Raw genomic sequence first — 72089 nt, forward strand, 5'->3', positions numbered from 1 at the left:
CTAATATGGCTTTAAACTAGTCACATCTATAATGTTGTCTTCAACATAATGAAAATTTTAAAAATATGAAGCTGGATAACAAAGTATAATAATTGAAAAATGAAAATAAATGTTTTTATCAATTTACAAAATACGATTTACAGATGTACAATGTATTTCAGTTATTACAGTGCAGTAAATCCTCATAAAAAAAACTTGACCTAACCTAACCAGGAAGTATATCGTATATCGTATAATGATAATAATAATAATAAAAAGCACAAAACAAAGAAGATGATATTTCATATTAGTTTAAATATTTTTCTGTTTTATTACAAAATTATGTTTCTTGATAACTTTTAATTGTAACCAAAATATTATAAAAAAAAAAAAAAAAAAAAATTGAAGCTAAAATTGTGTTATAATTTAAACCTCTTTTATATAACTTACCTGAATAAGTCTTTTGCTTATTAAAAAATAAAAATAAAATAATAATAATGTATATTTTAATTTATGTTATATTCAACATTTTATAACTTATAAAAGTAATAAGTATTTTATGAATTATTCAAAAATTGAATAATAATATAATAGCATCAATCTTCCTAATAAAAATATTACAAGAGTTTTTAATTAAATTAATTTTTATTTTCTTACACCTATCTATTAATAATTAAAATATTAAATCAATTAAAAATACGATTAAATATTTAATGTTATCAAATTAAGTATGAAAATTATTTTCTAGGTCGAATAGTGTGTGTAGTTTTTCACCACAAAGATGAATTACGTTCGTGGTTTTTTTTTCGCAATAAGACTTAGTTGCGTGCAAAGTTAGCCAACTGATTAACCAAGTTAGGTCTGTCAGATTTTGCGAATCAGTCAAAATAATTGAATTAAATTTTAAAAAAAATAATAAATATTGTATACTTTATATAATACATACGAGTGTGCCTATAGGCTATAATATACATTTTGATCAAACATTGGAGCATTAATTCAAAGTTATAGTAAAAAAACAATGTACAAACATATTGATTGTTAAAATAAATGTTTTGGTTAAACTAGCAGTATTAAGTTAAAAATCACAGTAAAAAAAAAAATATGAATAATATGTGTGTGCATATATAGCACACAATATAGCTTTATAATATATATTTAGATAAAAATTTTCAATGCAGAGCAAAAAGTGGACAAAAGTCAAAAACATCAGTTAAAATCGTTGAATTTATTTTAAAATAATCAAGAAATCATAAATTAAACTCATAAGTTTTTGTAAAATGTATTATTTTTTTCAAAAAAATTACGAAAAACGTATTGATTATTTGGTTGTATATCCATGATATTCTCAGAAAAACATTTTACCAACATCTTACATTTGGAACATGTGTACTTTTTAGAATCTTTCAAATTTACATAATATACTTATTAATATTACAATAGCATGTTATAGTCATTATATTCGTATTTATAATTCAGAACTTTTTTTTTAAAGATTCTAAATGAAGTGTGGGTTTTATTTGTGTTTCACAAAGGCGGATCTGAGAAGATGACTCTTATTATAAGCCACTTTATGTTGTTGAATTTTTAAACGCGAAGAAATAATAAAAATAAGATATATGAAAGCTATTGAGTTCAAAGTTTGGTTTCGTGTCGAAAGCAGATAATATAAATAAAGTAAATCATCTGATGACGAAAAAAAAATAATATCATTATTATACCTTATTGACTATTATTTAAACCATTATGTTTCATATTGTATGACGTATGTATTGTATGGCACGATCGATACACTGTGTGCACCGTCTGTGTCGGTAATCTTGGTGAGGAAAGGATATCTGTGTACATGGTATATGGGCACATTCGTGTGATCATCCTCAGCGAGAGATCCGCAGATCAGGTGCAATAATGTACGCGTGTCTTTTAGGATACATTATTTTAAACGTCACATGTGTTGATTTATTATTGCTTTTGGATTTAAACAACCCAACATCCAACCACCCTACAGCGAAAGGAGTGACAAGAGCGCCACCCACCTCCAACACATCTGGTACCACTTGCATGATATTTCGTACTGTCCGATATACGATTTTTAGGCGTTCATTATCATTTATCACAGCCCGAGTGAATATTTAATATTCAATTTTTCGATAATATAAAAGTTTGGAATAAAGTCGATTCCAATCAAACTACCAGTTGACGGCTCTATTTACCGTGAGTCTTCTAAACCAAGAAATACAATTATTTGTGCGAATGAATATAACACGATACACGAAAGCGAAAAAATGAGAGTATTGACACAGAGTCATATAAAAATATCGTAATGGTCGGTTCCTTTGTTATAGTTTTGTAGAATTATTTGAAAAATACGCTCTTTTGATATGTGAACGTTTTCTAATAAATCGCATTCGCATTACTCATAGCGGCGTCTGGAACTGAAGTTATCGAACGTCAATTTGTTCGGCGCTGATATTCATAAATAAAATAATTATTATTTAGCGACTAGAACGCGACAACATTACAGTATTATCGGCTTACGGTGAAGCTAGTGTGTTTTTTTCGTGATCCGCATAAATATTCATGTGGAGTGTACTCGTAACTAAACTAAACATAGCCAAGAAACAAAATGTAAATTGAAGAATTGAAAAAAAATCATGTATGTATAATGCATACATATATTATTATAAAGTACACTTTTTAATGTTTTTGTTTGAGAGAAGGGATTTGTGAAAATTGATATAGAACGCACCGGTAGTGAGATGAAAATCGACCATATCCATCAACTGCGGTTTGCCGAATAACGATGACAGTAGTTTGAATTGTTTGAAGACGTGTTATTCCGGCGGTTTTGAAAGATCGTCTCTGCCTGAAAGAGAACGTAAACGTTTTAGTTTCTTTTTTTTCGTCTCACCTCTCGGCCACGAGTAATGCGAGACAGACAGTGCTGACCCAAACACACGTATGCAATTTATCTCGTCTATAAAAATTAATCAACACTTTCACCGAGGCGGGAGTATCCGACATTTGTGGCCATTTTTTTTTCTATTCAAATTCGGAGTTGTTTTGCTTGTCTTGATTACATTTTTGATTTAGTTTTTATTTTATTTAGTCAAATAAATTAAAATAATTTTTTATTCACCGTAAACGAGGCCATTAGCTGAAAGGAATGGTGATTACTGATTTTGTTGAACTTCAGCGTACTCTTTTCCAACCATTTCTTAAAATTTTAAAAAAATGTTAATAATCTTTGATGAACTCATAATATGTTGCTTATACATGGATTAAAAAATATAATATAACATTATAATACGATGTAAGATAGAAAAAAATGAGTCTGAAAAGATATCCATCACTACTGTACCCTTATTTCTAACAAAAATCAATAAAAAACATAACACATAATATTATTTTATTGTGCTTTAGTATTATCCTGATACTAAATATATAATTATATGAAATTTACAGAACCATCCTTAGGTATAGGAAAACTGATTTCAAAAATTATTTCTTCACAGCATTTAAATTGTAAAGTTAATAATTGAGAAATAACGAAACAATTGTATATACGAGTAGCTTTAATATGCTTGTTTGTATAACCCATATCAGCTGATATGACATTTTTAGTGTATTTAAAAAACTATAATATTTTTTTCTACGTCTACGTTAAGATAGAAAATTCTTCAAATTATTTTCACATCAGATCTCACAAATTTTAAAGGTGTATTTGAACATAATATACTTGAAATACAATATAATAATAGTAATTATTTTTAAAGTAAAATGTTTTAATCCAATCCAATTCAATAAAAATTGGGTTTTTATTTGTAAAATTAAGCTTTAAAAAAAATAAATAAATAAAATAAGTCCCGTTGGTACAATGATAGTTTATAATTGATTTGTAAAATGACTGTTTCGCAATATCACTTCATACGGCTCAAATTGCTATACAAAAAATCTGAAACCAATGGTATAGAATAATAATACATAATATAAGTGTTCAAATATAAAATATTTACTGATATACTTACATGTGTATATTATGACATAAATATTCCTTTTTTTTTGGATATTCGTGAGTATTTAGTAGTGTCAACTATAATTGACTTATCCCAACGAGTGCCAAACTACGCGGATATACATCATATGTAACTGTAAACAAAATTATGAGGACTATGAAGAATCAACATGATCAAAAGCTATTTTAATATTATAACTATTATATTTTGTGTTCGTAAATCGCAATACCTCGGGGGTTGTAAATTCTCCTTATTTCTCGAACGATGACAACACACTGTGTGGATAGGTGGGTGAATAAATTATTAATAAGTTATTAATTCGACGCCTGCCAAAGAGACACCCACTTTGGTACTATGTGTCTAAAAACAATATATTATAAATATAATCGTCATTTTTTTTTTTATATATATATTGAACTTAAGCCCGTCGATTAGGGCCATTAGCTGTTGTAGGGTTTATGAACTGTGGTAGGAGTAAGATTGGTACGGTAAGTTGTTTTTTTTTACGATTGTTACAGTTGTTAACAAACACGTGTATGTGTAGCAAGGTTTTTTACCACTATGATCCCGGATGGTCACCCATCCGGTAGCTAGTAGCTGTGGCCATTACTTACTCTCAGTTGCGTTTCGCAACTGATAGCAGTCAACGCGCCACGCCAAGCCACAATCGTTATTTATTTATATGTTTATAATTCATTATATTATGTTCAATTAAATTGTACAAAAAATAAAATGTATTACAGGTAAGAAAAAACATAAATAGTTTAATACTTCCATAATAATATGCTATTTTTATATTATATTAAATAATTCCATGGCCATAAAAATAAATGTAGTTTTTTCAGATTAGTTTTTTCTTTACAGTTTTTTCATCGAACATGTTTGATAAAAAACCATTCATTTAATTTATTTTTTTGGAAAAACATTATGAACATGTATAATAATGTCTATTCATATTTATTTATTTGTATTTTATGATATGCTTATAGTGTTTTGATGTAATTAAACTCTTAATTCATAACAACATTATTATTATTATTCACATATTTTTTTTTTAGTTATGAAAGAGAGTACATAGTGAAGTCAGTTTTGTTCAACTTAAAAACGATTACAATCATATTACTTCATTACTAAAAATACTTTGAATATAAATATAATTTTTTAGATCTGTTTTAATAAAAATTATTTAATAACTGTCCAAATATATACTAATTCATATTTTCAAAAGAATTATTCAAGAAAAAAAAAAATTAATACGTATTTCTGTTGATATGTTTCGGAATATTCATAGGTGTTTTGTTTATATATTTTTATTATGAATTTAATCAATATAAAACCGCATAATTTATTATTTAATACTATAATAATTTATACAATTCTTGTAATTTCAAATAAAATATTTATTTGTTTTAATAACACACAGTAGATATTACATTATATTATTACAAAATATTGATTAGATTAAGACGTACAATATAACATGCAATTGCGTGTATATGTAAGAGTACGTTAAAAATAAATAAATATAGTATTTACATATTTACGTGTATAATTAATTGATATTTATTTAGTTTTAATAGCTATAATAATTAGGTATACACAGTATACCTTTACAACAATGTTTTATTTGTATTTTAGTTAATAAGTACTACGAAGCTCAAAACGACTTTAAGATAATGGTATCAAATGTTAGGTTATGGAATAGTTGTGTTAATACAATAGTGGTAATACATTTGGAATGTTTTGTTTAGAAAAAAATTGATTTTCCTAGTAGTAAACTATAAGGTCACTCTCTATTTATTATAGCTATTTGTGTTTACTGATTAGAATACACCTTTAGAATTTATTCACTCATTAGTCAATAATTAATTTTACGATACATATATTACACTTTAGCTGAATTGCATTGATTATTATTTCATTGAACGGTGGAGTGGCAGGCCTCACTATATCGAAATTAATTTAGTATAGTCCAAGTATAAATACTATGAATAATACATATAATAACATTGAATTAAAATATAATATGTATTTTATAAAAATATAATGTGTTGCATGTTTATATTAAAATATATTCTGAATTTCACGATAAATAAATTGTTCTTTAAGATTTTTGTTGTTTACATATAAATTATAAATGTAAAGTCATAGAGTATAAATAGGATTATGAGTATTAAATTCAAAATAAATACAATTCTATGGATTTTAACGACTTGAGTACTGAGTAGTTAAATGTACAAATTTGACTATTATAATTAATACCTAGTAAAAACATTTTCCTTTAGATTTATTAATTTTATTTTACATTATAACTTTAATAAATAATATAATTTTAAATAATTTGAGCACTAAATTAATTCTTAATGTTGGTACCAATAATCATTACTTAATAGTATTATGTAGGCTTTTCCACTGTTTTTTTTTTACATTTTCTGTAATAGCGTTATTAAAGTAGAAATTATAACACAGTATAATCGATCCACTATATATATTACTTTAGTTAATAACATTTTTAATACTTTTTGATCTATATGTTTTTATTTTATGTCGTGTTATTAAAAACTTTAAAATACCGCTTATAGAATATAAAATTATAAGTTTTTAATATTTTCTTAACTTAAATGGTTGATAATATAATTTATTTAATTTATATTTCAAATTTCTAATTATATTTTTAAAAAATGCCATCAAAGAAAAACTAACTGGAAAGTTTTTAGACTTCTTTATATACAAGATTCAGGGTTATTTAATAAAGGTAAAAAAATATAATTTTTATGATCTTTTGATTTATATTTTAAAGTTTTAACTAACATTTATTTATAAGATTATATTAGATACTTAATATTTTTTAAATATTATTCATTTTCATTATAGTTTCAACAAATTTAAATTTGAATTTTGGAATATTGTTTAGCATATTATTTTGTTATTTTGTTCAATTTGTACATACAATTTATTATTGTGACTTTTAAACGTAACTTTGTTTGATCTGGTAAACTAAAAAACTTATAATACACTCTAAAACAATATATTTATTTACTATTGATGTTTCATCAAGAAAACCTTATTTTTAAATTATGAAGTAATTTTCAGAAAGTTTAAAAGCATTTATAGTATTATAAAAACACTAATTTTATATTCAAATATAATGCTAATAAACTGTCCTTTTTAATTGATTGAATAATTCAGCTAAGTATGGATTAAAATAAATGAATTTGTTTATAATAGTATAATTTCGTTAATACCATTATCTAGATTCAGAAATGTAAAACCATATAACGATTCACATATTGTATAATTCATATTAGTTTGTAATATAATATGCTTATGATAAAAAAAGAACTTTTTTTTCTCCAAAATATCATGAATTATAAATAAATAATATTAAAATTTATACATACAAATGACATGACAGTCGATTAAAGGATATACTTAAGCTTAACACAAGTAACTTAATTATTTTATCAGTGGTAACTATTATTATTTTAAAAAGATGTATTAACTTTTCTGCTCTATTTTTCTTGTGACTTTTTCTAGTCTTACATATTTATAAATTAAAAACTATTTATTTAATGTAATTTTTTTATAAAACCTATATTATACTTTTTAGTAATATATTATGTTAAAAATGTAATACTAATAAACTAATAAAGTAATAAAAAAGGTACAAAATTAAAATTTTAGAATAACTGCAGTATGTTTATATAACATTATATTTCTCTAAACAAAAATTTCAGAGTTTTCAAAATTATGTATCTTTTACCTATGTTAACTGGTCAACAAATGTTCTCAAATAATAATAAATGGAAATCTTGGAAAAATATTTAATATTAAATGTATATTCAACTAAATATAGTTGGAAAATTTTATATAATTATATCAATAAATAAATAATATAAATAATTCAATTTCGTACTACTATAATATTATAGAATAGCTTTTTGTAGTATAAAATTACGATCATGCTCCGTTGGTGGCTGCGAGGTCTACTAATTTGCTCTTTCCGAAACGTACTGCAATAAGTAATAACTAATAATGAACTGTGGTTAAAAAGTTACTTTAATCATCCTATAACAGCCATAATACATTTAAACAATTATAACTCGTAAGCCGCTCGTGAACCACTGGATATTATAATATTGTATATTGTGTATTGTGTGTATATTAATATATATTATATATTATATAATAATACATTTTGAAAACATGATATTCATTTTATTTTTTGTTGGGTAGTTTAAAGCAGTTTGTGTAGTACTTTATTATTATTTAGAGGGATGCATTATAATACTTATTTGAAATATGATTACACATGAAACGTAATTTACATATTGTATGGTTAAATATATTTCCTAGACTATGTGTGTATACAGCTCAACAATAGAAACAATTTATGTACACACCAAAACCGTTTGAAATACAATAACAGTTAGAGATTATGTACGTTCAGTGCAATAATAATAAAATAGTGTGTACGTGCGTGATGTTGCCACTGTTCTTGTGACAAACAAACGCTGTACCCCGTCACAGTTAATAATATAATTATTGGTATATATTTTCTTATTATCAAACAGAGTGATGATATCTCAAGGAATAATAATTATACTTTTGTGTTAAAATGATTAATTACTGTGGTTAATGTATAAAGAATTAAATATTATTTTGTTAAAACACGTGTCTCGCTGATAACTAAACACTATTTTGATCATCATAATTATTTCCTGCCTTTGCACGTAAAACATGCGACGTACCATACTCGATTTAAATTAATAGACAATTTATTTTGATTTAGGCCTCGGTGTATCGCAGCATAGAACCGTGGTCAATTGTAATAATAATAATATTAACAATGACATGATGTTATCGTGTTCGAGTTAATCACTTTATTACATTACTTCATAGGCGTTACGAGCTATACATTTTGGTATCGTAGTCTCACATTTCAAACCATGCGCCGTACGTACCTACTACCTACGACCTACCTGATTCTGGAACATGCTAAACCACACTAGTTTATTATTATAATGTTAAACAAGAAACCGTACTGCATCACAATATATGCTATTTTAGGCGCAGAAGGTTCGAAAGCTTTACCGTTTAATCTCTGGAGCTTAGATGTTTCGTCGTTGCTGGATATATACAAGGGACGTCTTGAAACTCGTTAGGTATAATGAAATATTCATTGTTCGTCCGCGTTAATAACTGGCCTGGGATTTAAATCTACCACGTTGAGTCAAAATAATATATAATGAACCTTTGTAAAAAGACTTCGAAATAATCTTAAGAGAATTTAAAAAAAATATATTTAAATTTAATACAACAACATAATAATATATAGGTCAATTATTATAAGTTCTTCTTAAATTGAATATAATCTTAATTGTTTGATGCAAAACATTCCATGACTTCTACCGTTAGGTAGTTAGGTTCAGATATTAGACTACATGATCAATTCTCATAATATTGAAAAATTATTTCTTAGGAAGTATTCGTTCGTAACTAATGAATATAATTAAATTCGATTAATAATTTTAGTTATTATTTACAAATAAAACAATATAGTAAATATTTAATATTTACACTACCAAAATACTTTGAAAAATATATCTTTTATTATTATTATTATTACTGAACTTATAAAAGTAATATAAACAATAAGTATAAGATATAAAACATAAAATATACTAATATTAACATTCGGAATATTATTAATTAATGATTGGTATTTTTATTACTCATTAACCACTGTGTTTTATACTGTAACTGTAAGTATACTGTAATTTTACATGTACATTATAATTGGTTTAAAATAATAACACATGCAAACAGTAAAAAATACAAGATGTGTTATTAGGTTGACTATTATCTTCTAAACAAAATATTAGATATAATTTTTAGTGGTACTAAATAAAAATCAAAATTTAACAATCAAAACTTGGTGATCATTAATTAATCAAAACTAATTATTTACAAGTTTTCCATCAATTAGGTAAATTAATGTTGACAGTTTAACTTAAATAATTTTTTTTTTTCTACAGTATATATGATCAAATGCTAGTTTATTCCTATGTATATATATAAGAATATATAAAAACACCTTAAAAAACAAATACATACAATTCACCATTGAAGTAAAAATTAATATTATCCCATTAGAAAAATAGTAACAAAAATAACTGGATAAATGTATTTGTTATAAATGTAATTGGTTTTAAACAAATTAAAAATTTCCAGATGTTTACATTATTTTTAATGTTTTTAATATATTTATTTTTTTTTTTTGTTTTGACCTAAAATTAATATGATTTAACTTTATTAAATCTGTGAGTTTTAACTGTAACTATTTTTTTTTTTTTTAAGCATACTTTTATCTTCAAAAATATTTATCAAAAACAAACGTGAATTTCCTTATTCTTCTAATATATGCATGATACATAATGTTTTAAGCCGTTTATAAAAGTTATTTATAATAAAAAAAAGTCTTAAACATTTCAAAATTGTTATTTAAGTTGACCAGAGAAATTGGTAAATTTGCAATTATACCACTCGCTTACAATAACACAAAACACTGGATTAATTTTTATTTAGTTATGCTGTAGTATTTTAACAGCTGAAATATTGTATTGTTGATAAAAAATTATAGTCTCAAACCACAATAATAAAAAAATTCAGATTTGAGGAAAATACTCAAATATTTTTTAAAATTGTTTAGTTATACATAAAATATTCTTAAAATTCATAAATTTGTTAGTTAATATTATTTTATATTTTATATAGTTTTAACTTTTAAACTTAATTGTCTAACGAGAGCCGCGTTTATTTTATTATTATTTATTTTTAAATAATTATTTATGTTTTATTTGTTTATTATTATTAGGGAGCTTGCTTCATTTTGTGAAACAAACAATACTGTAAACAAAAATCTTCTGCTGCAATGCGAAACGGTTAAAGCGATGCAAACACCATCGTTTTTAGGATACAAAACAATATCTTTGATTTATATGAAATCTCGTAACATTTTACATTTTTTCACGTATACAATTTCTACAACATAATGTTTCTTCTTCATTTTACATAAAAAAAATTAGATGCAGAATACATATAACGCTTATAAGTTTTTATAACCTATAGTAAAAACCTTGCTTCGAACTTTTTAAACAATATAACTATGGGGCATTGTAATTTTAAAAAGTACCTACTACACAAAACACTTTCATAGCGTTGTACAACAGATAATAACTTATGATTATTATATTATTTATTATACCTAAAAAATTGTTTTTAATTTATGTTATTATTTATTTTTTTAATCACAATAACGCATATAAATAGGTACCATTATATTATCATGATCATTATATATTAAATATATCAAATATCATAAAATACATTTAAAACATCTGAAACATTTAATTATTTACGATAAATATAGAAATTAAGTGCATACAATCTAATTATATTTTGGTTTTCAACATTTGAAACTGCAAATAAGCTAAATACAGAAAAATAATAAAATTAATAACATAATACAGTAAAATATTTTTTTTTAACTATAGATTTGGAAATTATTACATATTTATATAATATGTACTAATATCGTTAACTAAATATTTATAACAAATTATTATATTTTACTACAAAATGCAGTTCTACTGATTTCACATATAAATTTGAACATAGATTACATGTTTTAATCAGATGAATGTAATAATATATTATTATTTCATATCCACCCGTTTAAATACAATATATATCTAGTTTTAATATTTGCAAATCAAAACTAATAAAAATCGTTTGAAACGCTATAACGAATAGTGAATATTGCATAACATGAGTACATTAGTTTATCAAAAGCATACTATTTTAATAGCTAAAGTTAAATTATATTTTTGCTATTGTTGAACTGAAAGTTATAATTTTACATTAAATGGATACAGGTATAATCTACGGAGTTATTGAACGATCGAGAGCATTTAGAATTCACAAAGGATTCACCATTGACTTAAAAAACTTATAACATTGAAAGCGAGTGAAGTACAACTTTGCTATCTCATTTAATTGACTATCAAACTTTTTAGGAAATTTTATATTTTTAATAAAAAATCAAGTGTTACTAATAATAATAGAAATAATAATAATAATAATTTCGTTTGTTAAAAATGAATGTATAAACTTTTAAATAAAATGTATTATAAAAATCTTCAAAGCCATTAAAGTAAATTATATTAAAAAAAAAAAATAAAAATAATGGATATATAAATAGTGATTTAATAATTCATGATAAGTAGTAGATAGATTATTATTTATTATTACATACCAATTACACGATAGAAAATTCTGAATATTAGTCGATATATTTTAATTTTAATGAATTAACTGAAACTTGGTTTTATTTAAACTACATAAAAAAATATATTTTTTTTTTTTAATTTTACTATTTTTCGGTAATTTTTTTTTTTTTTTTTGTTATATCGTAAATCACAACTTTTAAATCACATTTTCAACTTTGACTTTAACATTGTAGACCAAAAACGAATGAAGAAACTTTAAGAAGCCATAAGGTTTTTATATTATAAGCGGAATGATGAATGTATTGATTTTATAATAATGTTAAGTGTTTTTTTTTTTTTTTATTTTTTTTTCAATAAAAATAGTAGTTACTGATAACAAATTTGATCAAATTCGTAATTTAGTGGGTCAAAAGTAAAAAATTCCAAAAAATTTCAATCACTAATGCAAATCCATTACCATTATCAGCTTTACCTTCTTCATTATTTATTAATTTTATCTATTTTGAAAGACATTAAAATAAATAGTTAATGATCTATTTATTTCTAAAAGATATTTAAATGAAATCAAACAAACCACTATTTTGCCAAATACTCACAGAATATTATCAAATTTTTACTAGGCAATAGAATTGTACAGTAGTACTATCAAATTAAACAAAAAGGATTATTTAAAGTTGTTATTAAGAATCTTCAACACTCTTCCAAAAAATAAATAAACAAAAAAAATAAGCTAAGAGATCTTGGTTTCATAGCCAGAAACAATGGACTTAAAAATGTTCAATATTCTTTGTAGATCTTAATATTTGTATCAATAATCAAGATACATTCAACAATGTTTATATATTTGCTACTCGAAAATAAAAATTGAAAAACAACACATCTGGAGAGAATTAGTGCAGTTCCTAGGATATCAAAACAAATTAAAAAATATATTACAATAAGATTCGCCAAATGTGTCAAACTGATAACGAAAATTCAAGTGAAAAATCCAATAACCCTCTAACTCAACTATCTACTTGCGCTCACTATGAGGGAGAGCATACATCTAACTTCAGAGAAAGCCTTAAACATAGACAACTTCAGAAAAAAAAAAAACTCTAAAAATACAAATTCAACATCGAACTAAAACAATTCTTCAATATCTCAACCCAATATGCCTACAACTAATATAACTAGTCAAAATCTGGGTTAAAATAATATAATCCAATAAAAAAAAAATTATTTATATAGCTACTAAAAATATCCCATACAATAAGTGATTCTTTTTCAATATTGATAATATACTCGTATGAGTGTGTTTCCTTCTTCGACGAGGGAAAATCTTCTATCAACCCATTGATCTTTCTTCTAATTATATTTATCAAAAGATTAAACCTTATTATAATATTTAATATCTAATAGCTATTTATTTTATTGTTATTATTTCTTGTATATATAATATGTTATATTTTGTTGAATTATATCAACAAATATTTTCTTTGATCTAATATAACCTTATAGTGTCATATCATATATTCCTTTGATAAAATTTACTTATTGCATCGTACTAACACGGATTTTAAACAAAAATAATCTGCTAATAATAAAAAAATAAATAATTTATATTTTCAATCACACTTGCAATATTTTATGTAGGTAACTATTTTTTTTTAATTTTTAGTTAAGTATTTTAAATTAAAAAAAAAAAAAAAAAATAAAATAAAAATGAAACAAGTACCAACAGAAAATTAAAATATAATTATATTAAAATTTAAAATTGTTTTGATGTAATTCAATTCACTTTCATGTGTAGCAGATTGAGTATTTCTAAACTAGTTTGGAAATTATACGGCTTATGATCAAATGATATAACTTTTACAAACCCTAAGCATACTATAAAAAGGATATTTAATTCAGGATTCACTTTAATCATCTATTAGTATTTTAAGTAGTTTGTTTTAAGAACGTACTTGTTTTTTATTTTATCAAAAATTAGTAAAGATATAGAATAAATTGAATTTTTAATATTCCAATAATACATGTGTCCTAGTAAATTTAATTGTTTATCACATATATTAATTATTTTAGTTATTTTCATTAACTAAATAATATTATAACATGTAGTTTTTAAAATGATACTTTTTGTATGAGAACCATAGATATAAACATGAAATCGATTTTTACCTCTTAATTACTGATATGGTTTTTAAACTTTAATTTCATATGATAAGTAGTATATTTATTATTTTTATAAAAATGTGCAATAAATAATTTTTCTTAAATATTTGTTGTTGATTTAATTCTATAAAATATAGAAATATTAATAAGCAAGCATATCAACTAAAAATAATAAAGAATAGTTATTATTCAATGAAACTGAAATTAAAACCAATCATTTTAACGTTTAATAAAATTTACTTTTGCTAAGGGAATTTTAATAAAATAAAATAGCTTTTTAAATAAGTACAGCTATGATATTATAACTTATAAGTATGACACGTCAATGAACTTCAAAAACTGATGCTATTTTCACGTAATTATCTTTGCATTGTATTTTTTAATATATTCAATTTAAGTATTCTTTAAACTAGTTTGTTTATGGAAAATCAATTCAAATCCAAACAATAAAATTATTATTGCTATTTGTTATGAATATTTTATTGGATGGATATTTTAATATACAGGTATATTATATGTATGGGTATTCAAATGCAATCGATACGCTTATATGACAAAGCAATCGCATTATTTTATATCATATTACTATCGTTCTTCTCATTTTAAATTACATAATAATAAATGCAATACATTTATACTAAGACCAAAAATTATGTCTAATTATTATTCCATAACCATGTTATATTACCACACTTTAAGCATATTTTTATCAAACACTTATATTAACTTATATTAAGAAATCTTATTATTAGGAATTCTAGAAATTCATTCAAAACAATATCATTAATTATAAAATTATTTTGATCAAAATGCACAAATAACTTTACTATTATATATTCTATACAATTAAACAAATTCTAATTTCATTAATTATTCATAGATAATTTCAAATAAGTTTTATAATAATTATACAAGAAAGCTGAGATAACTGTAAAAAAAAAGAAAAAGAAACAAATAAAATGGCAAGAATGTGACAGAGTGAGGCACAAAATAGGAATACGTTTTTCTGAAGGAAATGGCGAGGGATGTATAACAAGCCAGGACAAAATTGCAAACGTGTTTCGATTACGTTAATACCTCCTGTGCGAAGGAGCAAAGTCTATTTTTCACTCGACTCCATCCCCACCACCCATATACGGTAATGAACCATTAGAATTCAGAAAACACCAATGTGAAAGACATCTGCCGTTTTAATGTAATTCAGGTAACATTTTTTTTTATTATTTTTGAATGTCCAAAAATATGCGTTGAGAAAACAACAAAAAAATTAGGCGGGGGAAAATAATGTATTCCACAATTGACCTAGAAGAAAAGAAACGAAAATTTCCAGAATATAACCACATTTCGTAAAAAAAAAAAAAAAAAAAAACACTAATAATTATGATTAAAAATGTAATTTATTTTTATGAATTTATATTAATGTAATGGACATGTATACTTCTATATAATCTAATAATTGTTATGTAACGTACATAATATTGCGTTGGTATTTTAAATTGCACAGTATAATTAAATATATAAATATAACTAATAATAACTTACAAACTATAATTATTAATGGCTTTATCTCAATTATTTATTTTGTGTAATAGTTATTTAATTAATAATATAGCCATTCATAATGTTACAGAAATTTATTTTAATATTGATGGCATTCAAATTATTCGTAATTAATACAATTGAAAACTATTTTGTAACTAAAATTTCATAAAAACTTTTATTTTTGTATCTAAATTTAAAAAATGTATTATATGATTCTCCATTAGTAGTTTTACATAAGTATTGTATTAGGAAAAATATATCTAGATAGGTCACTTATCTGGGAACCACCAACATTACCATCACTTTTCATATGCGCCATAGGTAAATTTAATGAAATATAATCGATTGTACATTTTGAGGACATTATTTTTTGCTACAAAAAAAAGGGCATTAAGTTCCGATAGTGATAATTAATGTGATAATTTATAAAAACATATGTTAAAGTTTCTATAATCGCTGAAATCGTTATACATGCCTGTATAGAAAAATAATAAAAAAATGTTTTCATCGTATTCAGTATATAAAGTCTTATAGTTTTAATTTTAACAAAATAGAAGAAATATTAATCAAGATGTTTTAAATTTGATATGACGTGTACACGCCTCAATACCTTATTAAAATCTACCTTACCATTAGGTAAAACATTGTAAATTCATAAGACTTTTCGAACTTTAATACTATAAGTCAGTATGGTTTAATACACTATCAAATATTTTATACCGTAGTCATTAAAATATGCCTACAAATATAGTATTAATTTATAATATACCATCAATTAGCGCGTGATTATATTTTGATCTTAAATGGTTTTCCCTTTAGAAGTCTATTATACGCTCATAAATTGAAAAAAATATTTTTAGTCCACATAACATGTAAATTATTATTGGTAGTGGTTAATATTTAAATCCAGAATACATGATATTATTACGTATATTTAAAATATTTGAGCAGCATACAAGCACAAAACTATGTTTTTATACTTACAAGAATTTTTGAACAATGGTCATACATTATTAACTCCTTTCAGGATATATTATTATTAATTTTCAATTTTTGTTTTCAATGAAATTTTTAATGTTTGTATTATCCATTAATCGAAATTTGTTCTTAAAAACTATTTTAGTTATAAAATCATTACGCACTAAAATACGGCATTTCATATTGCCATATAATGATTAAGTATCTATTAGTGTTTCTTTAAGTTTAATTTATATGAAAGTTTTATATGAGAAAACAGTTAGGCACTTTGTATTTTATTTTTCGAGTCGATAAGCTACAAAAATATGGAAATTGCTTTTAAACAATAGTTAACAATTATTTTGTTTTTTTATAAATCAGTTAAATAACTACTTTTTATATTTTGTATTAGTGTATTACTCAACTTTGTGAGGTAAATATTTTTATAAGTATTTGTTTAGACCAAAAATGGTACAGTTATATTCTTAATACCATTTCACCTGCTTTAACAGCGACATATGTGAATTGTTTTACAAGAGCAACTCAACTCAACAATATCTTTCCAACGATATATCTATTTTTCCTCTACTATGAGTAGTGAGTACATCTGGTATTATTTGTATGACAAAAAAATATTTACGTATTATTATATAAATTGTATTACCGAGTATTTATTTTATATGACTAGTTTTTTGATTATTTCACTTAATTCTTATTTTGCTATATATATTTTCGACATTTAAGAATTTATATTTTTTTAAAGTTAGACAAAATAAACAAAATAAAATAGGACAAACATAGAGCTTAAGTTTAACTAATTATTTTAAATCTATGCTAGACGAAACATTTTAGTTGAACATATTATCAGCAATTACCAATAATTTCCATGATGTACTCAATAAAATAAATTTTAATAAACTTTAGGATAGAACAATTTAATGATATTTTAACGTAAAACAGTATAAAAAAATAATAATTTTCAAGAAGTATAAAATGTTACATTTTATTGTAAAATAAAAATATTAAGTCTCTGTATAAATTCATCTAACGTTATACTTATGCTTGTGATTCATTTCGTATTCTTCTTACATTTTAAGAAAATGTTTGTAATCAAATTCAGGAAGTTTGTTTTATCGTGCAAAGAGCAAATGATATATATCTAAAGCCACTATTTGTATATTTATATCAGGGTTAATTCAAACAGCCATCTAATGTAAATGCAATAAAAACAGTTTTGTTGCCACTGAAACGCAATTGTTATGGTGACGTCTAAAATATACATTTTTAAGCCAAAGTATAAAATCAATAAAATAAGATACAAAATTGCATTGAGACGTACTTAAAGCCGTGTCCACAAATTATTATTGTAATATCAATATAAATAATTTATATTTATTAATATTATATAGGTGCATGGTATTTATATTAGATCCGTCACACCAATACCCAAGTTATGACGTTTTACACCAAACATTCACAAAATTATGTAACCATTATATAACAAAATGTAACCACAAAAACTTTTTTTTGTAACCAACAAGGAACTTCAGAATATTTCGAATTTTAATTCCGGGTGCTGGGGTAATGTTACGTAAGCACTTCAGTACTCTTCAAAATGAATTGATAGATTTAAAATTGCTTCAAATTTCTAATAAAAATATGCATTTACATATTATAAATCCGTTTCTCATAACTCTCAATACAAATCAAATATCTTAAAATCGATGATTATTACTTCCCAAAATCTAAACAAACTTGGATTTGATGAATTTAAAGTTATAATTATATTATGAATACATAAAATAATATAAACTCCATTATTACTACCTAAATTAAAAAAAAAAAAAAAAAACTTATACGTAAAAACTATTAAATTAATGTATTAATATTGCTATTGAAAAATATATTTTACACAGTGTTTAATATCATACACGTATGCCTATCGATGACTAAAAGGCTAAGTATAATATGTCACAATCAAAAATATATTCAGGAGAGCGATTTCAAGTTTTACCATTTTTCAAATAACTATAGTTTTTTTTTTTTTTGTTTTTAAATGTAAGTTTTAACTTATATGTATACTTTATGTTCTGCTTAATTTTCTGTAAAATATTAATTTTCTAGCTTAACTCGAATAAAAATTTATATTTTTTTTTTTTTAATTCTGGCCGTTTTATAAAGCATAATAGTTAATATGCTGATGAAGAATCCTTATTAAACCAAGAACATACTTTTGTTAATCCGTCGATATCCGTCAAATAAATCAAGAAAAACAAGTATAGAATCATAACAGTCAGCCCATTTATTAGGACAGAGTATAGTTTTAAAATTTTACCATTTGAAGATATTAATCCATGACGGAATAAGTATAATATATTAAATGGTTTTTACGGGATTTGAGTTAAGTCAGGAATACCAAATTTTGTATTATATTTGGTTAAAAAATAGTTATAAAATTTTGTGAAAATTTCTAATCGATTAAATTATTTTGAAGGGTACTGGGGTGTTTGCGTGATGAACCTATTTATATATTTTACTCTAAGCATGTAATATACATCAAATATAGGTTATAATCTGTTATTTATATCATCATGCAAATTTCATAAAATATGATACTAAAAATGTATATTGTGGTGCTTTTAGTACTTTTACTGATGTTATGTTAATAGACTTGGGAATTACCAGAAACAAATTAAACAACTATATACCTTGCTAACTCATTATATGCGGCTATTATTGAATGATGACGCTGATCATCGTTTTCATAATAGATAATGTTATTTTTTGATATCATTTGACTATTGAATATGATATATAGGTAAGTACCAACACGTTAAAACTATAATTCTTCTAATTTCAACTTAAGTTTGTTTTTATGAAATTTATATATATATATATATATATATATATATATATATATATATATTATGTAATTATTCAATACACAATGGTTTTTCAATTTTTAAAAGTAATGATATTTTAATTATTTTTTTAACTCAAATTATCTGAGTTAAATAGTTTATGTCGAGGGATATTATAGGTTCCGGTCTTATCATCGTCTAGATCAAAATTCTGATCATTGAAACTGACCATCAAGATGGCTATCATTTGGTGGCGAAATGATGATTGATAGTCAAGAAAGGTACATACGCGCTGATAAACAAAATATTAATATATTTATAGCAATAGAATGTTTTGGAAAAATGTATTTTAAATTGAAAAATTAAAAAGCTTCCACTATATAAACATGAATATTTTTAATTTTTTAATTTTAAATTCAGTTTTATTTTTCTATGGTGTGTTATACTCGTATAATTATAATTTGTTTTGTGTGGTCTGTGGAGTCTTGATGGGAGTAAGTTTATCTATAGAGATTGTTAACTAAATAATGCAATGTTCTCTTAAGCGAAACTGCAAACTGTAATTAAAAACTCGGTTTACGTATCTCGATACGCACAGTTCGCGTTTTAATACAACACCGATAATTAATAATATATTTTTTAATGTTTTAGAACTCAGCTGATGGACCACAATGGCGTTTTTAGTATTATAAATCATTAGCAATGGCTGTTATTGAGATTTTTTCTATCACGATTCCCGAACGTCTGACCGTTATGTTTACAAAGATCGTACGATTGTGATTTTGGTGACGCACCGGAATACATGTTGGTTGTGGTGGTTAAAATCAATTATTATCTGTGGATTTTCCACCGTTCGTCCTGCTCGTCTGCACTGCGCGGCGTGTGTATGTGCGGCGCGAGTGTGCCCTGTGCGGATGGGTAAGTACGTGAGAACATGCTGGTTTGCAAAATCGCGTGTGTGCGCTTTTGGACGGATAATAGTTTGTTTTGCGTGCGTGCGTGCACGCCGTATAATCACAGACTTATCGAACAACGAAGGTCGCTGCCGACGACAATAATATAGCGCGTGCCGGTGGATTTTCAATGGTCTAATCAACGACCGCCGACCGCCATGCGTGTGCGTGTGTTTCTGTGGATGTGTGTATGTGTGTGCTTTCAACAATTGTTCCGGTGACTTGGCTCACGGCTGCGCAACTATATATATGTATATATATATTATTATTATTATAATACATAATATATACACGTGTATGCAAAACAAAAGGTGCATCCACCCCCGTCCGCGTTAATACCCACTTTAATATAAATTCGTCCCTTCGACCACCCGTCAATGATAACTGACGTCACAGTGAAACCTACAGATCCTCGCTGGATGATGGCTGCTGCCATTTGCGGACCGACGCACCCGTTGAGCATTGTAAATGCCGACGTTGTGGCGTGAATCTAATTTTCCGTCCGATCGAATTGTTTTAGCGTGTCCAGTCTAGCGTCGCCTAGACCGCGTTCCCAATTTCGTATTTCCGCTTATTGTCGTGATATTGTAGTATAACATTTTTCTATCAAATTAAGATATATTAAAGCACAAGAATTAAATCATATCAAAAATAATATAATAATATACGTATATAACGACCGTATCGATTACGGCAAAACCTTGTATCGTATACTATACCTATACATATTATAATATAATGTCATGGTGTCGCATAACACTGTCAAAAAAATAAACGACAATTGATGTAGGTTTTATAACAATATACTCGTGGCGTGCAAAATATACCCGAAAACAGGAAAGTATTTAATATTTTTTCTCGTGTCTTTCATCAACTATAATCCACGTAGTTAAGGCACGTACAATACGGAAGCTCTTTTTTCGCGACAAATTAAATCAGACAAGCGCGTTATCACGTCATAATTATCTTTCATTTGAATATTATGATGGCATTTCTATGAAAAAAGCTTTTTCATCGATCGTTTAACACCAGTATGTGTTAAAAATTTTCCCGCCATATACAACGTACATGAATCTTAACAATCGGCATTGCGTTCTTAAAACAATTGTTATAATATTATTCGATTATTTTATTCTACCACTTTAAACTTAAATAATTATTTATTATTATTTTTTTTTTTTTTATGTTAAACTACTTAGTTTACCGCTCACTTTCTCCCCTTTGCTGCCAGTTACTCTTCTTCTTTTTCAAAAAAAAAAAAAATAAATAAATAAATACATTTTTTGCACTTTAAAACTATAATCCAACGATATAATACAGTATAAACAGTACAGAATCATTGCGGTGATGCGCTATATGCAATTTATTTTAAGTCTTAATATCGACTTTATCGTTAGCGGCTTAAAGATAAATAGCCTAGCCTGAAACAAGTATACGTATAAATGCAAGTTAAACTACGAATCAGTAATTGCCATTATTTTGAAAGGTCTTATGTTTTATATATAATATACATATATGTATGTATATACAAATATTATTAAGCCCCTGTTAATGGGATGGTACCTTCGATAGATGGTAGGTACGTTAAATTAATATTAAATAGTTATGCTTCAAATGACTTACAATTTATTACTTTTATTGCAATATAGTTATTAAAGATAAGTTTCAATGGACGTAATAATTTGATTGTATGTTTTATTTTACTAATGATAGTATATCATGAAAATTGGTGGTCATTCTCGAGGTCAAAATGTGCATAGGTAATTACAAAAACTAACATTGTTAATTTTTCATGGTATTTTAAAATAGATAATAATGTTTATATATGTATGAACCATAATATGTGATTAAAAATGTTCATATTTCATATTTTGTTGAAAATGGTTTTAGATTAGTAATATATATATATATATATATATATATATATATATATATATGTCTTTAAATTATTTGTATATAAATAAAAAAATAAATACTCTAAACAATGGTAAATTAATTATTTTTGATAATAACTGTAAAATCATATTATTTTCAATCTGTATAAGTACTTGTTAAGACATAAAATGCATAAGCTAATTTCTCAATAAATTAAAAAAAAGAATTAATATTTATGCTATTGCAATATTAATACCATAGTTATATTATATTTTATTAATAATTCGTTATTATTATTTTGATATTACATTTAAAATAGATTAATTTAATTAATAAGTATAACGAATTATATTATAATTTATAACGGATAAATTTCTTTTATAATCAATTTAAATTTCGAATTATACTTAAGTTGAACATAGTATTATTATTAATTATAACAAAATACTGTTGTAATTAAAATATTTCTGTAATTTTGATAAATGACTTGCTCAAAGTTCTCAACAGCGCTAAACGTTTAATTTGTATTTGAAAAGCAAATTTATAGAGAAAATATTAGACTAAAGAATGTATAACAATTAAATAATTATTATTGAAACACATAAAATAATAACATTTTCTTATACAGATATACTGTATGAATGTACAAATGTGTAGGTACACTGTTTATAGTATAAATTTTAACGATTTTAAGTATACAAGTGATGGACTGACTGAACAATGTTTATTTAATATACGTTCGGGGATAAATAATATGAAAAACAAAATCTGAATTATTTTATTTAACTATAATGTTTTTAGTGATAATAATAATCTGCTTAAAGTATTCAATATTTAAATATTTTAAAGAAATCAGCATACAATTAAATATCAATCGTTCGACAAATTTCAATAAAAAAAAATCCGTCAAGCAGATTACCATACAGCTTTACTACTATACTATAGTGATGCCAAGTTTACTAAGTTATTAAATATACTACTATTATTTATGTGTTAAATAATTTGAATCCAACAATTAAGTATTTCATATAGTAGAGGACGAATCTGAGCTAAGACAAACAACTATTTAGTAACTAAGGTTACCAAATAAATAAATATTTAAATTTTTTTTTAAATGTTTAACCATTTTTATAAGCCCTGATGGTTTTGAAAAACATTAAGAAATGTTTTTGACTATACAATGTATAAGCTAAACTGGCGTTTCTACCAGAAACCTGTTTTAAGTTGAAAATTGAAGAACTTTTTTCTATCATAAAAGTTAATACAGAAACAAATAAATAATTAAAAATACGCATCGATGAAAATTAATATATTAACTGTTTTGTTTAGATTCTAAAAAAAAAAAAAATCAAAACATTATCTGATGTTCTGTGATATTTAAATTTAACTATATGTACCTTCTTTAATCTGTTGTGCTAAATGTTACATGTTTGACGTTCAATAGTGCTAATATGTGGTTAGTAAGTTTTTAGGATCTATATATATTATAAAAAGAGTTTACCAATTGTGCTTAAAATTACTATTTTATATACCAAGTGTACTCTAAACATTTTAGGTTCAATAGACCAACTGCGTTCTATACATTTTAGGCTCAATAAACTAATTGTGCTCAAAACATTTTAAAATACTAGATGAAAACTTATTAGTTAGTTATAATTATCGTATAATAAATTAATACATACATTGATTTTTTTGCGAGTATAAATACATAATATAATATAAAACTTTTTTTTAGACGAAACTGAGCCATGCCCTATATACATTGTGCAAAAACTCGTTTCTTAGAAAATGTAAAAAATGATTTTTGTGTATTACACTTATATAGTTTTATCAATATGTTTTTTTTTTTAAATATGTACACATTTTTATTGAATCGGCATCATAATCGAATAAAGATTATCAACGTTGACAATTTTTCTTTTCATATATTCAAATAAAAAAAAATTGACATGACGAAATTATTACATGAATTTTTCAAGTAGTAGAACTATACTCATTTTTATTTTAAAGTTGTGCCAACGTCATTTTTTAGTATCTATACAATAGATTTACACAAATAAGGACCAACATTTTAAGTTAATGAATAAATTAGTGATTAATATCTTAATATTTAACGCACTGAATTAAATTGAACCTAACAACGAAAATATAATCTGACTATAACTGCCTTTATTAATAACATAATTCGGGTTAGTAGAACCCTTATACACGATTCCAACACTAAAAATTGTTTTTCAGTTCACATATTAATCTTCAACATTTTTTAGTTAACAACAGTTATAACAAAGCTAATTATAGTCTTAATGTTAATTATTATGAATATAAAAAAAATTAGTTTATATTTGTTCGTTATTAGATAATACATTTTTAATACTTAATAAGAATATATTTTCCGAGCCATTGTCAACATATTTTCGTTATGAGTTATTATTGCAAAAGACATATATTAAATGTTTGTGATTTGTGTAAATGGACATTGTATTCAAAAATAATATTTTTTCCAACGTCAGCTTTGAACTAGTGCCATTAATATTCTGGCTATGATCGTCAATAGAGACATTACTATATTCACTAATCAGAGTAGTAACGTTCGATTCAGCAGAATGCGATTCTCTGCAACATATTGAGTATTATCTGTATCGATGTTATCGTCTTCGTTGATGTATTCAATCTACCGATTAACGGAATTAATGTTAGTCGATGAAATTGTAGGTTAAACCAAGCATGTAATTGTTATTATCTCATAGTCACTTATGATGTTAACTGTGGTTCCAATTCCATTTACTGTAGCGATGATTTTCACTTTAATAATTTCCAAACTGAATCGCTGGATCCAAATTATATGGAATCACTTTGGCCATGTACCTGACATATCCATGTGCCGCACCCGTGATTCGTCGAAGTAACTCCAGCAAAACAATCATGAGGGTCATGTTGTGAATTGGCTGCGAGTGAATTATTCTCCATTTTCGTGTCATTGTCTTTATTATTACCGAAAATATGTAATAATGTTCCATAATTTGGAATTCCAGACATAAAGGCAGTTAAATTCCTATAAAAAAAAATGCAGAATCTTTGTTTAACGTTTGAAGTAAATTATTGAACAAAATGCAACAAGTCAAGCACGAGGAATATTGTGTTCTAAATTGAACTCTTTAAACTTGTCTTCGTCACAACTATCAACGGTTACGAGCGGTAACGTATATTTTTAATATAAATTATCTATGAAATCAAGGGTTTCATATATTTTTTTTTTTTTATTTGATAGAGTTATCTTTATTGAAATCAATATATTTACGCCTGTCGTTCATTTTTTAGAAATTTTTTAAGGCACGATATTCCAAAATAAATGTATTATATTTTTAATGTAATAAAATAGTTTTATAATATAAAATGATAATAATATAATACCTAATAATAATAATAATAATAATAATATAATAATATTATAATTTTATGTAATGTATATATCGAGTTAAGATATTTTGTTAATAAAGTCAATTTGCATAATATTAGCATTCTTATTTCTTACATAGAAACCAACTATAAACAGTCTCTTTGATTTTGCATTATTTATCTTCAGTCATCGACAAATTAAAGAGTTATAATTTTTTTTTATTAATAAATTATTTTTACATAAATTCGTAATCTTAATAAGTATATTTTTCATATATAGATACTTAAAATAATTTAGCATGATATAATATGTAAAAATTATATATCATAAAATTAATTAAACAGATATGTTTTTAATAAATTATTATTTAAATTTTTTTTTTCAATTAAGTATTAATTCTCACTTTGGTGTAGACTAAAGTTACCAGATTACCAACTATATTTTATTAAATAAATCAGTATTTAAAAAAAAAAAAATAAATCAAATATCTTTACATAATTTTATAGTATTTATTCATTTTCTACACAAATTAAGGGCAATAAAATAATACTTATGCATAACGTACAACGTACAACAATATACACGGCGTATACGTATAAAAGATTACTAAAAATAAAAAATAAATACTTGCTAAAACAATTTATTGGACGTATTTAGTTAGCATAGTAACTATACTGGTTTTCAATCAGAGTAACACGGATCAAAAAAATTCAAGAGAAAAGGAAAAATTCCCTCATCAACCTTAGAAATCTTCAACTTTGTAAAAACAACCAGGGTAAAATTATTCATTACTTTTAAGATTTTATGTAATTTTTATCATTATTTTAATTTTTTCAATTTAAAATTGTAATGTTTATTCAACATTACAACTAAAAAGAAAATGTGTTATTATTATCTTAATATATTCTGTGTTTTTTTTAAATCATATTTTTTTTTCAATTAATAATTTAAAATGCTTAATATTTTGATGTTATGGTGACGCAGTGTTGAATTATCGTGGATGAGATTGAGAACCATTGGATCAATAGAGTTGAATATAAATGAAATCTTGTAATTACCATGGCCACATTATTTCATTAATTAAAAAAAAAAAAAAAACAATTATTATAATGTTATAACTTATAAATTATAAGTCTTTTCTGACCATTTATTATCACGAAGTCGCTAACTATATCTTATCACTAATTGTCATTAGATAGACACTGCATTTTTCGTATATTGTTGGTAAATTATATTAAAAACATAAATGAAAAAAAAAACAATTTTATTTTTTTATTAGTTAAATAAATAATTATGTCTATTTAAAATATCTTAAATGTAAAAGATTAATCATAGTTACCCACTAATTATACTGATCACAATATAAAAACAATGATGCACGACTATCGTGCACGAATAGTGTCCCATTTAGAATTACGTGAGGTCTAAGAAATCGCTACTCACAAGCCATGTCTGAATTTGATTTATCTCTCTCCCAAGGGTTGGTCACGTATGATCTTGAATAAATTACCTAGGAGGACACTCGACCTTATGTGACCTAACGTTCAATGTCCTGGAATGTTGTATCGGTTTGAAATTGATACTTTAGAACCATATATATTTTATAAGGAACTAATTGAGAATTTATACTAATTAAACTCTATACATAAAGTTATGAGTATGATTTTACAAACACAAAACAATTAGTGGATTCCAAAATTATGTTCTTTGGAATCTATAAGTTACATTTTTTCTACTGTCTTACAATATGAAATCGATGTCTGTTTGACCTAACAAGAGTGATTTATTACTTTCGTTGTTTTATCCTTAAAACAATTTGTGTAAAATGGTTTGTCATATTTGTATGCATTTGTATATAATATAGTTCATGTATATACAATATATATATATATATATATATATAATATAAAACCAAAGAAGTATGGATATGCATTTTTAACCTACACGTTCACTGTGTGATAACTTTCTTGATATTTAAATATTTGTTGCTCTTGACATCAACAGCTATTAAATATTATTCTTAACTTAAGTAGAAAATATTTTTAAGACCACAAATAAGTCTATTTACAAACACTAAATGTTTACACTCAAAAATGTTTCTATGAATATTTCAAGTTCAATATTTGACAGTATTATTGGTTTGTAACTCTAAATTTTTTTTTTGTAGGACTTAAAAAGTCACGCCACTACGTTACTTAATATTTACATAATTATATTATAAAAATATGTTTATTCCAAAATGTATTCACATTTGTCTACTGAACGTTGTATTGACTTAATAATGATTAGTGATATTTTATCGAATTATATTATAACATAAATTATTTTATTATAATAAAACATGTGATTTATTGTTGGTAAAAAAAAAAAAAAATCTATTAAAAAAAATAAACTGTTAGCAGTTATGAGTCCCATGTGACGATAGGGGTGTAATGTTAGGTTAAATAAAATAGTAGATGCTACAATCAAGTATATTAATAAGACGAGAATTGTCCAATTGAATTGAATGTATAGCTAATTTGTGCAACTTCATTGTCTAAATCTATAAGACTAACAACTGTACATTATAAATCATATAATTATTAATAATTTTATTGTTATGAAATTATGTCAATAAACGAATTGTTTTTTAAACTTAGCTTCTTTTTACATTTAGTTATAACGAAGTATTTTTGTGAGGGATAAATTATCAATAAAAAAATAGCATTAGAGATATTGACTGATAAGATGTTTTTGGGAAGAATTGTTTTCCAAGTGTAACTCTTGATTTAAAATGTGATACACCCATTACATATTTACACCACTCGATAACAAAGTACAATCAACGCTTACTTTATAGCAAAACACGATTTTCTCATTTTTCTAAACGTAATTTTTTAGTTCATAGTACATGGACGGGATTTGAAGTGGTTTCTATTTTAAGGAGACATAAAGACACAAATCCTTATGCTATAACTATGTGAGAGTACTGAATGCAATAGGAATATTATTTTTTTTTTTTTTTTTATTACCGTTAAAATCACTATTCGGAATTGTTCAAAATATAATACATTTAGAAACGTAACATATTTTTATCAATTCAACAAACAATAATACAAAACAGTATTCGATTTCATTTTATTTTACCACATACCAATTTATTAGGTTTCTTATTTTGTGGATTTCAAATCTTGATTTTAATACTTGTATTCACTAAACTTTGTGCGTTTCAGTTAACCGATCGAATTATTTTCCTGGAACCGTTGAAAATTGTTCTCCCATGTGTGATACACAATTCATAATAATTATGGTTTTATAACCGGTGTATATTTTCATCACAGTCGTTAGAGAGGAAAAACATTAAGAGGAATAAATACACAAACAGACATTACTGCAGCTTTAAAACGATCTCTGTATGAATTTACCGACTATTATGGACGCAATTTTCGTTTTATGTTTCCGACGTTATTGCCATCTAGTCAAATAAAATGCTGTATATTCCAATTAAACCAATACTGACCTTCAATACAAAGCAAATAAATTACAAATAATCCATGAATGGTTTTGTGGTTATTTTAATACTAAAATGTGTGTTAAAAATATGACAGCGAGATTGTGGCATACATACCTGACTGTATACACTATATATAATATTATAATGTAATGATTTTGTTATTATTGTATTTTTCTTTATTATTATTTTATTATTGTTACAAGATAATCGGAATTTTATTTAGATCACATGATAGATTATGAATAAATAATTTAAATAATATTAATTTATTTGTATATAAATAAAATATAAATGTATATCTTTTATTTAATAATATGTATTTTAATTTATTTTGTTTTCAAAACAATTATATTTTAATACTATTAGAACATAACTAGCATAATTTAGCTATTTTTTTTTTTTGTTCTGCTAAAATTTAATAAACAGGATATTAAATGAATCACGGTAACTTAGATTTATTTACTAAGTTACATAGGTATTGTATTTACTTAACCATAATTTAAATGTGTGTTTTAAAGTATTATTTAATTTATAAATAAATTGTCTAGCATTAAAGATAAAAAAAAAGTTAAAAGAAATATATTTCATAATTTACTGTACTGAATGAAAATCTAACTCCGAATTACATAGATTAATAAATATAGTAAAGTATATCTTAATTTGTAATGAATAAAAATGACTACATATTTATGTATTGGTACAAATTATAAACTAATCCTATAAAACGTTTTCATGGCTAACATTAAGTTAGCTACAGAGTAAATTTTAACTTTAAATATTTTATCGATTGATTATTTGTATTTAAAAGCATAACAACTAAATAAATATTTTAACTTGTGAGTAATAGAATACATATTAATAACAGTACTTGCATTTGAAAAAAAAATTTTGTTATACGCTATTCACAATTAAAAGATTATACAAATTTTAAATTTATCATCATTCAGAATTAAAACGTTATTCAACTTTTGCATTTAACATTAGTTAGAGTTAAAATGCTTAGTACCTATATTTTATAATTTATAACTATTAAATAATTGTAAATTAATTATTTCTTCATATGATATACTATATGTCTAAATATAACGTTTTGTGTTTTGTTATGTTTGATGATATGTCATATATTTTGTTAATCATTATGTTTTGTTTTGTATTATTTTATTATTTATGTTTATCGTTTTTCATTTTAATTACGTTTACAAATTTCAATCGTTTTTTGTAAAGTATTACGATATAATCATAACGTTATTATAACCTTTGCAAGCCTTGAGTTTAATAATAATAATTTTAAAATACGTATAGTACCTAATTATAATACAGTCAATATCATTTTAAAATTATACTAAACAAATTCACAGTATTCTTTTTTGAATACCACAAAATCTATGCAAATATTACGCCTTAATATGATAATAGACAATTTAAATTTTTTGACAGAAATATCATCGATCGGTCACAAAACCTATTTTAAAAAGTTATTTTCAAAGAATTTTATATTTTAGCCAGTAAGTAATGTATTGTGATTAAATATTTTAAATTATTTAATAAGGTGCTTCAAAGTTTTTATTTACATTAGGGTATACTTGGGCTGATATTTTTATGAAAATCGTGATACTGTTTATTGCTACATTTATGTAATCAGTATTTATTTATTTTTATTTTTTATTAAATTTTAATTGTTTTGACAAAATCTTCTTTTTTTTTTTTTGATAATAAATTACATAATTAGATAACAGAATAATAAAATAAATTATTTGAACTTATGTTTGTATTATGCATTATTATCTTTGAACATTGTTCCAATGATACCGATAATGATGAAGATGATGTAAATTTTTAATTTTGAAGGTAGAAAGGCATCTTGTGGCAAACGTGTTTTTTGTCTGCTATTTTTGGTTTTTTTGCCGATTTTGAAATGAAGGCCTTCTTCTATTGAGTTTGATTTCGAATAAAATTTTTGAAATTTTTCATTTATCCATGTGGTTAGGTATGGTATTCTAGTGTCGTTGTAGAGTTGAGTGTTTAACGTACCCTGGGGCTTTTAGAGCTATTCTCAGAAATTTGTTTAGTATCGTATATAACTTTTTATTTTTGTTTGAGATGCAGTTACTCGTGTTAAGCATGCATAATATATTATTAATGGTATTATTATTAAAATGCATATGATAAGTAAGCATTTAATTTGAAGTGTACAGCTATAATTTTTTGGGGGGTATAAGATTTTCAATCGTCGTATACACGATGTTTAATTTGTTATTTATATTATGCATTTTCCATGTTTATTTTTCATCAATGTGAACTCCAAGATATTTAATTGATTGATCTTTATTATTCCATGTTATGGGTTGATTTTAGATTTTTAATTGAGTTAGATTTGCATATCTACTTAGGATGAATATTTTTGCTTCGCTCATGTTTGGGTTAGATGCGAGTTTCCATTTTGTGAACCACTCTGAAATTTGGTGAAAAGAGATTTGTAGATCTATTATTGAGCTATTAAGATTTGTATATTGTGTTACGATAACAATATTGTCTGCATACATTGCTATTTAAATTTTTGTGAAACTGAGATATCATAACGAAAAGTATTGAACATGGTGGGGCCAAGGATTGACCTCTGTGAATCCCTGCCTTTATCGGATTATCAATATCTATTTGTACTTAAGATGTGCGATTTGTAATAAATGAAAATAACACATTATTCTATAAATAGGTTGGTAATTCCAGTTTTGTTATTTTGGACATGAAACTTTGATTCTAGACCTTATCAGATTCCTGTGAAACGTCAATATGTAGGTTTTAATTAAATATTTAAATTAATTCATTATTTGACAATGTCTTGAAAATGTCGATAATCAGCTAGTAGATAGAACAAATTATGAAGTTCTGGTTCATTTTGGGTATACAAATTCAAGATAATTTTACTCTTAGGCTTCTGCCACACCATGCGTTTTGGCGGGTCCGGTCAAAACGCATCCGGTCGACCGGATTAACGACTCACAAGAGTTCTTATTCTAGATGTCACACTAGTGCGTTTTGTCGGGACCTGACGATTCCTGCCGCTCGATGACCGCAACATGTTGCGGTCGGGCGGGAAACAAGTTGGCAGGACGTGTCATCAAAACACATAATTTTATATCGTGTATGCCACACTATGCGTTTTGGCCGCTGCGTTTTTTGAAAATTTATGAAAATTTATTATTTATTAAACACATAATTAATAATTATAATAAATTATATATTACATAAATATAGTAGGAACTTGATAATTGATTACTTATTTCATTTTAAGTGTTTTTTTTTGATAATTTTTAAAATATCTAAAATAATGGTTTTTGATACGGATAAATTTATATCTTGTATTCAAAATAACCCTTCCATATGGGAAATTGGATCAAAAGATTATATGGATAGGAACATAAAACAACAAAGTTGGAACACGATTGGCGAATACATGTTTGAAAATTGGAGTGAGCTTGAAGAGCGTGCAAAACAAAATAAAGGTTAAGTTATATTTTATACTTATTATATCATGTAAATTGTAGATAAAAATTACATTATTTAATACATTTAATACATAAATGTTATATTTAAAAATAATTTTTTTCTTAAACTAACATATTTATTTTAAAATTTAAATCATATCATATTGAAAATCAACTGCTCCTGGGCCCATAAAGTAGTTCGCAAAGTAATCCCTTACTTCAACTCCGTCCGATCGAGTTCCTGTTCCACGAGCCTCAATATCTTCAAAGTTGTGCGTTTGAGAATCTTCATAATTTATGCCATCTCTTTTACGAACGAAGTTATGCAATATGCAACACGCTTTTATTATATCGTCGGTAAAATCTGGTTCGACCTGGATAGCCGTATGTAAAACACGCCATTTATTCGCGAGTACTCCAAATGCACATTCAACTGTGCGCCTTGCTCTGGATAATCGATAGTTGAACACTCTTCGGGAATCAGTAAGTTTACGTCCAGGGTATGGCCTAAGTAAATTTTTATGTAAAGCAAACGCTTCATCTCCAATAAATACATACGGTTGTGGATTGGCACTTGTATTTGGTAAAACAACTGGTTCTGGTATGTTCAATTTGTCTTCATATAATTGTTTACCAAAAGCGCACTCCTTGAACACATTAGAGTCCCCTTCACGACCATATGAACCCACATCGATTACAACAAAATTTAAATTGGCGTCCACTACTGCCATAAAAACGATTGAGAAATACTTTTTATAATTAAAATATAATGAACCGGAGTCATTAGGATTTTTACACCTTATATGTTTTCCGTCTATTGCTCCTAGACAATTTGGAAAATTAGTTTTCGTATAAAATATATTTGATATTTCCACCCAATCTTCAGTGGTCGGTTTAGGCATCTCTTTTGAATTCAATGTTAACCATATCACTTTACATGTGTCCTTTACAATCACTCCAATCGTACTTCTTCCCACACAAAAATCAAATTTTAATGCGGAGAAGCATGTACCAGTTGATAAATATCTAAGAAACACGAAATAATTAATTAATAAATACATTTTGATTGGTAGCCTTTTAGATTCTAATTTCTGATTTTAGAGTTTTGTAATAATTAAAAATGTACCAGATGTTTAAATTAGCATTTTCTTTACATAAATAATTTTTTCAAAATATTTCGCTTACTTTAAGCTATTTTTAGGCAAAAATAGCTAATGCATAGGCACAGTTTTTTTTTCATAAGTTCAAATATTATAAGAATACCCACGATGCGAAATATGTGCGACTTTTATTTCTGATAATATATGATAGGTTAAAATCCAAATTTTAATTTAAACTAATTTGATTATTTATTTATAATAATAATATAGAATAAAAATTAATATAATTGTAGTGACAGACTTGAAAACCAAATGGAGACACATAAGAGACCATTACTCAAAATTTATAAATCAGGGGAAAAGTGGTGATAGTGCTAAAAAAAAAAAATATGTATATGCAGAATCACTCTCATTTCTGCAGCATGTAATCAAAAAGAGAAGGTGATTATATTAATATAATTATATTTAAATTTATTATTATTATTATTTTAGATTCTGAACGAAGTGATGAATGTATTGATTTTACAATGATATGTTTTTTTTTTTTTGTGTCTGTCGACAACATTTAGAGCAGTAAAAATGCTTCGATTTTTGACTTCAGCCCCTTTTTTGAAAAGGAAATTGAATCTAGGTGGTACTTTGGGGGGTCAATTTGAAGTTCAAATTTTGACAAGATCTCGTCAAAATCATGAATATTAATTGCAAATTATTTTGTAGTTCAAAATTCATAAAATTATTTATATTTATATCTAACGTTAAATATTCTAGACTGACAAATCATCTCCGTTCAGAAACGTTTTTCGTATACAATGATACCTATCATTGCATTCAAATTTAACCTACCCTAGTCCGAGGTCCACCCCACCCCCTAATGTACAGCAGAGCGATACCCGCTTGCCGACTTTTTTTTTTTATATTTAAATTTAAATTAAATTTAAAAAAAAATGTTTTGACAAAATGTTAATTTTGTAAAAATATTTTAATAAAAAATTGTAAAATGTAACAAATATTAAAGTTAACAAGGTATATTTTCTGGGGGTGCTAAATCTTTGTCAGGGGAGGCTAAGCTCTCTCTACTTCCCCTCCCTAGTTCCGCCAAAGCGCCTACGAATTGTTTCAAATGTAATGAGAACTAAACGAATTATTTTCTATTTACTCATAGAACGACAGGTAATTTTGATGAAAATGTACATGAAGAAGGAGAAGGAGAAAATATCAGCGGAGAAGATTCGTCACACGAGCTAGAGATATATGATGAAACTATACCAGCTCAATCGGATAGATATTCTACTCCAAAAAGTAAAAAACAAAATAAATGCAAGGTACAAAAAATAACACAATTTCAAAGAGAATTATTAAAAAATTTATCTACTTCCGAGGAAGATGTCACATCTGATCCTGATAAGGCATTTTTATTTTCCTTATTACCCGATTATAAACGTCTTAACTATGAGCAAAAAACAGATTTTCGTCTCATGACTTTACAGTATTTTAGGAACATATCATTAGGATCTAATCAATTACAACCAACTCCGCCATCTTATAACATTAATCAAAACACTACTCGAATTCCCCCGATCCAAACTCAATATTCAAATGTATATTCTTCAGAGTTCAACCCTGGTTTGGGGTACAATCAAAATCATAATCTTATGCCACAACGCCCACAACCCTTGCCATATACTAGCTCATATAATTATACATCTGATCAATCTCAACAACCTAATACCAGTGGAGAAATGTACGGAAATTTTGATATTATAAATAAGTAGAGGTAGGTAATAATATTATATTTACTGCAATTTAAAAGGCGTGTTGTTTTATTTTTAAACAGTTTTATTATTATTTTTATTTTTTTTAAATATTTAAATAACAAAGTTTGTTATACAGTAAAATATATTATATTGTGTTTATAATGTACTTAATGATATTTAAAAAGGTATGTTATATTTTAATTTTTATACGGTATGACATTATTATTTTTTATTATTTTTTTTTTACAAATTTTAATAACAAAGTTTGTTATACAATATACAGTAAGTATTATATTGTGTTTTTAATGTATTTAATTTTTAAAAATTATATTTTATCTTAAATGAAAATTAAATACTACATTTTTTCTCATTGACTGTTTATCTGTTAACCTATTATCTACAGAAGTTATGTTTTAAAATAATTATTTTTAATTCATGATAACTAAGGATGATTATTGTTTACTTATTAAAATAATCATAAATCTCACGTTGAAAAACTCAACTTATAGGTATGTATTATAAAAAAAAAACTTACCTTATAGTAATTGCATGTAAGACGTTCTTCAGCAGATATCGGATTACGAAATTCTGTTGTACTTTTTGTTATATGTGGCCGCAGTGTTTTTAGCAATTCATCAAAGCTGGAGATAGACATACGGTAATACTCAAAGAATTTGTCAGGATATTGTCTAATATTTTCAAAAAATGTCCTAAACTGGCCAATTTTCTCACGATCCATATTTAGTGGGTGTACCCAATACCTTCTTTGTACTTTCGGTGGATCTAATAAGCCTAATGCTTCAGCTACAGCAACAACTTTAATCTTTTTACGATTCATTTTTTTAATCTATTTAATTATATTAGATATTATATATTAATAAATTATTAAGTATTATATAACTAATATTGAATATATGTAAAAGTGCAAGTGCTAATAACTATTAAGTAATATAACTTACTTACTTACTTATGACGTGTTCAAAAAGTAAATTACACAAGTAGAAGTACACAAAAATATTATAATTTAGACACACTTAAATTATTATATAATTTATATAGTTATAACTGACGAGTAATATAATAAAATAACACTGCATAAAACAAGTAAGTAATATAGGTTTACCATCAAAGAGCGTAGGGACGTTGAATGTGATGCAATAGCAAAATATTGTTGATTACAAATTTGAAGACTAGCGGTGACATTTGGAACTTTGAATGCAGCGGCGGGAACATTTTTAAGAACAAAAACGCATAGATGTGACATGGTCAAAGCCATCCGGTCAAAACGCATCCAGTTTAACCGGACCCGCCAAAACGCATGGTGTGGCAGAAGCCTTAGTATTAAAGAGTGGTTATAATTTCGTTTAAACAGATTTTCTATAGTACTATGTATTTCGTTTTAATATTTTAATAAAAAATCTATTCCAAATAATATCTAAATTTGTCCTTGCAGTAATTTGCTACTGAATTCTGAAGGAGCAAGAGCGATGAGTTTGTATTTGTGACATAATTGAATAAAACAAATATTCTAGGGTTATTATCTTGACATCCCATAATCAGTACTTTGTACTTTGATCGCCACCAATTATAAAATTAATTTGCGATATATAATTCTAAGGTTTTAATGTTAAATATTAGCACAAAATATTTTTTTCCAATTAATATATATTATTAAACTATGGTGAAATGTTTGATGACCACCAGATATACTCATTCTTTGTATGTAAATAAATTATTATAAAACTATATAAAAAATATCATAAGTATATCATTCAATCAAGTCAATTACTAATAAATACAACAGATTTTTTCTGTAATAAATAAATGAGCTATATATTTCAAATCACAGGTAATTATAATATGAAATAAAATAAAATAATACTATTTTCTATCAAACACAGTGTAAACAATATTGTATTTCAACTGTTATACGCAAACATAACGGAATGCATTGTATATTAAACATATTATTTTATATTTGCACATAATTTTCTATTAAAAAAATGAGTAAATATTTTTAATGACCCTAGTTTAATAAATCATACTTATATGCATACATTAGTCTAGAAGAAAAAAACATTTATTTTAATTTTTTGTCTGTATACAACTTCAAAAAAAAATATATATATATTTATTCGGACTAATAAGTAAATAACAAATCTAAGTAAAAAAAAAAAAAAATAAACAAATGTATAATAAATTATAAATAATAATTTAACTATAATATAATAGATAATATAAAAAATATAAGAATGCACATTTATATATTAATCCATTATGATATAAAGTTTGATACATTTCTAAAAAAAAATATTTGGAATGCTCGTATTAAAATAAAATAGCGATTCGTTGATCATGATAATTATAATAATAATACACATAACATTTTTAGTACAATAATACGATATTTGAGGTGGTGGGGTCTGTATTGAGGAAATAATACATAACGTAATAATTGATTTCGAAATAAGTATACACATGGTAGATAATATGAAAGGATATTTAAAATTATAGTTTATTGCGTTATTGACTACAATGTTCTACTAGAATAAATACTCTTAACTGCCTTCAGTCACTAATATATTTCAACTGACAGAACACTAAAGCAAATCAAGTTGTTTCTGTGAAGTAAAATGGAACATTTACGTAGCACAAATGTTGTGTTTGCAATTGTAATAGCATTGTTGGTAGTACAATCATCTGTAAGTGTAATAAATTATCATTGAGTTTTTCCAGTGTTTAACAATAATATAATTTACACGGATTAAATTTTTTAGGCACGACCACAACCAGACGAAGTTGAAGAACTAAAAAAGACACTTTATAATACGTGTTATCAAAAGTTTCCAATTTCAGAAGGTAATAATTCTGTGTAAATCATAAATAAAACAATAGATAATACATTATGTGTTTCTAAAAAAATGTTTAGAAATCAAGAATAATGCTAAAAATGGAATAATAGTTGATGACAACAATTTTAAAGTGAGTAAAAGTATAGTTCTATTTTAAAAACATGACATTTTTTAACAACATAATTATATAATACGGTTAAAATAAAATAATATAATTATATTTAAAATTATAAATTATTTTAGACTTTGTTGATTTTACAATAATATCTGTTTTTGGTGTGTGCTTGTATGCATGATAAATAGCCAAAAAAATATTTTTGATTTTTTGACTTTGAAGATAGTTTTAGAAAGAAAAATTAAATTTAGTTTGTATTTTAAAGAGGTCACGTTTCCAAATTATCAGTATTTTTTTTTTTTTTTAAATCATTAGGAAAAGTAAACAAAACATTAAAAAAAAACCGAGCATTTTTACGTAATATCGATTTCGCTTTTTTAGTTTAACTTGAAAACGAAAAAAAAATATATATATTTGAAACTTTCACTAAATGATTATAATATGATCATTTTCTACACAGTATATTTTTAACTCTTTTAAAGTTCTTTATAGAAATTCATAATTTTTTGTTTTTTTTTTTTTTATTTTATATACATACATATAAATAGTAATAATTCATTATTTGCTGACTTTAAATTTTTAAAAGTTCAATACAATGTTTTCATAAATTGTTTTTATACACATAAAAGAAATTAAAAATATATTGCCACATTTTTTTTTTTTTTATACGAATTTAAAGTTCAAATATTTCAAAACTCGTTAAAATCTTTTAATATTTACAAATTACAAATATTTTTAAGTAAAAACCGTATCACGTTTATATTTTTTATAGCTGAAGTATGATTTAATAAAGATTAAATATTTGAAAATATAATCAATTTTTCTCATAAATAGTTAATAATATAACTAAAAAATCTAAAATATATACACGAACATAATTATTTTTTTTTATATACGTTACTTTTACTAAATTACGTAATTTATCGATGATGAACGATGATAATTATTATTAGTTTGTTACAATTTATGAGAACTTCAATTTTTTATGTACTCATATATTATATTTATTATGCGTTATCAAGTTTTTAAAATATGTAATTTAATTATAAAATATTATTGTCTATTTATATTAATAACAATGTTTTACGGTTTTTACAATAAAGTATTATTAACTCAAAATACAATAATATAATATTATAGTTTAAATACTCGTTTATAGTATTATAATAATTATATACTAATAATATAAATAAATACAATGTTTTTGGGGAACAATATATCAATCTACCCATAATTTTAAAAGTAAAATAAACTTTTTCAATAATTAATAAATATATAAATATATTGAGTAATACAGGATAACAGATGGTCTTCACTCATAATCGTTTTTCGCATATTATGATATATGATTTTATTTTTATTAAAAATTGCTTTTATCTATAAACTTATATTCTTTACAATAAGCATAATTAATGGTTAGGGGTAATTTTGACTGCAGTCCCAAAGAAGAATTCATCCAGTGATGGAGCTTTATGATAGTAGGAAACGGTTCTTGATCATTCAAAAAGTAACGACACCGTTTGCGCTTTAAACGTTTTTTGGAGTTACAGGGATATTAAGTACAGATAATTTTGAGATAAGAGCATTGCAGTGGTAAGATATATTTGGGTAGAAGTGTTAATTAAGAGTTTTAGATATTTATTGAACTGTGGAAATGGAGAGGTAATTTTGGAGTGTATTTTTGAGACATACCAATAAAAAAGAACTTTGATTAGTTAACGGAAACATTTAGATTGGAAAGTTTGGGTTTTATTTGTATTTATTTGCTAGGTTGAACCCCAAATATTATGTCATGTGACCATATTGGTTTTTATAGGAGTCAAAATATAAATATTCTGTTGTTCAGATTGATATAGGAATAGTTATAGCTAATGATATCGGTTGTTAAGTGCGATTTGCTTAATATGAATATAGTAAGTGAGCTGAGATCAGACAAAAATCTAGGTGGATGCCTAGATAATGAATATTTTGTGAATACCATACAATTGAAAGTTAGTTTGTTACAGTTGTATAAGATGAAATAGTAGCCAAACTCTTATTATGATTTTAGCCACTTCATGGACTGTACCATCTGAATGGATAGTTTTAAAAGTATTAAAACTAGGTAAATTAAGATATGACGAATGAGTAAAATTGTTTTTGGAGATCAATGCAATATTTATTTTTTTATTTTGTAAAATTTTAAGTAATTTATATTTGCAGTTAGTTAAGCTATTTTAGTTCAATTTTAGGATGTAAAGGAAATTTTAAGTGATGTTATTAATCAGAATTTTTGTTATTAATAACTAATAAGGCTTAACATAGGAGTAATGATAAGAAATAAGATAGATTATGATTGACTAACATTTTTCAATTAATTTGGAGATTAAAATTCCATTATTATCTGTTGGAGAAGGACTGTTATTTGGAAGATGGTGATTTTCAGTTGTGTTAGCATACGTACGCTATTTTGGTGAGTATTCAGTCGTTGGTTGTTGATGGTGAATATGATGTTTTGATGATTACGGCAGATGTGATCTTTTACTTAACATATTGAGAAGTCTTTGGGTTTTCTGTTTATATATGGTAAAACATTTGTAGTTGGAAAAAAGCATATTTTGACAGGAAGTATGAAAATACTTCCAAAAGTAGGGTGTTTGTTTCTATATTTGACGCACTTTGGAATTCATTCATGTTCTAGTAAAGCCATACAGTTGATACTTTTGCATTGAAATATTTGTCTCCATATTTTGAAAGGATATTTTACTTAAACTTTTGTGTGAAATAAAAAAGTGATTTAGAAGATATCACTAGCACTTCATTTTATCTAGATTGGCAAAAAACAATAAAAGATACTTTGGTTTGATCAAGTTTAATATTGATTACTTTTCTGAATAAATATCCTATATCCTCGATAGTTGATGCTATGATGATGACTAGGGTAGAATTATGTGAGTTTTTAATAAATGTTCTTACTTATGTGTCGATTTGAATTTGAGAAATGTAGTAGTATAGAACATTGATTCATTTCAGAAATTAAATTAATTTTGTATATTTGTCAGGGTTATCAACTTATAATTTTAGATTATTTAAGGTAAATCTGCAAAAATAACTATTTGGACCGATATTTTTATAAAACTGTTTCTTAGTTGTAAAAAGTCAATGATATCTTTAAAAAATACAGGTGAATGACTATTGATTAAAACATTTTTTGTGATACATTATTTTTAGCTGATTAGATAGAATCTTGGCATTTTGTACCGTCTAATCGAGTACCAAAGGTCATCAAGCGTGCGATGCCAATAGGTGTTGGTGCAAATTTTGCAATTCACGTACGATGAAACTACTACGAAATGCAATTTACTTAAGTAAATACATATAATATTACCCTTCTAGTAAGATGTTATTGAAGTGTTCTTCCGAGAATTGTGAGGATTTAACAGTGCTTAATGTGGCACTAGATGGTACGTTTTCCGTTGATTCCTGGTATAGATACGAATATAGTACCTAGTTAAGTATCGAATACATGTGTGCACACAATTGCATTTTTCACACAAAACTTATATGTTATTGAGTTCAAATTTAATATACCTATTATAGTGACCCACTTGACACCTAGCATATAGAGAATATTTTACACTTTACAACCTTTTAATTTTTAATAAAACAGAACAGAACATATATATATATATATATATATATATATATATATCATTTTAATATAATATATATTTTTTAGTGTTTTTTAAGGTGCTGCTTAGATGAGGTGTCATTGGTATGTATAATAAATAGAATTATCATTATTGTGTTGGAAAGTTAGTCTAATAATTTATTTATAATGAGTAGATTGATGAAGACGGTATTATTGATGGAGAATCACTTATATCAATGGCAACAGACAAATTACGACCATTTGTAGAAAAATTAGTCAATGATTGTCTACCAGGTAATATTTTTCATGGAATTAATTTAATAGAGATAACCATTTTTAACTAAATATCGAATACGAGTAACCTCAAGAAGCAACAGTATTTTATCCAGTTCAGATATACCATAAGTTTTTTTTTTTAAGTTAGTTATATCAAACCTGGTCATTAACAGATTAAAAATTCAAATCTCAGTTATACTATTATGTAATTATAATCTAAGTTTTATAATGAATAACTTTTTTAGATTCTAATTGGAACAATGAATATATTTATTTTAAAATGATGTGTTTTTTTTTTATGTCTGTCATCGCTTTTTGTATAAATAAAAATGTGGAGGTGTCTTTGGATAGAAAATTATATTACTTTATATTTTAAAAATATCGAAATAAAAAATTCTTATTTTTTTAAAAAAATTTTTATCAGAAAAAAATCAAAAGAAACAGCAACTTTTACGTAAACTTATTTTTCGTAAAATAACTTTTGTTTTTTTTTTTTTTTTTATGTAACAAAAAAACGAATAAATTTAGTTGCTTTAAATTTTCATCAAATTTATAGAATATTATTTTCTGTTTACAATAAAATTTCCAAATATTTTAACTTCTTTTAAGTTATTTATTGGTATGAGAAATTTTTAACTTTTTTCTTTAGAAGTTGATAAAAAGCTTTTCGGCAGATATATTCATCATAAGGACCCATAAAAGTTGTTTATGTATCTGTATAAAAATACCAAAATAACATTTGCACATTTTTTTTTTTTAAATGCATTTTAAATAAGAAGTTTGACAACAATTTTCAATATCGTAAAAACTGCAAACTATTTTTCAGTTAGATATTTATAAAAAAATTATTTTAAATAAAAGTCTTGAAAATGTTATATTAAACTTATCAGAAGTATTTCATATTAAACCCTTAAAACCAAAAAATAAATACTATTATTTTTTTATAGAAATTTTAAGTTTAAATTTTGACCATTAAGGATAACAATACTTTTACATATTTTACATACCTAATAAAAGTTTTGATTTGAATAGAAATAAAAATAGCCGTGTCTTATCTTAATTTTAATTAGGTAGGTATGTAAAAGTATTCTCATGCTGAAATAGATATTTTATTATTGAAATGTGAAACAATTTATTTTTTTATTACAATTATTCAAAAACATAGCTTGCTCTAAAACTTAGTCAATTTTTATTCAATTTTAATATTTCTTTTTTTTTTTTTTTTTGAACTGCTTTAAAAATATGTTTAACAAAATGGCTATCTTAAAAATTTAAAATTCTTAAATGTATAAAAAACAATTTTGACAATTTTTGAATTTTTAAAAAATAAAAAATTAAATTTTATGTAATTTAATCAGAATTTCCATACTTAGTACTGTAAAAAAAAAAAAAAAACTTTGTTTAAATTTATTGATTTTCCATGGAGATATTAAGAGTGATAGAGAACTTTTAGGACATATTGTATATAGTTTACAGTGAATATTATTTGGTAATGATTCGTAATAAATAATAATATTATAACTGTGTATTTGTTTACAAAATATTATATACATGGATAATCATGTCATAATATGTTATACCATTTAACCAGATATCATGGTACATGTTTTTTGTTATTAATTAATATGAATACAAAAAAAAACTAAGTTAGTGTCCATATTATTTTACTTTAAATCACGGCTTGAAACCGAAAACATTTTTTCCAATTTCGGTTTCGGATACAGATATCACTATTTATTTTTTCTAATTTCGTATTCGTTTTTCATCGGTTTTAACAGGTATTCAAAATCGGTATCCAATATTAGTTTCAAACCTTACTTTAAATACTGTTGTAACATAATATCTACTTATTTCTACTAATATGTTAAAATAAATTAAATATTTTATTAGATTTTATATTCTTTAACTAATTGATTTTTATAGTTTATTTAATTATATTACTATAATAAATGTAATTGTTATGATTAAAAAATAAATTAATCAAGTGTTGTCATAACCAACTAATAAAATACATTAATATAAATAATTTAATTAATTTGTTGAATTTTATTATTGATTAAAATATTGAAATATAAAAGTACTTAAAACTATTATTTTATTTTGTTTTAAATTGTAAGATCTTAATTAAATTATAATATGTATACGTTATTTATTTTATGTTAAGTTTTGAAAAAATGTATAATTCAAAATTAAAAAAAAAAAATAATAATAATAATAATAATAATTTTTAACATTTAAAGTAATCTATTTTTTTTTTTTTATAAATCAACTAAATAAGTTTTAAAAAAATAGTATACTACTCTAGCTTTGGTTTTCATATAACTATATTATCATGAGTTAGTCGAAAAACGTCTTTGTCATGTTAATATTTACAAAATATAATTGTCGTAATAATAAAGTAACAAACTCGAGAACATAGCACTTGGTATGCGTTAATCAAATCCACTGTCATCTCAGTGTACAGATGTCCAATATCTAAGGTTACTCTTTTATGAGACAGAATTTATAATTCAATTATATTTTCAGAACTTTAAAATGTATAGACAATTTTTTTATATTAAAATTGTTTAAGTACAATTACTGAAGATGTATACAGTACACAAGTATAATTGGTGTCTAAAATAATGAGACAATTTGAATAAAACATTAAATGTTTTTACATAATGTATATTTACTAATAACCGTAATTAAGTATCTTTATATCATAAACAAGTTTAAATTAATATTTATTTTTATTTTTATGTATATTATATAGTCGATAAACAAGATGGATGTGAAGCTGCATTCAAATTTATGACTTGCAGTATGAAGTTAAGTCCATTGGCTGTAAGTCAAAACAAAAACATATTTAAACATATATTTTAAGTCCAATTTGATTAAATTATATTATATAAACACCACATTTTTCTTATCTTGGTATACGTATTGTGTTTACCACATTATATTGTTTAAATAAACAACATAACACAATTTAAATTCATTTTTTGTTACAGATTGAACTACTTCCACTGTAATAATCAATTTGGATCCAATACATTTATTTATGGATAGACTGTAAAATATTTACTAAAACAAACACCATTGATGCGTAGTACGACTTACTCAAGAACCCTTATTTAATTCTATATACAATCATGGAATATAATTTTGCACTCTAAATAATAAACGGTGTTGGTATTGAATATGTATTGTTATTTGATATCATAATATTATTCTGCGGTTTTTATATTAATATCTTAAATTAGTTAACTTTTTAATAATTATCATAACAATGATGAAATTACTTATCTAATAACCTAATACATATAAATCTTGTTTTAAGAATTAGGTTAAAATTTTCTAAACATTTACTAGAAAGGATATCAAATTAAATCAAATTAATAACACAATGGAAAGTTATTTGATATTTTAAATTATTACCAAAATTTCATTTATAAAGTTACATAACTGTAAATATATGAACTATACGTGTGTTATCTACGATAAATGTCTTATAATATAATGTACGTTTAATCCTTCGTTAGTGTGTATACGTTTTTTTTGTATTTTTAGTAAGTTGGAGTTTATTACATCCCAAAATTTAAAATAACATAAAAGCAATATTATAGTTCAACTTTTATTAAAATTGAATTAAATAACAATTTGCTAACATATAAATAATATTATATAAAAAAAATTTTAATTTTTAGTAAAATTTTTATAATATTTAACGAAGAAAATAAATTTTACTTTTAACTAAAAAACATTTTTGCATCATAATGTACAATATAAAGAAGGATTTCGTGAAGGTAAAAATTTGATCTAGTTCAATCACTAGTAGTACGTATATTACAAAATATTGTTACATGGAACTAATAAACCTTAACACACTGATGAAGGGTTAAATTTAACTTAACAAACTAACATAAATCAAATTATTAAGACAATATATGTATTATGTACTTTTATCACTTAGCATAAAACTTGAATGAAACGAAAAATAATAGCTTGACTATAGTGATATAAGTAATAGTATTCTATAATCGATGGTAATAACTATAAACATTAGACAAAACAAAATAAAATTAATAACTATAAAAAACAAATTATGAGGAATTTTATACAAAATATTCATGCTTCAGGTATTAAAATTAAACATTTTACCTATTTTCAACAACAAGTCAATTTAACAATGTTCATGGTTTTTGATGATTTTTTTTTTTTATTTTTTTTAATTATACGCTTATAAAAACATTGTTAATAGGTACTTATTTTATACATTTTTAAATGATTTTAGAGGAAAGTTAGTTAATCTTGTATTAAATCCATTAGATTTTTAGCGTAAAGAAAATTATCTTATCGGAAAAATAAAGATATAAATAAAGAAAAGTAAAAGTATTTAAATATCAGTAAATATACAGTAAGTTGAAAATTATTTTGAAATCATACAATAATAAATATTTTTTTTATAAGAAAATTAGAACATAACTGTCCTTATTACAACAATTTATTCATTATTAATAAATTATACATCAATAATAATAATCATAATAATAAGTGTATAATTCAACTTAAAGAAATCTATTAATTTGTGATCCTTTTTTTTTTTTTTCATTTGACGACGTCGTTGTCATTAAACTAAGTAAATAAAAATATTGAGTTTGTATTTTGAAATTTAAAAATTATCGTTTAGTAAAATATAAAATAATAATGATAATTTAATCCTTAAGAGGAAATCTTTCCCACATATGTTATTTTTGTCATCAATCAAACTTATAGGTAAGGATTTTATTTTTAAATTTTATTTTATGCTATGTGAACATTTCAAACATCGACGTGGTTTTTCTTTAAAAAAATAAAAATAAGTATCAAAATTAATTTTTCTAAAAACTAGAATAATTTAAATATTAAATGCTATTCTTAACAATTTTTTTTAGTTTTCTAATCATATTGAAAATGATTACTTTAAAAATTTCCTAAAATATCGACACTAAACCATACTTGAAATATGTATTACTAATCCAATAAGTGATGAGTAATGACAGACAAAAAAAAAAAATCAGTATTGTAACACTAATAAGAAAATAAATTTCTACACAGAATTAAACTTTCAGGAATATATGACAAAAATACATATCTAGTTTATAGTATAAATAATTTAAAAATACATTGAAGTTTATACGTTTTTTTAAATATATTTTAGTCAGTAAGTTATCACAACGTTTGTGGAAAATTATAAAAAACACCACAGTAGTCGAGTTTAAAATGTTATTAATGTTATTATGCTTTTAACTTTTTTAATAAAATTAATTCAAATAGATCAAATATTAAATTATAATGATCTCTTATATTTATCATTTTATTCTTTAATCATAACTACTTGGATAATAAATATTTAGGTGAATCGTATTAATTTTTAACGTATGCGTTAATTGTACATGGTATTCATTCTTATGATCTTTATATATAATATTAATTAACATATTTGAGATTATTCATTTTACTTTAGATATTAATATTAAAATATTTCCAATAACAAAGTCCACAACATTACCTTTGCTAAAAAAACAGGTTTTTCATTAAAAAATATTTAATTTTTTTGCAGGACATTTCTAAAATAATACATACATGGAAAAAATTTTTTTTATGTAATATGCCTAAATAATTTTGTAATGAAGTTTAAATACTTGCATTGTAATTTAATCATTTAAGAATAGGACTGGTGTTTTTAAATGCTCAGTTAAACACCCTATATTCAGTACATATTATGCATTTATGTTTAACCTCGACTATAACCGTGCTTAAACTAAATACATACTTCTCTACTAACCTCCTGTAGGTATTTTATAACTTACAAATTATGAATGTTTAATATATTATAACAGCAAATAATAAGGTTTTTGAAATATTCATATAAATTATCTCTGAAAAATTGGCTTTGTCAAATATATAAGCAAAACAAGAATAAATATTTAAATATTTTTATTATGAGTTTAAATGAACAAAGGATATAATATTATTTATAACTATATAATTTTTTAAGTAGTGTCAAGGATACTTTTTTTTTTTACTTTTAAAATTTAGTAAAATTTAAGTCGTAATTTCTTGAAATTTTCATTTTTATTAAAAAATGTTTTTTAAATTTTTATATTTGTTTACTATTGTTGAATTAAACACAAAATCTATAAATTGTTATATGTGTATATACTATCACATATATTTCATTTAATTTCATGAAAATATATTCAGGTCATAAATAATCATTTTTTTCTCCACCTAGTATTTCATGAAACACTAAAATTTGATATTGTATATATATTTTTTTTTAAATGCCTTTCATTGACCAAACAAAATTTAATATAATATATTAAATACATTTAATACATCATATTATACTACCATTGGTTGTAAATTATATGAATAACATATAAAATATTCTTTAAAATAAATAGATTATACCAAAATATAATCATGCCTTGATTAAAAATATGATTAATTTAAAAAAAATTAGAAATACATCATCAATTTTTTTTTTTTAGTTTAATGATTTACATTTTCAAAAGAAAAGAAAAAATAAATAAATAATTTAATAATGACAACGGCTATTACATAAAATATATATTTTAAACATATAATTAAATTAAGTTGGGTACAGTTAAATTGATGTTTATCAACAGTAAGTTGCACAAGATTATTAAAATTAAAAAATAGGTTAATGTAAGTTTTTTAGTAAGAAAATTTTAATAGACTAAAAATATTAAATTAAACAGCAATTATATGTATAATATGTAAGTTAAGCTATTATATATAAAATATAAAAGTTCAGGAAAAGTGAGTTTTTCAGCAGTTATTCCTTTATGCGGTCACTGAGTATTTTTTTGTTTTACTATAATACGTTTGAAATAATTAGCGTACATAACACATTTAAAAAGTATCTTTTGTAGATTCAAATTCTATTTTTTAAATGAAAATTGCCGTTTTTACCATACAATGTTAAGCATATAATTTTTGTTTTATATAATACTTGTATGCATCTAACTAAAATGAATGTGTAGTTTCTGAGTTATTATATTTTGTGTACTTATTAAAGTAATAGTTTTTGTTATTTTTCTTAGTAAAATTTTAAATAGATGTAATACTACATTAATTTTATAAAATACTAAATAGTTAAAAGTTATAAATTATCATATTCGAACATTTTTTTAGAAATTTAATAAATAGATTGATTAATTAGCATAAAGGTTTTTAAATATTTATAATGTCCTTATTGTTATTATATGATATACTATTTTTATTTATATACATAAAGTTTCTTATATTTATCTATTATACGATTATTTAATCACTTTAAGACACATTTTTATAGTAGGTATATATTAAAATATCAAAATATAATTAATTGTGAATGAACTAGTATTTATCATTTTATAGTTTAACTATTTTTTTTTTTTTTTTTTTTTTTTTTTTTTAGGTAAAGAAAAATAATTTGTGTAATTTGTGATAATACTCGTATATGGAGAAAATCTATAAATTGAATATTAGAATTAAAAAATATAGAATCTATTTGTATCGATTTTTCAATTTTAAACATATCTTTAGGATTTTATAAGTTGCTTTTGTTTAAGTACTTCTACTAGTAGTGTGATAAAGATTATTATATAATGAACATACATAGATTCCGTTGGTCTAAGGCCTTAGTAAATCATTGTTAATCTTTTAAATTTTTTTCTTTCACAACTTTGGTATATTACGTGTCAGCAAGTGGTCAGTTAGATGCAATCTAAACATATGCTCGTAAAGCTTTTAACATGATGAAAATGGTGTACTGGTCTGAACAATCTGATTATGGATAATCCACTAGTAGAATGTATTGTGTTCTATTTTTTTACTTATTGGATCGTTTTCCATTTGTTAAGCACACGTTTTCTCGCATGTTTGATAGTATAATTTAATAATTATCCAAGTGTTGCTTGGTGATATATAAAAAAAAAATTAGTAGATTTATTGATTGTTCTATCTGATAAAAAAATAATACAGCTATTTTAGTATGATAATTAATATTAAACTAAAAATATTGTGAAAACATAATATATTATTTATTTATCCTTTTGTTAAATAATTGTACCCGGTGTTAAACTCGATTATAATTTATTAACAATTAAATTTCGTTGTTATTTTTAGGTGTAACTAGTATGATGTAACTTTTCCTCTCTAAAATAAACTTTTTGAGATTTTACAGAAATTTTAAATAAACCTGAAAGACATTATTTAGTTTTTATACCTATTAACAAAATAAATTTAATTCCGCAAACATTATATCACAATGCGTTTGCTTTAGTTTCTGATTGTAAACATTTATTGGATTGAATAAAGGTAATTAAAAACAAAATATATAGATTTTGTTCTGTATTTCAATTTTTTTTTTTTTGTTTAGTACTAATTATAATTGTTGATTTTAAATAATATTACTACTTCGTCAATGATAAGTTAATGGATATTTTCTGTGATAATGAATGATAGAATCTTTAAAAATGGAATTTCGAAAGAAGGGGAGTATTTCACAAACGCATATATTTATGAGGATTATTTTAAGCCAACCCATCCATTTTATTGTATTAAGTTAAACAAACAAGTATACATATATCTCTTGTTATTAACAATTATGTATATTAACAAGAAATAATAAGTTCAAACAATGTATTTTGAGAAAATATTTAGGTACACGTGATACTCTGGATTTTAACATAGAAACAATATGTACCTAAAAACCTTTAATACAAAACATATTTTTTTAGTGGTATCATGATAGCAACACTAAAATGATACCGTTTCTTTTAAAATTTAAAACCAATCAGTTTTAGACCCTATAAATATACAATTTAAATATAACTAACTTTGGCGTTGAAAAATAAATTTTAGATAAGATCAGCTTATATGCTATTGTATTAAATTACTAAAATGAATAACTATTGCGCTCATTATCCACAAATCATAATTGTATAATTTATATGTTGCTGAATAATAAGTCATAGTTATATTATACGACATATTATAATTATACTTAATATTTTATAATAACTTCATTGGGTACTTCGTTATCCAACTACTAATATTCGGTTAAATTGGCTCAGCTATAATTAAAAATCCAAAATATTAATTCTAATGACGTATCGATAATCTAAATAGTATTTAGGTAATTAATTTATAATTATGTATGTGATTAAATTAAAATATAAAATAAATGAATCATACTCTATTAGTGTACCTAAATTATTATATATTGTATTTTTAATAGAGTATTGCTCAGATATATTTATTTATTTTATTTATTATATAATTTGAGAATTGTGATTTGTCAATAATTTTATCTTTTTAGTTTATATAAATTTTTAATTGTTAAATTTTTTTTTCTTCAAATCCAAATAGTGTTATATATATATATATATATTTTTTTTTAACCACTTATACTACTTACTTATTTTAAATTATACATTTTATGAATCTTAAATATTAACTGATCAAATTAAAAATCACGTAAGAGTTGTATAAAATCCTCATATTTATTAAACGGTAAATATTCAGGAATCAAATTTAAAATCATATAGCATAAATAATTTGTAATACCTTTCAGTTAGTGACGCGAGTGGCAAATGAGTCCGACAGTTTATCACCAATTATCGTGTCAATTGCATATCGTATTTTTATCGAATATTTATTTATTTTATCTTCCATGCTATTTAATTGATCGCATGCGTTTCTTGCGAAATATAATTTGGTAAGAGAATACTGTCATCTGATCCACACATGATAACTCGGTCAACGGTATCTAACAATAATAATAATAACGGATGATCAGATGTCAAATGATTTCTTGTATATGAAAATAAAAAAATACAGTCCTATTTATTCACCAAAATAACCAGTTATTTTTTTTTCTCAACAAATGTATTAATTTTAAACAATTTTAGTTTTTTTTCTAAAACATGCACTGATAAAAAAATAAATACATTTGTTATATACTAACAATACATTACCGTATATGGTCGTTATTATTCTGAATTGGAAGCAAAATGTATAATATAATCAAATTTATTGAGAATTTATTGTACATAATTAATAACTTATTATTTTTTTGGTGTGCAATCCTGTTTTATTATTATTTATTAGTTATTAATTTTATTCATTAGTTTATTTTCAATAGATCAATAAATTTGATGTATCAAATAGTCGATTTCGACAAATTATGATTATAGACAATAAATAAAGTGTATTATTCAAAGTTTAAATAAAGAGCAACTTTGAAAGTAGGTACTCAAAAGTCATTTAAATTAAATCAATTAGCTATTCAAAAAAAAAAAAAAAAAATTACAGAAATAATAATAATTTTTATAATTATATGTCATATTTTTTACAAATTGGAAATATATGATTTAAATTAATAATTATAATTGTGTAATTGTGTCATAGCGATTAAATAATTTTTAGTACTTTTTTTTTTTATAGTATTTTATATTAATAAATGGAATGTTTTTAGATGAATAACTGACTTAGAAAATTCATATTAATAAAAAACTCGCCCAGGGCTATGCAAGTATAAACAATCTCTACCCCTTAGTTAACATTAAATCAACCCTTCAAAACAAATCATTCAACTTACTTGTACACATCAATAATTTGGCCATTAATTACCTATGCCTGCCCAATTTTGGCAACAGATTCTTTCACTAATGTCAACAAAATACAAATATTCCAAAACAAATTTTTAAGATTTGTCTAAAAGCTCCATGGTTTGTGAAGAATAGACAAATTCATAATGATACTGAAATCCTTCTATTCCGAGACTGGTTAACAATCCAGTTCAAAAACTTTCACGCAAATCTAAATTTTTTCGATGGCATATGATTTTACAAACTGGAAAACAAAACAAAAAAATGATGACTAAAACTATATTTACCACAAGATCTCCTTCTTTTAGATTCAAACAAAATCGAAAATCAATAACTAACTTAATAAAAATTGTTATGTAACTTGGTTGTGAACAAACTTGTAATAGCGTGTAATTATGCTGAAACATTTTAATTATAAAAAATAAAAAAAAAATATATATTAATAGATTATCTTGGTGAAATGAGATTATATAATTTTACATTTAACTCTAGAAAAAATTAAATAATAATCAAACTATTATTATTATTAGATGTATAATGAATAATATTGTAATTTTATCAAAATAAATTACCAACATTAGGTATGAACTTTTAAATAAATTATATAATATTTAAGATTTAATCCTGGTCAGGTTATTGGTGTAGAGCTACAAAATATTTTATAAACAATGTAAATTTAATAAATATTTTAATAGTATAATTAATCAAACTTATAGGCATACTATATTGATTTTTTTTTTTTTTTTGTTTTGTTATATTTGTATAGTACAAAATGTTTTCTAATATTTTAGGTTTTAAATAATTAACTTACATTTTTGTTTTTCTACATGACTGTTTATCTATTATGAAAAATCCTATATTTACTTCCTACCTAAACTACGAGTAATACATTTAACCAGTTTAAAATATTATCTTATAAAAAAAATTAATCGAAAAGAATAAAAAGTATTTACTTTTTATAAATATGTTTAGAATCTGTTTATGTGTTTACATGAAAGGTGTACGCATACAGAAAGTAATATTATTGTTTTCGTCGTAGTAAAAAAAAAACAAGGTAAAAAAACAAAGAATATTTTTAACAATAATATTATTATTGTCTTTTTTTACAGTACATTTAAACATATTAAACCGCAATAAGTTTCGCATATAGATTTATTGTACCTTATAATATATTAGTCTACTTTTGCGTTATATGCTATATAAACTGTTTACTTCATAATAATATATTATTTAAATCATTATTGTTATAATAAATATATAATTTTATGATTATAGTAATCCTTTTGGTATGCACATGTGCTATATAATAATTTTTTTTTACGGATTCAAATAGAATATTTTTGTATTAAAAGTTTGTTCTTAGTAATCTCAAAATGTACAAAGTTATAGTAAGTTAAAACTTAAGAATAATTAAATAAATGATCTTTTTTCAATACTTTATTTTTATTATTTATCCTATTTTTTTTCTTACAAAAACTATAAAATGTTAAAAATTATCTGTATAGATTGTATTATAGAATTTATATTAAATATTATATTAAAAAAAAAAAAAATTTAAAAAACTAATGATAAAATACATACAGAATTTACCTACGTGTTTATAATAAACAGATAGCATTGTACAAAAATTAAACTAATTATAGCATTATAACATAGAGATACCTATTTGATACATTTTCTAAAATGTATTACAATAATATTCAATTAAACAAATAAAAATACAATCTTGATCAAAACAAAAAATTATGTTATTTATCAATGATCATGGTAAATAATATAAAATCTAATGGACACATTATAATATTGTTTTTTTTGTCAGCTCATATTGATGGAGTAATTCTCGTGACTTGTAAGCCAAGTTTTTGTAGACATATTAAGAAAACATTAATAATTACTAATCTAACAGTTTGGTGATTTGTGCTTAACCGAATATATGGCGCCGTTTGTCAATGTTTTTAACCAAATAATGAATATCCACTTTCCGACCCAATTTTCATAAATCTTTTATAATCTACAAGGCTGCACCGGAAACGTTCCGTTTTCCATTGAGCGGCTTTTACGTTTATCGCAATGCGTCCAACGAAGTAGCCAAGTTTTTAACCCCATTTAAACAGTTTTTTCCTTTCTTAAACCAAACAAAGGTTACTGTTTTCGCTTAGTTTGACATTCGGTGAAATAATAATTTTGAAACGACCAACTAACTACACAACCGTTTTTACACTGTTATTGATAAAATATATACAGTAAACGTATTTAAACGTTACAATATGTATCACTTATGTCCAACAATTAGGTTACTATATTTTATTCTGTGAATAAAATATTTACATACACAGCTGGAATGAATGAGTATAAAATATAATAATAGGATCATAGATATGTAACATTATTAACTAACCATTGTGGGTAAATGTGAATCAAACATCGTAATATAAAAAAATTCGTTTTAATGTTGTTTTAAATTAGGCCGCACGCCGATGGCGTTAGATATAAATTAATGGTGGCGAGTAACATACGATTAACATGTTCAAATATTAAACTCGTTATTACTTACTAATCATATCGTGCATTTGTACAAGTGTTATTATTTTTTTTTTTTTTCGTATTTAACTGTTAACAACAATTTTAAAATTGAAAAATATTCTATCGGTAAATATTTTTTGTACAATATATTGTTAGATATTGTATAATATGATGTTTTATTGTTAGCAATTTATTTTCTAGCTATTATTTATTTTTATTTTTCTGTTTCTCAAGAATACGATTTTCCAAATTATTTTTCATTAATTCTATGAAAATGAATTTTTATTTTAGTATTGATACTATTGTCTTTTTATGATAAAAAAGTATAAATTTATAACAATTATTTAAAACAACAGCATGCTTATTGCTATATAGTTAAAATATTTTGTGAACAATTTATATTGCGATAAATAATATATACGACTTGTTTAAAAATATAATTTCATACTACTCATAAATAATATATTATGACAATATATAGTACCTAGTTATATTAAATATAAATAACGCGATACTTTTTTTTTTTTTTAAATATTTAAAAATTACAATTACACTTACGTGTTTATGCAGTTGGTTATTTTTGTTTCTTTATGGCATAATTGAATTCAAATGATATCAACTCATATTAAATTCACGAATTTAAGTCAATTAACTTACTTAAGATCGGTATCATGATAAAAAAAAAAATTGTAACGTTTCGTTCTAATCGATTAAAATGTGTATGTACAATGTACATAGGTACATAATATATAGTATTTTTCGATAAATTATTATATAATTGTACCAATAATAATGAAATGTATAATACAATTATGAAACGGACCTTTTTCTCATATTGAAGACAGAGGTAGTAACAAATGGCAAGACAAGAAGTAAGATAAGAAGAAGGAGAAGTAGGACAAGGAAGATGTTTAATATCTAATACCCTATAAATAAAATGGCATAGAGTCGTTAAACTGTGGGTATGGCGATGTGTGAGTACGTGGCCATTGGGGTTTGAAATATTACGAAATCGTGATATCCGGTGAGTTAGACTTTCAAATATTTATTACTAGCCACATGCAAAATATATATGTATAATATATAAATAACTGAAAATATTATATACGAAGAATCGTATTTTAAGTGTTTTATTTATGTTTGATAGTTTATCGCTGCCGGTGCATACTACAACAGACCCACTGTCTATAATACTAAATACATTTTTAACGGACATTTCAAACAAACATTAGCCAGAAAAGTTATCCCGATGTTTGATTTCTATATGTTTTCAAATTAATTTATATTCATCAATTTTTAAATCTAAATACGCAATCACTGCAATTACTGCAAATAACATTAATTTTATCGGAATAATAAAGGATTTAAAAATCGACGATAAATGTAATATTTTAACGGATTAAAGATTTAGTCGGACAATTTAAGTGAAATCAAGTCAAGCAAAATAATCTACCACTAACGACTATTTTACATTTTAATTATATCTATAGTTTGAATAATATAATGTGTCGTGAATTTTACAACTATGTAGAAACTTTGTTTACGGAAATAATAAAACTGTTTTATGCCAGTGTAGTAAATAATATAAAGTTCAGTCATTTTTTCGATTGAGTGCATCACTTATAATTTTATAAAAGCAATAGTACTCAAAACTAATTCATATTTTATTAAGTTTTTAACTATAGAGAAAAAAATGTATTTTTATATATGATATTAGATGACTCTTATTGAAACGTTTCTTAACTAGGACGCACTCATCATATCGTATACTTTCTAATAGTAAAATAGAATTACAAAAAAAAGACATGAATTGATTCTAAAAAAAAAAAAACAAAAAATGAGATAAATATTATTAACAATTTTATTTGAAGTTGTATTACTAATATGATTTATAAAGTTTTGTTGACTGAATTTTGATCTACACATATTGATAAGAAATCGCATTTGAGAAATTTGTTAAAATTGATAACATTTATAATTAAATTATTTTAAATTACACCTAATGAATATATAGGTTATATAGTTACATTTACTATTACTTTAAAGCGTATAAATATTAAATTAAACAAAATAAAATAAAATAAAGTCAGTTTTTTAATTGCATAGTAATAATATTGAGGTGATAGCAGAATATCCCAAATTTTGAAGCTAGATTATAATAAAATTACTAAAATAATATAAAATGTTTGAAATATAATATTATTTATTCAACAAAATTAAAATATCATCTAGGTTTATTTCCTGATCTTAAAAAGCTTATACGCTCTTATAAATATAAAGTACTTCTTACTCAAAAATATTTCATAAAAAGAGTATTTAAAAAAAAAAAAGTAATAGAATTAAAAATAATACATTTTTTTATAGAATTTGAAGGATGTATAATAAGTTTTTTTGCATGCAAGGTAAACTCTTAACAACCCAACGTATTTGTTATATAAATATTAAATATCATATAAATTATTTACTTCTATAAGTTAATACATACTTAAATGTATACAATGTTTCATCAGTTTCACTACTTGAACCATCGACTGTACAAATGAAATATACCTATTCCTACTTTAAATTGTATATAATAATATTTTATAAATCGACAAAATTAAGTATATTTTATCAAATAAATAAATAAAAATTATTTTGTTTTTAAATCTAAAAGTTTTTTGTCAACTTTTATAATAAATAAGGAAATATTTCAAGAATAAAATAGCTTATATTCATTTTATACAAAATTATGGTAAAGAAAACTATGAATAAGTTATTAACTCCTTATGGAACTTTATTTAATTAAGTGTTCTAAAAATATTTTTTAGAATATTAAACTAGAAACAGTTTAATACAGTAGAAAAAAAAAAGGTAAAAACAAACCTTAAAGTTCTAAAAAACACTTTTTGAACACTGCTAAAATTATTTATTTGTTTAATACAAAAGTAAAAACAAACATTAACGAGAAATATATATACTGAAATGTTGTATTTTTTTAACGAATAAAACTATTCTCCTTATCGTATAGTATGTCACGTGTAAGTTTCATCAAAAGCTACTTTGAATTATGTTTTTTCGAGGTAACTTTATCGGTACACATAAAATAGATTCAAATCTGGAACAAGTTTTGTCCTAATTATAATTTATAAAGTTTTATAATAACATTTTGTTTGTCTTGCATTAAAGAAACCAAATTAAAACCAAAACTGTAGTTATGAATAAATATTAAAAGATGTCATACAAGTATTTTCATCGAATAAAAAAAAAAAATATTACATATTATTATCATGTCTTTGGCCCAATAGACACTGAAATTGAAAAAATAAAAAAAGAAATAAAGATAAAAAAAAAGGTCTCTTATAATTACCAACGCTTTAGTGAATATATTATAGTAATAACCTACTCGCACCTCTGTTAACAGTCAGATGTTGATCGCATAAAGGGTTATTATTGCTATTATTATTATTATTTTTGGTATTCAAGCAAAAAGAATGTGGTGTTAGTGGGACTTACAGGTTATGAACTATATGGTGTCTCAAGTTATTCATTATCCAGCGTATTTCTATGAATAATAAATATTATAAAATCTTGATGAGATGTGTATACACATGTGTGTGTGTGTCCGTGCATGTAGTTAATGCAACTATATATAATACGTATATACGCTCGGTTTAAACACATTACACCTATATTTATCATACTCCCGAATATAATATATACCTGTAACTTTGATACTGGTTCAAAGTTTATAATACGCAAGAGCTAATTTTACTTCATATTATATTGTATTATGAATTATTTGGAGAACAAAGGCGCATGGGGATGATCGGTAAGGTATAGGTTCAAGGCGAGGTCATGCACATGCTATTTTATGCATTTTATTTAACGTTACATGTTTTTGGTTTTTAATTTTTTGCCAAGCGTAAACGTTATAAATATAAAATAATTTATGTCAGAAAAATAATGAAATTATATGTTATTTTAGTCTATTTATAAAATATAATATATATTATATTAAAAACTATAAATTATTAACGGTTTTTTTGTAATAGATTAGACAAACACATGTATGAGTGTCTATAATATTGAAACAAATTGATTATTATGAAAGTGGTTTATACGAAATTTAATTATTCAATATTTTTGTATGAACTTATGTTTCGTTTATCAGTACCAAAACAATTGTCAAATTATTTGCAACCTTAAAATAAAATAATAATACCACTCTAATATTCTAACCCATAACACATAACATTAATAACACCAAATTAAATTAATCGTAACATACTTTTTAAATTTATTAATAACATTACGATTATACTGTCTAAATCGGGATCATTTTTGATTGCTATTATTATATTAATAATGAGTGTTGACTGATTTATATTTATTTCTCAATATTATGATAATAATATAAACTGTTTAATATATCATTATTTATAAATATGTGTTTTGAGTATAGTTAATTATTTATTTTTCCAACACCTAAAAGTATTTTTTATTGAAATTATTATTAGATTATTTAGATACACCTTTAAAGTAAGTATCTTTTATTTCAACTTTAATATTCTCAGAAATTTAAATAACAACTTATTTGAATTGTTCAGTTGAATATTCAGAAAAACGCTGTTATTTTTTTTATTATTATTCATTATATATCCACATATAGAATATTAAAGAAATTCAAGAATGTTTTTATTTTTTAAAATATAGAGTTAATTAATTGAGAATGCTTAATGAGTTAATTGTACACAATAAGTTAAATAAATGAATATTTAAAATGGATTCTTTGTATACTCTTCATTTTTTTATCTTAAATTTAAATAAATAAATAATTTTTTACATTGACTTTAATGAAAAGAATATGAGCGCTTACATAAATTCAAGTTTTAATCCATAAATCGTTTTTGCAAAAAAAAAAAAAAACCAAGATTTTAATTCAAATATTTTAAGACACGCTTAAAATTATCTAAATGATTCAACATTTATCTTGTAATGAATAAATAATTATGAATTTCTTTAACAATAATTTATTCAAGTTTTATGAAAAGTGTATTTTAATGATTATTTTTTTTTCCAAAAATATTGTATCGTATACCTCGCAACACTCGTACCCACAAAATATATTCTAAACGTACAGAGAAATGTATTGACCTCAAGCAGGTATTTTTTTTAACTATTTAAGGTTCTATCCACCATTTATTGGAAATCAAGTCCAGTTGGTATTTTGACTTCTACTGTACTTTCACCGAGTGCAAAGAAAATCGCCAATGAAATGTATTGAATGAAATCCCGTCAAGCACAGCGATATTAAACGCTCGAAATCCTATTTCGTACTCCACGATTTATTATCTTTGCTGTTGAATTTATAAAAACAATTATCATTCACCACCGCCATCCAGTCAAGCGAATGTGAACGAAGTATCTTGACGAGTGCCCAAACCAATAGCCATCTGTATATCTAGTCTGGATTTTTATTTTATTTTTAATCTAAAAATGTTTGTGTAAAGAAGTTTTATATCGTTTCGCTTTCAACGATTATGCGTGCCTGATCGTAGTATAACACAATATGAAGTACAGCGTTGTATAATAGTAATATCACAATAAATTAAAATAATAACAGAATATTATTGTTTTGATTCAACACGTTTCAGCCACTATGTAGTTGTATGTGTGTGCGTATGATTGTATTGCTTTATATTTTATATTTCGCATGCTGCACAACTACAGTTCACAATATTACGATAACACGTCCATAGTAATACAAATGCACAACAAAATGAAATCAAAATCTGTTGCACTCAGATAAAATATATTTTTATCACAATATTGGTGGTTTTGGTGAAAACGGATTTAAAAAAAAACAATTTTTGTCACGATTCAATGGTAAAAAAAATGTCATTATTGTATTTAATATAACACATAATAATATTATATTATATCGTAGATCGATTTTATTGTTGTTGTTACTGTTATAATAATAATAATAATAATAATAATTATTATTATTATTATTACTATTATATAACGCCACTCCTCGAGTACACCCATTCACATTCATAATATACGTATACGTATTAATTCGTTTTCAAAAAATCTGCTACAACTTAGCTGCTCAAGTATTACCAGTGCTTCGGCCTAATATAATATATATAATTTATATATATTTATATCGAACATTGACTTTACTGTATACACAGGGACCGCCTTAATGATGTTCAAGTGTGGGGTTTGATTAAACGCAGAGCTGCCTGCCGTTAGTTATGGCGACTTAATTAATTATCCGGCCAGAATGTTAACTTCTGCGATTCGGTTTGGCTACTAATTAACATAATAGATTTATGCGTTTCGATATTGTGTGACGGGGTGGATGTTACTCTACAGTAATATGGTTGTAGGTAAGTGTTCGCGTGTTGTAGTTACGCATATGGCGCGTGGCGTGATTATAGTCGACGACACATCAGCTGATACAATATTGGGTGATGATAACAACAATAATTACATCATACATGTAGCTATAATAATAACATCGATATTGACGATACACCAGAAATGTATTATTACTTTCGGTCAACAGTATTTAGTTTTAAAGGGCAGATTAAATGGGGTGTAGTTTACTGGAATAGTCGCGACTGCAGCAGTTGTGACCTGCATTGATGAGTCAATATTGTTATAGTAACATAATCATCCGATAAGTGGCTATTGCAAAATGCCAAAACGTTCTATTATCTCTGTATATTTAATATATTAATATAATAAATAGATCGATTAATGTGAAAATTCAAATGTAGGCATCTAAAAGTATTACTGCTATCATGGTTTGATTTCATCTGCATTTATTCAACGATCGTATATCTGGAGTGCAATAACGAATTTGGTCGATAACCTTGATGAACTAACCACCACACAACTGCTATATAAACACGATACTAGATAGTATATAATTTTATGTATAATATAACATCATAAAGGCCCTTACACACTAGGTGAATAGTTCGCGCGCGGACGCGATTTTAAATCGCCGCGAACGTTCGCTTAAAATTAAACAACTTGTATTAAATTAGACCATTCACGTTATGTAAAGCGAGCGAATAAAATCCGCAAAAGTCCGCGATCGATCGCACATGCTTAATTTTGGGTGAACATTTGCAGCGATTTAAAATCGCATTCGCGCGCGAACTATTCACCTAGTGTGTAAGGGCCTTAAACATGCTTTAAGATTATTATTATTATTTCCTAGATTCCTTGTACCTATAATATTATGGTATGCATACGGCAACAGGGTAAAAAATTTCTACGTTTAATGTGAATACAATTTTGAACTCTAACATAAATATATACTATACAATTATAAATCAATAAAAATATATATATTAAATTATAGTAAATATTATATTCTTCCATAATTTACATTTTTAATTTTTTTTTTATATTATACCTACTAATTTTTATATTGATTTATTTATATTTTTTTAAAGCATATAATAACGTTTTACTCTTAATTTTAATTTTTTTTTTATGTATCGTTTGGTTTTCGGATCAAGTGACAGAGATTATTTAACGCAGAATATAATAATATACCAGACCAAATGACGTGGAAACATGATAATGGAGCAAATATGGTAGGATAAAACTAAACGGTGGAATAGTCATTTAAAAAAAAAAAATCCTAGAACTGTTGTGTTTCATATACTGCTTAGTGCTTATAGTCATAATAAATAAGCTTCACTAAGAAATAGTATCGTCCATACAAGCTACAACTATGTTTTTTTTTTTTTATATAATTCTAAGTATACTCTATTTTTTGGTTTTATATAAAAAAAAAAATTATACGTCTTCTTGTCCAACTATATTTGTTCCATTTTAATACGATTAACCAAGGTAATTATTAATTTATAACATAACATTAAATATATAAATACTCATCTAAGAAATAATTTGTTTTTTTTTCTCAACGAAATAATAAAATATTAGAATAAAATTTTTCTACTTTTTGTCAAAAACGAGACTAACATCTCAGTAAAACACACGAAGACAAGTGATTGTTCATGTCAACATCTCTAAGAACAGTTCCGGATTGAGAGCGAGGGTTATAACTTATTAAATTTATTACCTTGATATTCTAAGACAAAATAATCATGCAGATGAACTACGCATGAATGATTTTAAACTAAAGTAACGAACCTAACAGAAATAATGAAAAAAAAAAAAACCGTACACTTCAATCTTTTATATCAAAAACGTTAAACATATTTTAAATGTTTATTAAATTATACCATCGTAATTAAAAATCTTTGAAAAAATAACGGCTAAAATGTATAAATAATATAGAAATAATAAATAAAGTAGTTAAAAAAAAGAATAACACGAACTTAATACTAAGTTTTGGAATCTTGTTTTACTTCGTTAGCAAGTCCCAACGCAAGTACATTATGTTATAAACTCGAAAAAAAAATGAAAAATCGTTATAGTCAAAAATCAATACCAAATTGAGCTCTGTCAAAACTTAAGCTATACGCTCTTTGAGATTTCTTTAACATCTTAAAATGGCTGTCGTAAGTTTTTTTTTTACGTTCAAGGAAATTAATAAGAAATACAAAATATGACCTCTTTTAAGTACTAAATATATAGTATTCAATTTTGAATATAAGACAGTAAACAGTAAAAATACAAGTACTAGCAAAGATTTTAGAATCACTTTAAAAAAACAAATTTATATATTATTATAGATCATTCCCCTTCATCAAAACATTAAATTTGTCATATTATTATGATTTACTTGTCATTTTTTTTTTATTGTCCTCTTATTAAACACATCTAATAAAATCATTATTCATATCAATGTTATTGATATTTTTTATCATACATATTATGTATAATATATATATTATCTAATCAATTGGTTTCATTCAATGCTATAATAAAAATTAAATTATAAAATATTAAATTATAGTTTTGATTAATAATTACAAAATAAATATCAATATTAAATTAACATTTTTTATTTTATTAAACCTCTTATAACTAAGGTTTCAAAGAGTGTCTCTAGAATTGGATTATACCTAGTTTGTATTATTATATTATACCTTATAAAATCCTCAGGACTTCAATTTTATTTAAAATATTTTTACTCCGCGGAGTTACTATAATTGAATATTTTAATGTAGTAATGGAAAAATAATATCATTGCAATATCAATAAATTTAAACGTTTATTATTTAATGATGGCTATGTTAAAATAACATATTCCTATAGCTGTGTAATGTGATGCTTAATAATATAAGTTGTTACAAATATTATAATATTGATTTTTGTTATATTACCCACTGATTTCTAACTTACGTTTGGTTACATTTTTTAAGGCTTCGTAAATGTACGTTTCTGGTTTTTCCGTGTTCTAAACCGTAGTTGGTGGTTTGTGAATAAATAAATGGAGAGAAAAAGCCTACATGGTTTTGTAGTATTACCGTATAAAAATGTATTGTACTAGTACGCATAAACTTTTCAGTTAGAACTGAAGGATGTTATTAACATTAAGTCGGTACAACAGTGCATTGTTAAATTCTTTAATAGTACAAGTTAAAAGCCAAGGATATCGGAGTAGTTGATACTTCACATTTTTCTATACACACTTTGTGCATTTTGTGTTCAACGTACTATATGACACGTATTATATACACGTCATAAACCGGATGTGCCAACAAATTATGTATTTTTTTTGTGTACAGAGATAATATGATACACTTTTATGTCTTTATCATTTAATTCTATCTCTTGAATTTTGAAATTATTTAAATTTAAGGAAAGAAATAAGAAAAAAATGTACGTTTATGGAAATTAAATATATAACTATATTTCAAATATAATTTTGATTCATAATATATCTTACGCACAGCTGCGGTGGATTCAAAAAAGAATAATTGAGTAGCATACAAATTAGTGCGACGAAGACAATAAACTAAAAAAAAACGAATTTGTTTGTGAAGTAAGTACATGAAAATATTTATTTTTTTACTTAGTAGCGTACAAATCTATAACGAATATTAATGAAATAATGTAATCTTATATCTAGGTATGATATTCAAATAATTTTTATATATTATTAAGTCATATTTTGGTTAGTAACTTAAATACTAACAATACTTAAATGTAATCTATACTTAAAATAAATTATCATAAATCTTATCTTTAACAATCAAGCTGTAGGTTTGAATCTTGGTATTTTCATTAATTTTATTTATACATTTACATTTGTTTTATTTTTTTTGAAAAATAATATTTTTCACTAATATCATTCAAATTATTAATTTCAATGCTTAGACACTGAATTATGTAAATTATTTTGTAGTTGGACTTTTTTAATTTTTAAGCTTAAAACTTGAATATTTAACACAAGTTCACGTTCGATACATAGAAATTTAAGAATATTTATAAAAAATATTACTCATCATTTTATTTTATGGACATTAATGTATTAGTTTTGACAAAAGTATTTTAACAAAAAAAAAGTTATTTTTTTTATAATAATTTTAATTATGATGTAATTCAAAAAATATATATGAAATATAATATATTAAACATTTAATCGAAAGGACTGAAAATTAAATTTCAAAAATATGTAATTTATATTAAGTTATTTATATCACAAAACTATTCACATATTTCTTCGGTACATACACATATCATTGGCTTTATAGCTAATAACATTAATATAGTTATGGTGTAATATTAGGTCATAAAATTTGTTAATACTAATATGATAAAGTATTAGATAAACTGTAATTCAACATACCTCACTATTAATAAAAACATAAACGTTATTTAAATTTGACACATCTATTACAGAGATCTACCTAATGACGAAGTACACTCGTAATTTACTTTATATGTATGGTTAAGCTACTTTTGAATTTTTATTTTAAATGTTAGAATTAAATATCAAAACAATATCGTAAGATATCAATAATTATTTCATTATTTTTTATTTATTTCATTCCAATTGAAAAACAAAAATCACAGAAAAAAGTTTTATTATCTAGTATATTTTCAAGAATAAACTAAAAAAAGAAACATATCAAAATATATAATGTTTGTCCTATGCCATTTCTTTAACTAAAAAAAATGTTTAATATTTTTACACATAACACTTAGTAAATAAAATATTCCTAATTGATAATTAGAACATTGTAAAACAATCATACTCAAATATATTTATCGAGATATTTGGATTTAAATTAATCGTGTATTTTACCTAATACTATATTCGGTAATTAAACGCTGATTTAATTTTTAACGAAACCGTATTTATTTCTAAATGATAGATTTTTAACATGTATTGTATGGATTTAAGTTAATAACAATAACATTTCATTATTTTATTTTATCTTGTCAAGATATAATATACTTTTATTATAACTACATATTTTTTATAATATTTTTATAGCTAATTTATTTTAGATCTGCATAATTTACTCATATTATAAACATCATACCAAATATATATTATCTTTTTTATATTGGTCTTTCAGTATTATATTAGGTATATAAATAAAATGCATATCTTAGTATTTAGAAAATAATAATAGCTATATAAAAAAGAAGTAATTTATTAGTGATAATATAATCCTGTGAATGATGTAAATAAATATATATTATATAAAGTAAAATCTCTGTTTATTATTAAACTTTTACAAGAAAACAGTAATTTTATATCATTCAAAATATTTTATTGTTATGCATATGAGTTACATTAGGTACTAAATAATAAATAACGGTTCATTGCAAACAAGCTTTCAATTTTGGTTTAATTGATTTTCTAAAGACAATTTAAAAATATAAAACAACTATGTGATTTGTAATGAAAATTATTGTAATTTTTAAATGAAAAATTGATTCGGTTATGTAGAAACTCTTACTATTCGTGACACGCCAAATAATGTTATATTAATAGCCATAGGGTGTGTCTATATTGCGTTGAAGTAGATTAGACCGCGCATGAATGATTTTTACTAACCAATTTACATTAATCTCACCCCGTGCGTAATTACTTCTTGAAAAAAAACTCGAGACGAATTAATTCATCGCAAGATTGTTTTTTCTTCATTTTTTTTGCAATTTAAACGATACATTTTTTGTCTGAATATACCACTATTCATTATTCGAATAATATAGCACTGCATCGTGTGCGAAACTGAAATTATATTGTCATTGGCAGACTCTCTCTCAAATATCCAGTAGATAAACTACTTTAACATACACATATACTACACACATCCGAATACACACACGGTTGATTGTATCAGAAGAGTGCGCTAAGAACTCATGAATAACAACAACCGTTTTCACATGTCTGCCACACAATATTATATAAATGTAAAATTATTATAGGAACTTTCTACAATAGCAGTGTTCATTGTTTATTGATAAGATGATTAGAATGGAAAGAAAAAATGTAAATTAAAATTAAAACACATACGTCCATTACTTATTTCAACACATAATTATTTATTAATTCTTTCTGTTTGTTTTTTTTTTTCCAAAATAAAATCGATATTTGGTTACTTGGTAAACAACAATCAATTCTTGCTGTGGCGTCAATGAACTGAATGTCATGAAGGTGAAATCACGACTGAAAATTATAGTAGATATAAATGTATAATGGTTATAATATAATTTGCCATTCATAGATATTACTGTGAATCCATCTGGCCAGGGGTACAATCATAGTGTCACGAGCATATTGCAATATTAATATATTATTAACTGATTCGCACTAACCTACATCATCAATGTACACAATTCATAACTGAAACTCACTCGCTGTCAAGATGATCATACTTTCTATCCCGTGGACGGAGGTCATCGTTTTGTCTTTATATTTTAGTTCTAAAAAAAAAAAAAAATCAATCTCAAATCATCGTATCGATTGCATACCCTTTGACCGTAGAGTATAGACAATAGACGTATTGTATCCTATATAACAACTAATGTTACGAGTCTCTTTGAATGTATGTTTTATTGTTATCATCAAAGGCACGTAGAATTCTGAGAATATTGAAGTTACATGAAACAAGGTACCTGCGTCATTTTTTGAATACTATTATTATTATTGTTTTTATTATTTTTTTTTTTTTTGTTTTTTTTTTTTTATTATTAATAAAATAAGACATTCCTAGCCGTTGCAGGCTATCTATATCTATGGATAAGTGCAGTAAGTATGCGCGCTCGGTTGTAAAATTTTCGCAGGATTAATACCTAGGTTTCAGCGATGATCAATTTATAATTATCACAGAAATACGGATCGGCTACACTGATTCATTATATTCTACGTCTATACAAGACACTGACTATATATATATATTTATTTATTAGTTCTGTTTGTATTTCACTCTAACATTGTATCAGCTTTAATCGATTGTTACCGTAAAACATAGGCAAAGTAACAAAATAAAATCAAACGTAACGTTTTTTTTCAATAATTGCACTAAAAATATACAATCAGTCAAATGAAAACTATGTTAATCTATAATTGGAAAACACTTCAATTCTGCAAAACTTGCAATAATCTTATATTAATAACGTGAATGTGATAAATTAAAATTACCTTACAAGTCTGCCTCTCGATATTACAATAAACTTAATTGTATTGATATGGAACGGCCATGGACGTTTGAGCTGGGAATAACATGATATTATAATATAATAAATAGCATCTTATTATCAGAAATAATTAAGCAATATCCCAGTTCTAATATTATTGGCTTTATAAATTATTTTTCTTGTGTACAATTATATACCGCGATTTGTTAAAAATAAGTCATAACATCAACAACATAATATGCATGTCCGTATACCTAAGAGTAGAGTCAGTTATGTTCATATTTCCATAAGTAAATTATTCTTCTGTTAATTTAATAAATGTACTAAATAATTAAATATATTAAATTAATTATTTTAGGTATAGACTATTTAATGAAGATAAATTAAATATTCTAAACCCTATTTCATAGTTACTAATTTATGTACTAGACTATCAGCTATCTCTTATTAGGTTTTCTCAGTTTTCTGATTTAAACCGCAGATAACACGATAAGCTGTACATGATAATTATTACATAATGCACATAAACACTTTATCAGTTCCAAAGTTTTTACGTTACCCGATGTATAGTGTATACAAACCAATCGGTCATAATTTGCTAGCTGTTGTAAGAACTTTATAATTCCGGTTTATAATAAAAAGATGATTGTAGATTGAAAATTTTCTGAATCGAATAATTGAAATAAATTATGAAATTGGTAGTATGTTAACCAACCTTCCTAGCAACCACCCTTAAATGTATATGCGTATAATACGTACTACATAATGCATGGCGCGTTTTGTGTAGTACCCATATCGGTGAGCTTTTGAATACGATCATATTAATTAAAACCGCACACAATTATTCGTGATGTAGTGGGTTTCAAATACGATAAACCATAACTATACAATACACGTGTGTGTATGGTTATTTGATTATCATTACGATTCTTAACAATAACACGCTGTTTACCGACTGAAAATTGTGATCTTCCGTTTTACCAAAATTCGAGAATCGCATCGCACATACAATTGTCGTGTGTATAAAAATCCATACGGTTTTTGGCATTCTTTTTCACCCTCGTTGTATCGGAACAGAAATTTATACAACTATTTCGGAATGCGCTATCAAAAATTTAATAACAAACACACACACATACACATACTTATACCTACGCGTGCGCGCATATGATGTAGTTTATTCCTTTTTTTTTACTCACAAGAAACTCACAGCCCGCGGCACAGCATGTGTGTGTGGGTAAATGGGTAGTTGGCGCGGCCCTTTTACTAGTTCGGGTGGTTATCCATTTTAGAGAGAAAATATTATAACATAATACATTGCAATTTAATGGAATTACAGCAAAGATGTAAAAATTAGATACGAAACGTTTACCAGTCGCTCACCATATATACCTATGATGGTTACCACACACGGTCATTATAAAATTAACTGTCAGAAATTCGCAAGACACGTGTACGTTGTTGAGTCCTTCAGTTGATTAATATTCCCAATCACAAACAATGTAAAAAATTATAATAATAATAAATTGAAATGTATTAATTTCCATTCAAATCAACCCCTCAATTTCCAGACCATCGTCGTCGGAGCCGCTGTTTATAGTTTCCTTGAATATTTCCTCTTTCTCTATCATTCGATGGGGGGACGACTTAGGTGTATTGGTGTACACCGTCACTAAACCGTCAATGATAACGTTTTCAACGCGGTCATCCGTAAAGTCTTAAGGGGGCACTTGTTATTGTGACTGTTTTCGTAGACTCAAGCCGTTGGCAGTGACCAGGGTAAGACGGGTGTACAGAAAAAAAAGAAAAGAAGGTGGAATAAATAAAAGCCGAAATTGACGTGTGTACGGTGTACGGTGGCGCTGTCTGGATCTGCCGCGTTGGGTGCACGAACGCTGCCGTTGTGGCGTTTACCGGCGCAATACTGTGTTCCCCGTGCGTCGGTCAGGTCGGGCATTACGCGTGTTTGTCGACAAGTACACCGTTTTATCGTCTGCTCTACTTGGCATACACTATAATATAATACTATATAATACCAAACAGTTATCACCCATCGCCGCCGAACGGTTGTTTTTTTTTTTTTTTTTACGTCATCTTGCGTTTTTTAATTTTTTTTTTTTGTGCTTTACCGCTTTTTTTTTGTGCATCCATTCTGCGTGTTATCGGTGTCTGCGTATTTGTGCGCGTGTATGTTTCGAAAGAGTGGTGATATACGACCGCGAGTGATTGCCACTGCAATATAGAACTAAATCAATTCGTATAGGAAAATTATACCATTTTGTTGATTGCTATTACGCAAGTGCTTTAACGGTGAGTGTGTTTCCGTGTTATACGTGTAATCGTGCGCGCGTTTAACCGAATACTGTGATACGATACTATTACAGTCGTGTCGGAGACATTCTGCAGCCACCACATCATCACCAGCTCAAGTCCAGTGAAATGATAAATAGCAGTTTCGGCTGAATCCAGTCTACTTGTTCCATTTTATTATAAGGTGAGGGATTAAATTTGTTCTTAACGGTTTAACCTAACCTGTTCGTATACAATTATACACATACCTCCTCAAAAACATACATGTTTACACATATTACATTATACAGTTTCA

The 72089-nt window shown here is 24.5% G+C and overlaps 4 protein-coding genes across 5 annotated transcripts in view; 3 read left to right on the top strand and 1 right to left on the bottom strand.

Moving 5' to 3' along the window:
• The first annotated feature begins 32456 nt into the window (after positions 1-32456).
• LOC112603695 lies at positions 32457-35913 on the top strand. 2 transcript variants are annotated; one of them, XM_025352388.1, is made up of 3 exons: positions 32457-33024; positions 34400-34547; positions 35269-35913. In XM_025352388.1, exons 1-3 carry the CDS (start codon positions 32850-32852, stop codon positions 35876-35878), a joined length of 933 nt encoding a protein of 310 aa, XP_025208173.1. In that variant the 5' UTR covers positions 32457-32849; the 3' UTR covers positions 35879-35913. The 2 variants fall into 2 exon arrangements, with proteins under 2 accessions (XP_025208173.1, XP_025208174.1); XM_025352389.1 differs by lacking the exon at positions 32457-33024 and adding an exon at positions 34076-34317.
• On the bottom strand, positions 33118-37185 carry LOC112603697 (protein ALP1-like). Its single transcript, XM_025352390.1, has 3 exons — positions 36984-37185; positions 36412-36707; positions 33118-34044 (listed from the first exon to the last, which is right to left on the bottom strand). The coding sequence occupies exons 1-3, from the start codon at positions 37149-37151 to the stop codon at positions 33156-33158; spliced, it is 1353 nt and encodes a 450-aa protein (XP_025208175.1). The 5' UTR covers positions 37152-37185; the 3' UTR covers positions 33118-33155.
• A 1215-nt stretch (positions 37186-38400) lies between these two features.
• LOC112603611 lies at positions 38401-45903 on the top strand. Its single transcript, XM_025352277.1, has 7 exons — positions 38401-38562; positions 38638-38719; positions 38790-38842; positions 42546-42581; positions 42653-42752; positions 45490-45560; positions 45728-45903. Exons 1-7 carry the CDS (start codon positions 38494-38496, stop codon positions 45746-45748), a joined length of 432 nt encoding a protein of 143 aa, XP_025208062.1. The 5' UTR covers positions 38401-38493; the 3' UTR covers positions 45749-45903.
• Positions 45904-71422: 25519 nt separating this feature from the next.
• The window catches only part of LOC112603605 (hemicentin-2-like), a 289646-nt gene continuing 288979 nt past the window's right edge, over positions 71423-72089 (top strand). Inside the window, exon 1 of the mRNA XM_025352266.1 lies at positions 71423-71978. The gene's annotated coding sequence lies outside the window, so the exon portion shown is untranslated. The remainder of the gene's footprint in view (positions 71979-72089) is intronic.

Source organism: Melanaphis sacchari, unplaced genomic scaffold, assembly GCF_002803265.2.
Source record: "Melanaphis sacchari strain LSU unplaced genomic scaffold, SCAv2.0 Contig10_pilon_pilon, whole genome shotgun sequence".
NCBI lineage: Eukaryota > Metazoa > Arthropoda > Insecta > Hemiptera > Aphididae > Melanaphis > Melanaphis sacchari.

Coding starts and splice junctions, on each gene's coding strand:
- LOC112603697 (XM_025352390.1), bottom strand. CDS start 37,151: ATGCGTTTTGACCGGATGGCTTTGACCATGTCACATCTATGCGTTTTT. Junction 36,708..36,983: donor CGTCCCTACGCTCTTTGATG/GTAAACCTATAT, acceptor ATAATTAAATAG/ATTAAAAAAATGAATCGTAA. Junction 34,045..36,411: donor TCTGCTGAAGAACGTCTTAC/ATGCAATTACTA, acceptor AATTAATTATTT/CGTGTTTCTTAGATATTTAT.
- LOC112603611 (XM_025352277.1), top strand. CDS start 38,494: ATGGAACATTTACGTAGCACAAATGTTGTGTTTGCAATTGTAATAGCA. Junction 42,582..42,652: donor GCTTAGATGAGGTGTCATTG/GTATGTATAATA, acceptor TATAATGAGTAG/ATTGATGAAGACGGTATTAT. Junction 45,561..45,727: donor TGAAGTTAAGTCCATTGGCT/GTAAGTCAAAAC, acceptor TTTTTGTTACAG/ATTGAACTACTTCCACTGTA.
- LOC112603695 (XM_025352388.1), top strand. CDS start 32,850: ATGGTTTTTGATACGGATAAATTTATATCTTGTATTCAAAATAACCCT. Junction 33,025..34,399: donor GCGTGCAAAACAAAATAAAG/GTTAAGTTATAT, acceptor ATATAATTGTAG/TGACAGACTTGAAAACCAAA. Junction 34,548..35,268: donor CATGTAATCAAAAAGAGAAG/GTGATTATATTA, acceptor ATTTACTCATAG/AACGACAGGTAATTTTGATG.